Source organism: Elephas maximus, chromosome 1, assembly GCF_024166365.1.
Source record: "Elephas maximus indicus isolate mEleMax1 chromosome 1, mEleMax1 primary haplotype, whole genome shotgun sequence".
In the NCBI taxonomy this organism is placed as follows: domain Eukaryota; kingdom Metazoa; phylum Chordata; class Mammalia; order Proboscidea; family Elephantidae; genus Elephas; species Elephas maximus.
Window position 1 is genome coordinate 231,383,316 of NC_064819.1, and position 72,089 is coordinate 231,455,404.

The window sequence follows — 72,089 nt, forward strand, 5'->3', positions numbered from 1 at the left end:
TAATGTGCTCTCTGCTAACTGAAAGGTTGGAGGTTGGAGTCCACCCAGAGGCATCTCGGAAGAAAGGCCTAGCGATCTACTTCTGAAAAACCAGCCACTGAAAACCCCATGGAGGGGCAGTTCTACTCTGTATACGTGGGGTTGCTATGAGTCAGAGCGACTGGATGGCAACCGATGGTTGTGATAATGAACTTCACAGTTAATTACCTGGGAAGATTCAAAGATCCTCTGGACGGGAACTTAGTTTCAGAGACTCATGATGAGTTTGACTGCGTATGTATCCAGAACACATGTAAATTTCATATACACGTATACACATGTGTCGTACACACGCGTGTGCATTTTCAGGGGGGTAGAAAAGACATCAAGCATATAAAACTAGTTGTTCCACAGTCAAGAAATTTAATATTGCATTTCTGTTTACCTTTACCCCCTCCACCTCAATCTAATGCGAGCAGAAGACGCGTATAGTTGCATAACTTCTCAAAGAGAGAAAAGATGAACATGGTAACAAAGTATTTAGTAGATAATGTTAACTCCATTACCGAGTTTCTAAATTTTTGATTTCAAATTTATTGCTGTGAGTACATTATACACTTTTTATCAAACCACAAGGAAAAAATCACTTTGGATTTCTGTTGACATGCTGAGTTTTCTATATTCTTCCTCCTTTGCCTGACCACTACTGCGTGATGCTGATAGCCTTGCTTTCCAGATGAAGGAGGAGGACCCAGGAATCTGGGCTCCCATCAGCTCTACAATGCAGTGAAAGTGGGGCTCTCAGGCACCTGGGGTCACTTGCATTGCTAAAGCAGGTGGGTCTGGGGAAGAAATTGATTTTTTATAATTTATTTGATTTTTGTTGTTGGGAAAATACACGGCAGAACATACACTAATTTAACAAGCTCTACATGTAAAATTCAGTGACATTGATTACATTTTTCCAGTTGTACAACCATTCTCACCCTCCTTTTCCAAGTTGTTGTTCCCCCATTAACATAAACTCACTGCCCCCTAAGTTTCCTAGCTAATGTTTCCAGTTGCTGTCGGTAATTTGATCCCATATAGATAGCTCTTAAAAGAGCACAGTGCTCAAGGCAGGCATTCTTTACTAGTTAAGCTAAACTACTTAGTTTTAAGAAGACTTCAGAAGATATTTTTGGTTTAAGGTTTAAAGGTTATCTCAGGGCAATAGTAGCTACAGGGGCTCATCCAATCTTTATAGCTCCAGAAAGTCTGGATTCCAGAAGAATTTGAAATTCTGTCCTGCATTTCCCTCTTTGGATCAGGATTCTTCTATAGACTCTTTGATCAAACTTGATTTTTAAGCAGTGACTGTCCTACAGCCGACTTTTGTTTGGTGACGGTCTGCCAGTCCTGGCAGAGGAGGTACCTTTCCCCATCACGGGGTCCCAGCTCAGCCCTGTGGGATGCTTTGGATGCCCCGGGATTTTCTGGGGGAGAGGAGGGGAGGAAGCGGCCACTGAGGGAAGAGCGATCAGGAAGAAGGACGTAGAGAATCCATGTCTCAGAGCAGCAAGTTACCACTAGTTTGGCTTAACCGGAGTGGAAATTAGCAGGAAGACAGAGAAAGGCTGAGTTACAGATTTTTTTTTTTAAATGTGAACTTTAAAAATGGATTTATGCTGAAGCAACGTTGTCCAAATGAAGTGTTGTTGGACCTGCTTCAGGGACTATGGACGGCCGCTGGTCATGTGAACGTTGAAGATTTCTGTAGGTGTTGTAACTGAAGGCATTGCCGTCCAGACTCTTCCACACCACAGCACGTGCAGAAATGACAAGGTTTGTATCGCCCCCTGAGGTAAACCGAGGACGCCAAGGGCTGAGTGGCCGAGCTGAGGGGATTGCCCCCAGGGCTGCTGTAACCCTCTGTAGCACTCCAGTGAGCTGTGGAAGCTCTGACACGCACATACAGGTGGCAAAAGTTTCCTCTCAAGGCTGAAAATGTCAGATTTAGCCGGGTGCCAAATCTAAGTGAAAGACTCAGATTAATGGTTTTCTTCCTTGCGGTGATTTAGCTGCAGGGCAGCTTAATTTAAACCTTATCGCGAGCACTCGTACTTCAGAACCTGACTCCATTACTTTTTCTTTGTGATTCTTGCACCTTTAGAATTCCTCAGTTCCTGTTGCCTTCATACCTTGTTGCGTTCCTGGTTATTTACCCTGCTTCTGGCAGAGAGAGATCACATCAGAAGGCCGCGTGTGTGCATGTATGTACGTGTGAGTGTGTGTGTGTAATATGCGTGTATCTGTGTGATGTAAATGCGTGTGCATGCATGCGTGTGTGCATACATGTGTGAGCGTACGTGTATGTGTGTGCATGTATGTGTGAGTGTGCGCATGTGTGTGCATGTATGTGTGAGTGTGTATATGTGTGTGATTAGTATGTGCGTAATGTATGCATAGGAGCTCTGGTGGTGCAGTGGTTAAGTGCTACAGCTGCTAACCAAAAGGTCGGCAGTTCGAATCTTCAGCTGCTCTTTGGAAACCCTGTGGGGCAGTTCTACTCTTGTTTTAGGGTTGCTATGAGTCGGAAACGACTTGACAGCAATGGGTTTGGTTTTTTTGTTTTTAATGTATAAATGTGTGCATGTGTGCTGGGGCTTACGGACACAGTTCTGCTCTCTAAAAAGCGAACATTAAAATTTCCGATACTCAGTACTTTACAAAAATCAAATGTGTCTTGGGTTGAGAAGTCCCCACTTTTAATACCACTCTGCTGTCTGACCTTTTCTCCCACCAGACACCTCCCACGACCTTCACCTTCTCGTTTCTCTCCACGCATGGTCCATAATGATACAGCTCCAAAACGAAAGCCTGGTGGCTCTGAAGCAGGGGTCTGGACTCTTGTTGATGGTGAATTAACTCTTTCGGCAGGTGCAAAGGAGCTGGAGAGGACAAAAGGAATCAATGGAGCTGGAGATAAGAAATGGGGACTCAAACCATAGGAACTGGGAACTAGACCCCCAGCTCGGTTTTTCTCTGAGTTAAAACTTGAAAAAAATCCATGCTTATTTCCACGTATTTGTGGTCAAAGTAACTTACTAGTATGGAACAAACCTTTGTCTATCTGCTTATACCCACCGGAACCTACCTCACCACCTAATCCAGAGGTCACATCCCCTAATGCCTGTAGGGCCAGTGAGCCATAGGGAGTGGTGAGGACTCTGGCGAACTGGAGAATTCACACTGTGTCTAAAGGGGCAGCCCATTAGTGCCACATACGAATGCAGGTCCTTTGTTATTTCCCATTATTTAAAAAGCCACTAAGGCAATATTTTATGTGAAATCTTCTGACTTTTACATTTCAGCTAATTCCAAACATTGATTTGATCACAATGCACGACGATGCTCTCAGCTCTGGCCTCACTTATCCCAATCACTTGCAGATCTAGAGCACATGAAAATATCCTCCCGAGCCTCTGGTGATTTGGGTAAAATACTTAAATTTTTTCGTATGATGTTATAAACCATATTGAGAGTAATAGATCTAAATCTGTCAGATAATTTTTCATTTGAGCTTTGACAATTATAAACATACAAACAATCTATGTCTGGTAAAATAAAGATGGGGCCCTGGTGGCATAGCGGTTAAGAGCTCGGCTGCTAACTAAAAGATTGGCAGTTCAAATCCACCAGCTGTTCCTTGGAAACCCCATGGGGCAGTTCTACTCTGTCGTATAGGGCCGCTATGAGTCGTAATCGACTCGACAGCACCTAACAACAACAATAAGTAAAATAAAGTAGATGAAGTTTCTTTCTTTAGTATTCTCTTCTGCCAAGTGCTTCTCAACATCCTAATCTTGGTTACAGACTATTTTCTTTCACCTTTCCCTTCCTTCTGTCCCTCCCCACATTCTTTCCTTCCCTTCTTTTCCTTCCCTTCCCACCCACCTCCCTCCTCCTTCCCTCTCTCAGTATCTTTCTTTCTTCACAGAAGAACTGTACGCTAGCCAGGGCTTTATTTTTCAGCCACACACAGAGACCCAATCTGAATGATGTCATGAAAAAAAAAGCCCCGCGTTAACCATACTTCACAACAACGGTGTCTCAGCTCTCACCCTCAGGCGGGGATTTTTTGAAAGCTCACTGAAATAGGAAATGAGTGATGTAGCAAATACTTGGTGAACGGAAACATCTTCGCTCTTTGCCTTTCCATGTGGGGATGAGTTTCCACCTGCCAGTGGGGAGTACTCGTGGTTTCTCACAGTGAAAGTGCCTGAGGTGGCTCTGGTAGGGCCTGATCTTCCCCCCACAGCTCTGGGCAGCACCTGACTGAACACATTTTGGGAGTGTGCTTGAAAGGGGAGGAAGGAAGAACTGCAGGTGTGTCATGGAAGTGGGTAGCGAAGGCCCTGTAAATACACAGCTTTTCAGAATGTTTAGAACTCCAAGGACTGTCATATCCATTACCTCATTTCCTTCTCCTCTCTCTTTTGAAGCAGGGCAAGAATCCTTGGCCCCTGTCTGAGGATGGGGAAGCTGGGGCTCAGAGGAGGCACGTGGCATGATGTGTGGACGTACAGCCAGGTCTTCAGGCTCTCAGTCTCATGAGTCCATCTTGGCCTTTTTTTTTTCTTACAATTAAAAAAAAATTTTATTGTGCTTTAAGTGAAAGTTTACAAATTAAGTCACTCTCTCATACAAAAATTTATATACACCTTGCTATATACTACCAATTGCTCTCCCGCTAATGAGACAGCACACTCCTTCCCTCTACTCTCTATTTTCGTGTCCATTCAGCCAGCTTCTGACCCCCTCTGCCCTCTCCTCTCCCCTCCAGACAGGAGATGCCAACATAGTCTCATGTGTCTCCTTGATCCAAGAAGCTCATTCTTCACCAGTATCATTTTCTATCCCATAAAAAAAAAAAAAAAAAAAAAATCCAGTCCAATCCCTGTCTGAAGAGTTGGCTTTGGGAATGGTTCCTGTCTTGGGCTAACAGAAGGCCTGGGGACCATGACCTCCGGGGTCCTTCCAGTTTCAGTCAGACCATTAAGTCTGGTCTTTTCATGAGAATTTGGGGTCTGCATCCCACTGCTCTCCTGGTCCCTCAGGGGTTCTCTCTTGTGTTCCCTGTCAGGGCAGTCATCGGTTGTAGCCGGGCACCATCTAGTTCCTTTGGTCTCAGGCTGATGTAGTCTCTGGTTTATGTGGCCCTTTCTGTCTCTTGGGCTCATACTTACCTTGTGTCTTTGGTGTTCTTCATTTGTCTTTCCTCCAGGTGTGTTGAGACCCATTGATGCTTCTTAGATGGCCGCTTGCTAGGGTTTAAGACTCCAGATGCCACTCTTCAAAGTGGGATGCAGAATATGTTCTTAATAGATTTTATTATGCCAATTGACTTAGATGTCCACTGAAACCACGGTCCCCAAACCTCTGCCCCTGCTACGCTGGCCTTTGAAGCATTCAGTTTATTCAGGAAACTACTTTTTGGTTTAGTCCAGTTGTGCTGACCTCTCCTGTATTGTGTGTTGTCTTTCCCTTCACCTAAAGTAGTTCTTATCTACTATCTAATTAGTGAATGCCCCTCTCCTTCCTTCCCTACCCTCCCCCTCTTGTAACCATCCAAGAATATTTTCTTCTCTGTTTAAACTATTTCTCCTCAGTCTTATAATAGTGGTCCTTTTGCAACTGACTAATTTCACTCAGCATAATGCCTTCCAGATTCGTCCACGTTATTAAATGTTTCATGGGTTCATCATTGTTCTTTATCAATGCATAGTATTCCATTGTGTGAATATACCAGAATTTATTTATCCATTCATCCGCTGATGGGCACCTTGGTTGCTTCCATCTTTTTGCTATCGTAAACAGTGCTGCAATTAAACTGGGTGTGCATATATCTGTTCGTGTAAAGGCTCTTATTTCTCTAGGATATATTCCAAGGTGTGGGATTGGTGGATCCAATGGTAGTTCTGGAAACCTTGGTGGCATAGTGGTTAAGTGCTACGGCTGCTAACCAAGAGGTCAGCAGTTTGAATCCGCCAGGTGCTCCTTGGAAACTCTATCGGGCAGTTCTACTCTGTCCTATAGGGTCGCTATGAGTTGGAATCGACTCTACAGCAGTGGGTTCTGGGATGGTAGTTCTATTTCTAGTTTTGTAAGGAAGTGCCAAATTAATTTCCAAAGTGGTTGTACCATTTGACATTCCCACCAGCGGTGTATAAGTGTTCCAGTCTCTCCACAGCCTCTCCAACATTTATTATTTTGTGTTTTTTGGATTAATGCTAGCCTTGTTGGAGTGAGATGTAATCTCATTGTAGTTTTGATTTGCATTTCTCTAATGGCTAATGATCGTGAGCATTTCCTCATGTATCTGTTAGCTACCCGAATGTCTTCTTTAGTGAAGTGTCTGTTCATATCTTTTGCCCATTTTTTAATTGGGTTATTTGTCTTTTTGTAGTATCATGTAGATTTTAGAGATCAGGCGCTGATCAGAAATGTCATAGCTAAAAACTTTCTCCCAGTCTGTAGGTAATCTTTTTACTCTTTTGGTGAAGTCTTTGGATGAGCATAGGTGTTTGATTTTTAGGAGATCCCAGTTATCTGGTTTCTCTTCTGTATCCTTAGTAATGTTTTATATACTGTTTATGCCATGTATTAGGGGTCCTAGCATTGTCCCTATTTTTTCTTCCATGATCTTTATCATTTTAGATTTTATGTGTAGTTCTTTAATCCATTTTGAGTTCGTTTTTGTGCATGGTGTGAGGTATGGATCTTGTTTCATTTTTTTTGCAGATGGATATCCAATTATGCCAGCATCATTTGTTAAAAAGACTGTCTTTTCCCCAATTAACTGACACTGGGCCTTTGTCAAATATCAGCTGCTCATATGTGGATGGATTTATGTCTGGATTCTCAATTGTGTTCCATTGGTCTATGTATCTGTTGTACCAGTACCAGGCTGTTTTGACTACTGTGGCTGTATAATAGGTTCTAAAATCAGGCAGAGTGAGGCTTCCCACTTTCTTCTTCTTTTTCAGTAATGCTTTCCTTATCTGGGGCCTCTTTCCCTTCCATATGATGTTGGTGATTTGTTTCTCCATCTCATTAAAGAATGTCGTTAGAATTTGGATCAGAATTGCATTGTATGTATAGATTGCTTTTGGTAGAATAGACATTTTTACAATGTGAAGTCTTCCTATCCATGAGCAAGGTATGTTTTTCCACTTATGTAGGTCGCTTTTGGTTTCTTGCAGTAGTGTCTTGTAGTTTTCTTTGTATAAGTCATTTACATCTCTGGTAAGATTTATTCCTAAGTATTTTATCTTCTTGGGGGCTACTGTGAATGGTACTGATTTGGTGATTTCCTCTTCGATGTTCTTTTTGTTGATGTAGAGGAATCCAATTGATTTTTGTGTGTTTATTTTGTAGCTTGATGCTCTGCTGAACTCTTCTATTAGTTTCAGTAGTTTTCTGGAGGATTCCTTAGGGTTTCCTGTGTATAAGATCATGTCGTCTGCAAATAGAGATACTTTTACTTCTTCCTTACCAATCTGGATGTGCTATATTTCTGTATCTAGCCTAATTGCTCTGGCTAGGACCTCTAGCACAATGTTGAATAAGAGTGATGATAAAGGGCATCTTTGTTTGGTTCCCAATCTCAAGAGGAATGCTTTCAAACTCTCTCCATTTAGGATGATGTTGGCTGTTGGCTTTGTATAAATGCCCTTTATTATGTTGAGGAATTTTCCTTCTATTCCTATTTTGCTGAGAGTTTTTATCATGAATTGGTGTTGAACTTTGTTAAATGCCTTTTCTGCATCAATTGAAAAAATCATGTGGTTCTTGTCTTTCACTTATATGATGGATTACTTTAACTGTTTTTCTAATGTTGAACCATCCCTGCATACCTGGTATGAATCCCACTTGGTCATGGTCAATTATTTTTTTGATATGTTGTTGAATTCTATTGGCTAGAATTTTGTTGAGGATTTTTGCATCTAAGTTCATGAGGGATATAGGTCTGTAATTTTCCTTTTTTGTGGTGTCTTTACCTGGTTTCGGTATCAGGGATATGCTGGCTTCATAGAATGAGTTTGGGAGTTTTCCATCCTTTTCTGTGCTCTGAAATACCTTTAGTAGTAATGGTGTTAACTCTTTCCTGAAAGTTTGGTAGAACTCTGCAGTGAAGCCCTCCGAACCAGGGCTTTTTTTGTTGTTGTTGTTGGGAGTTTTTTGATTACCTTTTCAATCTCTTCTTTTGTTATGGGTCTATTTAGTTGTCCTACCTCTGCTTGTGTTAGTTTAGGTAAGTGGTGTGTTTCTAGGAATTCATTCATTTTTTCTAGGTTAGAAAAATGTTAAGAGCACAATTTTTCATAATAATCTGATATGATTCTTTAAATTTCAGTTGGGTCTGCTGTAGTATCGCCCATCTCATTTCTCATTTGGGTTATTTGCTTTCTCTCCTGTTTTTCTTTTGTCAGTTTGGCCAGTGGTTTATCAATTTTGTTAATTTTTTTGAAAAACCAGCTTTTGGTCTTGTTAACTCTTTCAATTGTTTTTGTTTTCTATTTCATTTAATTCTGCTCTAATTTTTATTATTTGCTTTCTTCTGGTGCCTGAGGGTTTCTTTTGTTGCTCTCTTTCTGTTTGTTCAAGTTGTAGGGATAATTCTTTGATTTCGGCCCTTCCCTCTTTTCGTATGTGTGCGTTTATTGATATGCATTGACCTCTGAGCACGGCTTTCACTGTGTCCCAAAGGTTCTGATAGGAAGTGTTTTCATTTTCACTGGAGTCAGTGAATTCCCTTATTCCCTCCGTAATGTCTTCTGTAACCCAGTCTTTTTTGAGCAGGGTATTGTTCAGTTTCCAAGTGTTTGATTTCACTTCCCTGCTTTTTCTGTTATTGATTTGTACTTTTATGGCCTTATGGTCAGAGAAGATGCTTTGTAATATTCCAGTGTTTTGGATTCTGCTAAGGTTTGCTTTATGACCTAATATGTGGTCTATTCTAGAGAATGCTTTATGTGCCCTAGAAAAGGAAATATACTTGGCTGCTGTTGGGTGGAGTGTTCTGTATAGGTCTATGAGGTCAAGTTGGTTGATGGTGGCATTTAGATCTTCAGTGCCTTTATTGAGCTTCTTTCTGGATGTCCTGTCCTTCACCAAAAGTAGTGTGTTGAATTGTGGAGCTATCTTACTTTTCAATGCTGTTAGAGTTTGTGTTATGTATCTTGCAGCCCTGTCATTGGGTGCATAAATATTTAATATCGTTGTATCCTCCTGGTATATTGTCCCCTTAATCATTACATAGTGTCTTTCCTTATCCTTTGTGGTGGGTTTAACTTTAAAGTCTATTTTGTCAGAAATTTATATTGCCACTCCTGCTCTTTTTTGATTGCTGTTTGCTTGATATATTTTTGTCCATCCTTTGAGTTTTAGTTTGTGTTTCTAAGTCTAAGGTGTCTCTCTTGTACGCAGCATATAGACGGATCGTGTTTTTTTAATCCATTCTGCCACTCTGTGTCTCTTTATTGGTGCATCAGTCCATTTACATTCAGCGTAATTATGGGTAGGTATGAGTTTTTTTTTTTTTTTTGTAGCGGTATTGTTTTGATGTCTTTTTTTGTGTGTTGTTCAGTTTCTTTTCCCCACTTAATTTTTTGTGCTGAGTAGTTTGTCTTTTTATATTGTCTTTTTCTCTTATTCGTTGCTGTTGATTTTGTTTCTGCTGAGCCTCTATTTTTTCCTTGTATTTTATTTTGATGAGTAGGATTGTTAGTCTCCTTTGTGGTTACCTTAATATTTACCCCTATTTTTCTAAGTTTGAACATAATTTTTATTTCTTTATATCGCCTTGTCTTCTCCACATGAAAGATCTATGACTATATTTCTTAGTCCCTCTTTATCGTTTTAATGTTGTCTTCTATTACACAATACCATCGCTGTTTCCCTGTTTTAAGCATTTTTTTTTATCTTGATTTATTTCTGTGATTTCCCTGTCTGGGTTGACATCCGATTGCTTTGCCCATTGTTCTAGTCTTGGGTGAAAAAAAAAAAAATCTAGTCTTGGGTAGATACCTGATATTATTGATTTTCTAACCAAAGCACTTCCTTTAGTATTTCTTGTTGTTTTCGTTTGGATTTTATGAATTCTCTAAACTTCTTATCTGCAAATGTCTTAATTTCACCTTCATATTTGAGAGACAGTTTTGATAGATATGTGATTCTTGGCTGGCAATTTTTTTCTTCAATGCTTTATATAAGTCATCCCATGGCCTTCTTGCCTGCATGGTTTCTGCTGAGTAGTCCCAGCGTATTCTCATTGACTCTCCTTTGTAGGTGACTTTTCATTTATCCCTCGCTGCTTTTAAAATTCTCTATTTTTGGTTTTGGTCAGTTTGATTATAACATGTCTGGGTGACTTTGTTTTAAAATCTACCTTATGTGGAGTTCGATGAGCATCTTGGATAGATATCTTCTTATCCTTCATGATATCAGGCAAGTTTTCTGCCAACAGATCTTCAACAATTCCCTCTATGTTTTCTGTTATCCCTCCCTGTTCTGGTATTCCAATCAGTCGTAGGTTATTTCTCTTGATAGAGTCCCACATGATTCTTAAGTTTTCTTCATTTTTTAAAATTCTTTTATCTGATTTTTCTTCAAATATATTAGTGCCAAGTGATTTATCTTCGAGTTCAGAAATTCTAGCTTCTACCTGCTCAATTCTGCTCCTCTGACTTTCTATTGAGTTATCTAATTCTGTAATTTTATTGTTAATCTTCCAAATTTCTGATTACTGTCTGTCTCTGGATTTTTCCAGCTTATTAAACTTTTCATTATGTTCCTGAATACTCTTTCTAGTTTCTTTAGTTCCTTTATTTGTGCGTTCCTTGGCTTGTTCTGCATAATGCCTGATCTCCTTCTTGATGTCTTGAAGAGTTCTGTATATTAATCTTTTATATTCAGCATCGGGTAATTCCAGGAAGGCACCTTCATCCAGAAGATTCCTGGATTCTTTGTTTTGAGAGCTTGTTGAAGTGATCATTGTCTGCTTCTTTATGTGATTTGATACTGACTGATGTCTCCATGCCATCTATAAGCTATTGTATTATGTTTGCATTATGTTTGCTTACTATATCCCAGCTTCTTGCTTTGTTTTGTTTTGATATGTCCAACTAGGTTGCTTGAGTGAGCTAGCTTTATCATTTTCACCTTTGAAGCTCTGACGCCCTGTCACCAGATGGCTACAGCTGTTACCAGGTATATGAGCCTAGGAGTCCATTCACTTTTCTCGTATGGCTTCAGTTTGGGTGTCCATGTAGTTGTTCATCAAGTGTATGGTACAGGCTCTGTCCTACGGTGTTAGAGGGGCAGGGGTGATTGGTGTAGGTCTCGGTATCTGGTTGCAGCAGGGGGTCATGCTCTGAACAAGGTAGGTATCTGACAACCATCCCCCAAGTGTCTGTGAGGAAAGTGTGTCCCTGTTCCCTAGAGCTCACAGGTGGGTGAGTTCAGCAGATGGACCTTGGGCACCCAGTGCTTTTGTTTGTAAGGACTGGGAGGTACCAGTTATCATTGTACCCCATCATGGGTGGGTGGGTGACCTGAGCGGAGCCACCCATCCTTAGACCAGTGATGTGAGAAGGTGAGGACCCTGTTTAATAGGCAAAGTAGTGTCAAACATCAAACGCCCATCTCTGCACTGCACAGCTGAAACAGTCTGGCAACAAGGGCTATTCTCCTGAAATAGGCCCACACAGGTCCATGCAGAGGGGAAAGGTATTCAAAGTCCATGGACCATTTGTGCCTAGACGGGAGCCGCTTCTGTCCTGAGCTCCCCAGGTTAGTGGAGCTGGCAGATTATCTTTTCCCCAGTTGTGAATTTATTCCTTTTTCAAGGCTGGGACAACGGCTCAGGGCACACAAACAGACCTATCTCAGGCCCAGGGAAATCGACAGCCAGCTTCAGGGCTGGGAGCACAGTAAAATATATGCAATTACTTAGCTTTTCCTGACAGCGCTGTTCTTCTCTGGTTCCGGAGGTATGAGTAGGCTGTATGGCTGATGCATCACCCTGAGGAAACTGCGGCCGAACACTACTACCAGCCCACCATCACCGCTCCTGGGAATGGTGCCTGAGGGATCCTGGTGATTCAGGTCTGGTAACTCCTTTCTGCTTCTGAACAGTCTCTCCCTCCCCTGCCGCTCAGTCTGTTTTCTAACTTTGCCTTGGATGTTCAGGGCTTATAGCTTGTCATAAATGTAATTGTTTCACTTGTTTTTTGGGGTCTTTGTTGTAAGAGGGTTCACTGGAAGTGTCTTACTACTCTACCTTCTTGGCCCTGTCTCCCATTTTGGCCTTTTTTGAAGTAATATTTGGCTTGTTGATTTGAGCCTTGTTGATATCTTCAGAGATCACCATCGAGAGAGCCTCACACTTGCATTCAGGTTGAGTGTGGAATGTTGTATGAATGAACATTGTTAGCTGAGGGTGGGACTTGGACTCGGGAAACACTGTGTGGGGAGCAGCCTGGTGGCCACCCACAGTTGGTGAGCCAGCAGGAAGCAGGACATGTCTCGTGTGCTAACGAGTCCTGGGTACCTGGGCAGGCTGCTGAACATGGCCCCCACAGGAACGGTGCTCAAGAATTATTCTCTTTGTGAGAGATACATGGTAGCTCTGAAGAGAAGCTGAGTGAAAAGGCAGTAGGAGGGAAATCAAGCCTGAGTGTTGACACACTTTTTTTCTCCATAAGTTCTTCTTTTTTTAATAATTTTTATTGAGCTTTAAGTGAACATTTACAAGTCAAGTCAGTCTGTCACATATAAGCTTATATACACCTTACTCCATACTCCCACTTATTCTCCCTGTAATGAGTCAGCCCTTCCAGTCTCTCCTTTCATGACAATTTTGCCAGTTTCTAACCCTCTCTACCCTCCTATCTCCCCTCCAAACAGGAGATGCCAACACAGTCTCGTGTCCACCTGATACAAGTAGCTCACTCTTCATCAGCATCTCTCTCTTATCCATTGTCCAGTCCTTTCCACGTTTGATGAGTTGTCTTCGGGAATGGTTCCCGTCCTGGGCCAACAGAAGGTTTGGGGACCATGACTGCCGGGATTCCTCTAGTCTCAGTCAGACCATTAAGTATGGTCTTTTTGTGAGAATTTGGGGTCTGCATCCCACTGATCTCCTGCTCCCTTAGGGGTTCTCAGTTGTGCTCCCTGTCAGGGCAGTCATCGGTTGTGGCCGGGCACCAACTAGTTCTTCTGGTCTCAGGATGATGTAAGTCTCTGGTTCATGTGGCCCTTTCTGTCTCTTGGGCTCATAGTTATCGTGTGACCTTGGTGTTCTTCATTCTCCTTTGCTCCAGGTGGGTTGAGACCAATTGGTGCATCTTAGATGGCCGCTTGTTAGCATTTAAGACCCCAGACACCACATTTCAAAGTGGGATGCAGAATGTTTTCATAATAGAATTATTTTGCCAACTGACTTAGAAGTCCCCTTAGGCCATAGTCCCCAAACCCTCGCCCTTGCTCCGCTGACCTTTGAAGCATTCGGTTTGTCCCGGAAACTTCTTTGCTTATGGTCCAGTCCAGTTGAGCTGACCTTCCGTGTATTGAGTATTGTCCTTCCCTTCACCTAAAGTAGTTCTTATCTACTAACTAATCAGTAAATAACCCTCTCCCACCCTCTCTCCCTTCCCCCTGGTAACCACAAAAGTATGTGTTCTTCTCAGGTTATACTATTTCTCAAGATCTTATAATAGAGGTCTTATACAATATTTGTCCTTTTCGATCTGACTAATTTCACTCAGCATAATGCCTTCCAGGTTCCTCCATGTTATGAAATGTTTCACAGATTCGTCACTGTTCTTTATCGATGTGTAGTATTCCATTGTGTGACTATACCACAATTTATTTATCCATTCATCCGTTGACGGACACCATGGTTGCTTCCAGCTTTTTGCTATTGTCAACAGAGCTGCAATAAAAATGGGTGTGCATATATCTGTTCGTGTGAAGGCTCTTATTTCTCTAGGGTATATTCCGAGGAGTGGAGTTTCTGGGTTGTATGGTAGTTCTATTTCTAACTGTTTAAGAAAATGCCAGATAGATTTCCAAAGTGGTTGTACCATTTTATATTCCCACCAGCAGTGTATAAGAGTTCCAATCTCTCCACAGCCTCTCCAACATTTATTATTTTGTGTTTTTTGGATTAATGCCAGCCTTGTTGGAGATGGAATCTCATCATAGTTTTAATTTGCATTTCTCTAATGGCTAATGATCGAGAGCATTTTCTCATGTATCTGTTAGCTGCCTGAATATCTTCTTTAGTGAAGTGCATGTTCATATCCTTTGCCCACTTCTTGATTGGGTTGTTTGTCTTTTTGTGGTTGAGTTTTAATTGAATCATGTAGATTTTAGAGATCAGGTGCCGGTCGGAGATGTCATAGCTGAAAATTCTTTCCCAATCTGTAGGTGGTCTTTTTACTCTTTTGGTGAAGTCTTTAGATGAGCATAGGTGTTTGATTTTTAGGAGCTCCCAGTTATCTGGTTTCTCTTCGTCATTTTTGGTAATGTTTTGTATTCTGTTTATGCCTTGTATTAGGGCTCCTAAGGTTGTCCCTATTTTTTCTTTCATGATCTTTATCATTGTAGTCTTTATGTTTAGGTCTTTGATCCACTTGGAGTTAGTTTTTGTGCTTGGTGTGAGGTATGGGTCCTGTTTCATTTTTTTGCAAATGGATATCCAATTACACCAGCACCGTTGGTTAAAAAGACTATCTTTTCCCCAATTAACTGACACTGGGCCTTTGTCAAATATCAGCTGCTCATATGTGGATGTATTTATATCTGGGTTCTCAATTCTGTTCCATTGGTCTATGTGCCTGTTGTTGTACCAGTACCAGGCTGTTTTGACTACTGTGGCTGTATAATAGGTTCTAAAATCAGGTAGAGTGAGGCCTCCCACTTTCTTCTTCTTTTTCAGTAATGCTTTGCTTATCCGAGGCTTCTTTCCCTTCCACGTGAAGTTGGTGATTTGTTTCTCCATCACGTTAAAAAATGTCATTGGAATTTGGATCGGAAGTGCATTGTATGTATAGATGGCTTTTGGTAGAATAGACATTATTACTATGTTAAGGCTTCCTATCCATGAGCAAGGTATGTTTTTCCACTTAAGTAGGTCCTTTTTAGTTTCTTGCAGTAGTACTTTGTAGTTTTCTTTATATAGGTTTTACATCTTTGGTAAGATTTATTCCTAAGTATTTTATCTTCTTGGGGGCTACTGTGAATGGTACTGATTTGGTGATTTCCTCTTCGATGTTCTTTTTGTTGATGTAGAGGAATCCAAGTGATTTTTGTATGTTTATCTTATAACCTGAGACTCTGCCAAAGTCTTCTATTAGTTTCAGTAGTTTTCTGGAGGATTCCTTGGGGTTTTCTGTGTATAAGATCATGTCATGTGCAAATAGAGATAATTTTACTTCCTCCTTGCCAATCCGGATGCCCTTTATTTCTTTGTCTAGCCTAATTGCTCTGGCTAGGACCTCTAGCACAATGCTGAATAAGAGCGGTGGTAAAGGGCATTGTTGTCTGGTTCCCGTTCTCAACGGAAATGCTTTCAGGCTCTCTCCATTTAGAGTGATGTTGGCTGTTGGCTTTGTATAGATGCCCTTTATTATGTTGAGGAATTTTCCTTCAATTCCTATTTTGCTGAGAGTTTTTTTCATAAATGGGTGTTGGACTTTGTCAAATGCCTTTTCTGCATCAATTAATAAGATCATGTGGTTTTTGTCTTATTGTTTTATTTATATCGTGGATTACATTAATGGTTTTTCTAATATTAAACCAGCCTTGCATACCTGGTATAAATTCCACTTGGTCGTGGTGGATTTTTTTTTGATATGTTGTTGAATTCCATTGGCTAGAATTTTGTTGAGGATTTTTGCATCTATGTTCATGAGGGATATAGGTCTGTAATTTTCTTTTTTTGTGATGTCTTTACCTGGTTTTGGTATCAGGGAGATGGTGGCTTCATAGAATGAGTTCGGCAGTATTCCGTCATTTTCTATGCTTTGAAATACCTTTAGTAGTATTGGTGTTAACTCTTCTCTGAAAGTTTGGTAAAACTCTGCAGTAAAGCCGTTCGGGCCAGGGCTTTTTTTTTGTTGTTGGGAGTTTTTTGATTACCGTTTCAAGTTCTTTTTTTTGTTATGGGTCTATTTAGTTGTTCTACTTCTGATTGTGTTAGTTTAGGTAGGTAGTGTTTTTCTAGGAATTCATCCATTTCTTCTAGGTTTGCAAATTTGTTAGAGTACAATTTTTCGTCGTAATCTGATATGATTCTTTTAATTTCAGTTGGGTCTGTTGTGATGCGGCCCATCTCGTTTCTTATTCGGGTTATTTGTTTCCTTTCCTGTGTTTCTTTAGTCAGTGTGGCCAATGGTTTATCAATTTTGTTAATTTTTTCAAAGAACCAGCTTTTGGCTTTGTTAATTCTTTCAATTTTTTTTCTGTCCTCTAATTCATTTAGTTCAGCTCTAATTTTTATTATTTGTTTTCTTCTGGTGCCTCATGGATTCTTTTGTTGCTCGCTTTCTATTTGTTCAAGTTGTAGGGACAGTTCTCTGATTTTGGCTCTTTCTTCTTTTTGTATGTGTGCATTTATCAATATAAATTGACCTCTGAGCACTGCTTTTGCTGTGTCCCAGAGGTTTTGATAGGAAGTGTTTTCATTCTCGTTGGAGTCTATGAATGTCTTTATTCCCTCCTTAATGTCTTCTATAACAAAGTCTTTTTTGAGCAGGGTATTGTTCAGTTTCCAAGTATTTGATTTCTTTTCCCTAATTTTTCTGTTATTGATTTCCACTTTTATGGCCTTATGATCTGAGAAGATGCTTTGTAATATTTCGATGTTTTGGATTCTGCAAAGGTTTGTTTTATGACCTAATATGTGATCTGTTCTAGAGAATGTTCCATGTGCGCTAGAAAAAAAAAGTATACTTTGCAGCAGTTGGGTGGAGTGTTCTGTATAAGTCTATGAGGTCACGTTGGTTGATTGTAGTGATTAGGTCTTCCATGTCTCTGTTGAGTTTTTTACTGGATGTCCTGTCCTTCTCTGAAAGTGGCGTGTTGAAGTCTCCTACTATAATTGTGGAGGTGTCTCACTTTTCAGTTCTGTTAAAGTTTGTTTTATGTATCTTGCAGCCCTGTCATTGGGTGCATAAATATTTAATATGGTTATATCTTCCTGATCAATTGTCCCTTTTATCATTATGTAGTGTCCTTCTTTATCCTTTGTGGTGGATTTAAGTCTAAAGTCTCTTTTGTCAGAAATTAATATTGCGACTCCTCTTCTTTTTTGCTTATTGTTTGCTTGATATATTTTTTCCATCCTTTGAGTTTTAGTTTGTTTGTGTCTCTAAGTCTAAGGTGTGTCTCTTGTAGGCAGCATATAGACGCATCGTGTTTCTTTATCCAGTCTGAGACTCTCTGTCTCTTTATTGGTGCGTTTAGTCCATTTACATTCAGCGTAATTATAGATAAGTATGTGTTTAGTACTGTCATTCTGATGCCTTTTTATGTGTGTTGTGGACAATTTCATTTTTCCACTTACTTTTTTGTGCTGAGACGTTTTTCTTTGTAAATTGTGTGTTGCTCATTTTCATAGTATTTGACTTTATGTTTGCTGAGTTGTTATGTTTTTCTTGGTTTGTATTTTGAGTTATGGAGTTGTTATACCTCTTTGTGGTTACCTTAATATTTACCCCTATTTTTCTAAGTAAAAACCTAACTTGTATTGTCCTATATCACCTTGTATCCCTCTCCATATGGCAGTTCTATGCCACCTGTATTTAGTCCCTCTTTATGATTATTGTGATCTTTTACATATTGACTTCAATGATTCCCTGTTTTGAGCGTTTTTTTCTTTTTAGAATTAATCTTAATTTGTTTTTGTGATTTCCCTATTTGAGTTGATATCAGGATGCTCTGTTCTGTGACCTTGTGTTGTGCTGGTATCTGATATTATTGGTTTTCTAACCAAACAATTTCCTTTTGTATTTCTTGTAGCTTTGGTTTGGTTTTTGCAAATTTCCTAAGCTTGTGTTTATCTGTAAATGTCTTAATTTCGCCTTCATATTTCAGAGAAAGTTTTGCTGGATATATGATCCTTGGCTGGCAGTTTTTCTCCTTCAGTGCTCTGTATATGTCATCCCATTGCCTTCTTGCCTGCATGGTTTCTGCTGAGTAGTCTGAACTTATTCTTATTGATTCTCCTTTGTAGGAGACCTTTCTTTTATCCCTGGCTGCTTTTAAAATTTTCTCTTTATCTTTGGTTTTGGCTAGTTTGATTATAGTATGTCTTGGTGTTTTTCTTTTTGGATCAATCTTAAATGGGGTTCGATGAGCATCTTGGATAGATATCCTTTCGTCCTTCATGATGTCAGGGAAGTTTTCTGCCGACAGATCTTCAACTCTTCTCTCTGTGTTTTCTGTTATCCCTTCCTGTTCTGGGACTCCAATCACACACAAGTTATTCTTCTTGATAGAGTCCCACATGATTCTTAGGGTTTCTTCATTTTTTTAAATTCTTTTATCTGATTTTTTTTCAGCTATATCAGTGTCAATTCCCTGGTCCTCCAGATGTCCCAGTCTGCATTCTAATTGCTCGAGTCTGCTCCTCTGACTTCCTATTGCGTTGTCTAATTCTGTAATTTTATTGTTAATCTTTTGGATTTCTGAATGCTGTCTCTCTATGGATTCTTGCAGCTTATTAATTTTTCCACTATGTTCTTGAATAATCTTTTTGAGTTCTTCAACTGCTTTATCAGTGTGTTCCTTGGCTTTTTCTGTAGATTGCCTTATTTCATTTCTGAGGTCATCCCTGATGTCTTGAAGCATTCTGTAAATTAGTTTTTTATATTCTGTATCTGATAATTCCAGGATTGTATCTTCATTTGGGAAAGATTTTGATTTTTTAGTTTGGGGAGTTGTAGAAGCAATCATGGTCTGCTTCTTTATGTGGTTTGATATCGACTGCTATCTCCGAGCCATCACTAAGATATTGTAGTGGTGTAGTCTATATTTGCTCACTGAGTCTTATCTTGTTTTGTATTCTCCAATATACATAGATGGGCTACTAGATTGCACCGTCTTGATTGCTGTAGCCCTTGACTCACTTATGTCCTATTACCAGCTGGTTTGGGCTGTTACCAGATATATAAGCCTGAGATCATTCACTATTCTTGAGTAGAATCTGATTTTGGGTCATCAAGTGTGTGGTGCAGACTGTCACTTATCTACCTAGAGAAGTAGTGGTGATAGTTGTGTGCACCAGATTCTAGTAGCAGCAGAGGTTCACACTCCGGGGGGGGGGCAGAATGCTGACAGGGTTCCCCCAAGTGCCAGTGAGGTAGGTGTGTCTCTATTCCTAAAGCTCCTTGGTGGGTGGGCTCTGCAGCTGTACCTTAGGCCTCCAATGCAAGTACCTCTACAGATTGGTAGGTGTCACCCTCCTTAGACCCCTAAGGCAGGAGGCTAGGTGGTCTGGGGGGAGCTTCAGCCCTCAGTTCCCTGTTATGGGTCAGTGAGGGCTCTGTTGAATACGCAGAGATATCAAACCTGGGAAACTTGTCTTTCCAGTAATCTGCTAAAACAATTACAGTCAGATCCCTATCAGAAATGCCTTTGCATTATAATAGCCACCTTGTTGCCTGTAGGGATGAAAGCCCAAGGCTGTGGATCACATATGCTTGGCTGGAGCTGGTTCTGTGTTTTTAGTCCAATTAGGGAAGGATTTTTGGTCCCTGGGTTTCCCGTAGCTGCTTCTCTCAGGCCAGGAGAATGGGTTAGGAAAAGACCAAAAAAAAAAAAAAGAAAGAAAGAAAGAAAAACTGCAGGGCAGTTCACTTTCTGGCTCAGGAAATTCCAATGTTAATGAAGTCGCCTGGGAAAGGGAGGGGAGGGTTCAGATAAATAGGAGAGAGTAGCACCCCGGAATATAGACAAAGTTACTTATCTTGCTTGGGATGACTGTTTTATCTGAGATTCCCGAGCGACGTGTCCACTGTGTGCGCTGGCTGGGTAGAGATTGCCCCCGAGGGTCAGGCCCGTGTCCCGTGCTTACGCTGTCTCAGAAGCCGCGGTTAGCTCCTCCGCTCCCAGTCCAAAGCCCAGTGCCAAGGTTCCCTGGCTGGGATGCCGCAATCCTGGCTCCAAAACCAGTCGCTGCCTCCCGGTGACTTCTCCTCCTGTGAGCCGCGTCACTGCACTGCCTGCATGCACTGGCTGGGCTTCCCCTGAGGTCAGTTCAAGGGGCTAGGGCTGCGCCCCGTGTTTGAGCCATCTCAGGATGCCGTGCTCAGCTCCCCTGCACCCAGTCCAAAGCCCGGCGCCAAGGTTTCCTGACTGGGACGCTGGCTCCAGGCTCCGAAAACAGTCGCTGCTTCCCCGTGGTTGTTCGTTCTCAGTCTCTGTCACCCAGGTCAACTCTTTAGATCTGTGTTTGATGGTCAGGGTTCGTAGATTGTCACGTATGTGATCGATTCACTTGTTTTTCCGAGTTTTTGTTGCAAGAGGGATCCGAGGTAGCTTCTACCTAGTCAGCCATCTTGGTCCCGCCCCCCTCTCCATAAGTTCTTAAACAGGAGTCCAAGGCTGGTTTCCGGGGAGAGGTTACATAGCTCCTTTTTCTTTTCTTTTCTTTTTTTTTTTTTTATCAGATTCTCAAAGAGCTCTGCGTTCCCTCAAAAGGTTTAAAATTGTCTATTCTACAGAAATTTTGTGACCATCTAAATAAATTACTGTATTGAAAGTGCAGAAGTGCTATATTACCCCTGATTTGTGTGGAAGGTTCACAATCAACATCCGTGGAAGCAGCAGGCAAGAAAGCAAAAGACACATTGCATTGGGCAAATCTGTTGCAAAGGACCTCTTTAAAGTGTTGAAAAGCAAAGATGTCACCTTGAAGGCTAAGGTGCACCTGACCCAAGCCAAGGTATTTTCAATTGCCTCATATGCATGTGAAAGCTGGACAATGAATAAGGAAGACCGAAGAAGAATTGACACCTTTGAATTGTGGTGTTGCGAAGAATATGGAATATACCATGGACTGCCAAAAGAAGGAACAAATCTATCTTGGATGAAGTACAACCAGAATGCTCCTTAGAAGCAAGGGTGGAGAGACCGTGTCTTACATACCTTGGACATGTTGTCAGAAGGGATCAGTCCCTGGATAAGAATATCATGCTTAGTAAAGTACAGGATCAGCCGAGTAGAGGAAGGCCCTCAATGAGATGGACTGATACAGTGGCTGCAACAATGGGCTCAGGCATAACAAAGATTGTGAGCATTGCGCAGGACCAGGCAGCCTTTCGTTCTGTGGTACACGTAGGGTCGCTATGAGTTGGAATAGACTTGACAGCACCTAACAACAACAGCGTGGCAAACTCCTGCTGATCAACCAGAACCCAACTCTACCTCCTCCACAGCCAATCCTTCTTAGGCTCCCTGGGGCTTACCAAATTTCCCCAATGCACTGTTTGTCTCTGACACCTATCTTGTTTCATGATCACCTGTTACCTGTCACTACGGTGGGAATGCCCCAAGAGCAGGGCCATGGTCAAATCCATTTCTAATCCCAGCACCAAGCTGTGTCCTGGTACACACAAGGTGCTCAATCCCAGCTCCCAGCTCTGTGCCCTAACACACAAAGTGCTCAGTCCTGGCACCAAGCTCTGTGCCAGTATACAGAAGGTGCTCAATCTGGGCACCAAGCTCTGTGCCAGCACATAGAAGGTGCTTGATCCTGGCACCAAGCTCTGTGCCAGTACACAGAAGGTACTCAGTCCTGGCACTCAGTTGTGTCCCCATATACAGAAGGTGCTCGGTCTCAGCACCGAGTTCTGTGCCAGTGCACAGGAGGTGCTCAATCCTGACACTAAGTTCTGTGCCAGTACACAGAAGGTACTCAATCCTGGCACTCAGTTGTGTTCCCATACACAGAAGGTGCTCAGTCCCAGCACCGAGCTCTGTACCTATACAAAGAAGGTGCTCGATCCTGGCACCAAGCTCTGTTCCCTTATACAGAAGCTTCTGAGTCCTGGCACCGAGCTCTGTACTGGTACACAGAAGGAGCTCAGTCCTGGCACCAAGATCTGTGCCCGTACAAAGAGGGTGCTCGATCCCAGCACCGAGCTCTGTCCCGTTACACAGAAGGTTGAGTCCCAGCGCCGAGCTCTATGCCAGTACACAGGAGGTCCTCAATCCTGGCACCCAGCTCTGTGCCTGCACACAGAAGGTGCTGGGTCAATGGTTGCTCAGTGGATAGCTCAGAAGCCAGGCTACAAAGAGCAGACGTGAAGACAGATGCTAAATCGGGTCAGGATTTAAGGTTGTGGTGAGTCTGAGTCACGCAGGCCCTTTAAATGTCACACGAAGAGTGTTGCTGGCATTTGGATGGCGTGGTCACCATGCCAAGCAGGGCAGAAAATTTAGCCATTACTGAACACCTACTGTGCTCTTGCAGCCTCTACCCTGCCTCAACCCTCCTCGCCCTCCTCCCACTGGATTCTGGGCACACATGCCTGTCTCCGAACCTCCAGCAGCCTTCTGTCAGCAGCTCCAGGGTGATGGTGACTCAGAGCAGCTGTGTCTGCAAATGGATCAGGGCTGGTCTCCTTCCTTCCCCAGCTCGCCTCTCCTCTCGATTAGATTCTGATCACACATGTCTGTCTCCGAACCTGGATCCGTCTCCTTCCTTTCCCCAACTCGCCGTCCTCCCCCAGGCTTCTCCCAATGTCACAGCATCACAGCCGGTGACCCAAAGGTCCTAATGAGGGTATCAGTCTCATGTCTCTTGAATGAGCTGTAGAACCTTGATTCTCAAATGACAGTAGACGGGAGGGGGAACCCTTACCTGTCCTCGGCTTCAGATGAAATGCTTCCAGCGTATATTTAAAAGCGGAAACAACTCCAAGCTCCAGCTGCTGAGCCGTTCACACAGAGGAAGCAAAGGCACAGATGGGAGGGGCAGCCGGCTAAGCACTGACGGTCCACAGAGGTTCGGAGGGGCATGGGCGCCCTCTGCAGACTCTGCAGGGCAGCCTGCCCTCCCAGCTCTAGCTGGCGAACATGAGTTCTGTGTGCCCTAGACAGTCTGCAAGGGGGCCTCTGTGCCTGAGAGTGGGACCTGGGGGTACGAGACAGACACAGTGTTAATGACAGGTGGTTCCTCCTTTTCTGGAGGACTTGGGCTTTACCACATGCTGCCCATTGGGGGAGCAGCCTTTGGTCATTTTCCAACATCCTGGGGTTATGCTGTTTTCAGTGCACGTACCCCCACTTCCTGGGGATGGGGCTACCATGCCCAAGGGGCAGAAGAATGGTGCTGGCTGGGACCAAGGGGGTGGGGTTACTACTCAGATGTACTAGGAGAACGGGTCCACTCAAAGCTGAGGGAGCAGAGTTGCCATCCCCGTGGGCCTGAAGGATGGAGCTGAAGCCCATCCTGGGCCTCTACCCAGAATCCAGAGATCGTAGCTAACACCCAGAGTCTGGAGGGTGGGGCCCTTGCCCAGCTGGTCTCAGAGAACAGAGGATTATTTTCAAGCCTTGGGAGCTAATATAAATCGTTCTGCTGAGTTTTGGACTTGCTTGGTGCCTATTATTCCTTCGTTCCCTCCAATTTCTCCCATTTTTTAATGGAAATGTCTATCTCGTGCCTGTTCTATTATTGCACTTTGGAAGCAGATAGCTTGTGTTCTAGTTTTCACAGGTTCACAGAGGAAGAGGAATTTTGCCCCAGGATGGAATTTGGACTTGGATTTGATTTAAGACTTTTAGGATGATGTGACCTGGTAAATGTGTTTTTCATGCGGCAAGGACATAAATTTTGGGGGAGTCAAAGGATGGAAAGTTATGGATTGAACTGTGTCTTCCCAAAATATGTGTTGTAAATCCTAACCTCTATGCCTGTGATTCTAATCTCATTTGGGAATGAGTTGTCTTTGTTATGTTAATGAGACAGTATTAGTGTAAGATGTGTCCTGAGTCAATCTCTTTTAAGATATAAAAGAGATTAAACAAGCAAGTGAGTAGAGCAGAGATGGTGGCAGACACATGCCAAGCCACATGAAGATCGCCCAGGAGCAGAAGTACAGAAGAGACGAGGACCTTCCCCCAGAGCCAACAGAGAGAGAAGGCCTTCCCCTAGAGCTGGCACAATGAATTTGGACTTCTAGCCTCTTTAACAGTGAGAAAATAAATTTCAATTTGTTAAAGCCATCCACCTGTAGTATTTCTGTCACAGCAGCACTAAATAACTAAGACAGATGTCATCCATCTGCAACTAAGCTGATTCTCACACACTCTTGGCAAAGGGCCCAAAGACCAATATTAACTGGCAGGGGAAATTTGAAGAGCAAGGTTGCCGCCTCTATTCAAAGGAAAGCTGGCTGGTTCAGTGGGTTCCTTGGCAGCAGGGTCACTGCAGGTGGACTTCACCTACCTGGTTGATGGCCACACCTTGCCCAAAAGCTTACCCAGTCTGATGGCTGGCACCCAAAGCACCAGTGAGCCAGGGTCTTGAGTTGAGGAGACAAAGCACAGCAGGCTAGTCACTGACTCGGTCTTTGCAAGTGTCACGGGTTGGATTGTGACCTCCAAAAAGATATGTTAAAGTCTCAAGCCCTGTACCTATGAACGTGACCCTGTTTGGAAATAGCGTCCTTGCAGAAGTAGTCAGTTAACACGAGGTCACACTGGAGCAGAATGAGCCCTAATGCAAGGCGATGATAACCTCGTACGAGGAGGAGAAGACACACAGAGAGTCTCAGAGGGAAGATGGCCCTGTGAACATGGAGGCAGGGATAGGAGTGATGCAGCCACAAGCTGAGAAATGCCTGGGGCCACCAGAGTCTGAGAGACAAGGAAAGATTTTCCTCTAGGGGCTTCGGAGAGAGCATGGCCCTGCCGGCACTCAGAGTTCAGACTGTACCCCCAGAACTCTGAGACAATGTATTTCTGTTCTTATAAGCCACCCTGCATGGTATGTTGTGACGGCAGCCCCAGGAAAGAAACACAGTAGGAAACACCATTATTCTTAGGAAATAAAGAATGCCATTGGAGTAGGGTGGGCATCGAGGATGCACACATCGCCCAGCTAGGCCGATGCTGAGGGCTGACAGCAGGGGTCCTCCAGCTCAGGCCTCTGCTTTTGCAGAGCTGGGAAGGGCACTCTGTGTGGGACAGTGCCATCCATGTTAGCACAACTGGCTCAAGGCAGAGTTAGGCACAAACCCAGGTCCCTGAGTCCCCATCTTGTTCTGCACAATTCCAGAATACCTTTCACATTCCCTGGAATATGAAGCTTTGAATCCGTTGTTATTCGGAAACTATTATCGCCCTCCCCAAAGGCCCATAAGTAGATCTGGTCCACCTTTCACAGAGAGGGCAACTTAGGGCCAAGGAAAGGGAATAAGGTGACAGGTCTCATTGAGGTGCTGTGAGGCCATGGGTATGTTGTAGCTCACGGACCTCTGCAGACTGATGGTTGTACAGGGTGACTGCCAGGTCCCTTCTCAGCATGAAGGTGACATGTTCTGGGGTCTGCCTGGGGCATTCCCTTTCTGTAGTATGCTGTGAATTTGACTGGAAATCCATCAATGTTTCATAACATGGTGTCGTAATCATCCAGTTGTGCTGTAACAAAAATACCACAAGCGGATGGCTTTAACAAACAGAATTTATTCTCTCAGTCTGGGAGGCTAGAAATCGAAATTCATGGCACCAGCTCTATCAGGAGGCTTTCTCTGTCGGCCCTGGGGGAGGGTCCTTGTCATCAATCTTCCCCTGGGTGTAGGAGCCTCTCAGTGCAGGGGCCCTGAATCCAAAGGATGCACTCTGGTCCCAGTGCTTCTTTCTTGGTGGCATGAGGTCTCTCTTCTCTCTGCTCACTTCTCTCTTTTATGTCTCAAAAGAGACTGACTCAAGACACAACCTAATCTGTAGATTGAGTTCTGCCTCATTAACATAACTGCCTCTAATCCTGCCTTATTAACATCATAGAGGTTAGGCTTTACAACACATAGGATAATCACGTCAGATTATAAAAAGGTGGGCAGCCTCACAAAGCTGGGAATCATGGCCTAGCCAAGTTGACGCACATTTTCGGGGACACAGTTCAATTCATAACACATAGCTTATCATTTTATTTAATTCAATCATTCTACAGATATTTATACACCTCTGTGCTCTGGCCCTGAATGAGGTGTGATGAATACAAAGATGAGCCCACTAGACACCATCTTACCCTTCGTGGGATTTACGTTCTCTTTAGGAATACAGATAAAAACAATGGATCATGCAATTGCCATATTACAGCTGGGATCGGTGCTGCAACAGAGAAGTGGAAGAAGCTGGGGAAGCATGAGATAAAGGATCTGCCCTGGCTCGGGCAGTCAGGGAGGGCTTCTGGGAGGAAGTGACATTTGAGCTGAGCTCTGAAGTAGGACGAGAAGTACAAAAGCAGTTTCCGTGGAGTTGATTCTGACTCATGGTGACCCCAGGCCATGTCTGGGTAGAACTGTGCTCCATGACATTTTCAATGGCAGGTTTTTTGGAAGTAGATCGCCAGGCTTTTCTTCTGAGGTGCCTCTAGGTGGACTCGAATCTCCAACCTTTGAGTTAGCAGCTGAGTGTGTTAACCATGTGCACCACCCAGGGACAGGGACAGAGAAACAGCATGTGCAAAGGCTCTGAGGTGGGGCTAGCATGCAAGGTCGAGGAACAGAAAGAAGGCCAGGGCAGGTGGCGTGCCGGGGATGAGGAGAGACACGGTGCAAAACGAGACTGGTGACCGCCAGCCTCAAGGGCTGCATTCACCATCCTAATGGTCATCCAAGCACAGGGGACAGAAGAGAAAAAAGAGGGGACACACGGGACCTATGAGCTGTCACATGGGAGGAAGGCAGTGCGCACTTGAGCAGCAGAGAAAACAAGAACCTGAAAGAGAAACTGTTTGGCATGACCTGGGAGTAAGAGCGGAAAGCCACAAGGAGAAGAATATTTTTTTTCTTTAAACTGTTTCTACTGTCTTAATACTCTTTGATTCTTTTTTTTTTTTTAATTGAACTTTAGATGAAGTTTTACAGAACAAACTAGTTTCTCATCAAACAGTTAGTACACACATTGTACTATGACATTGGTTAACAACCCCAGGACATGTTAACGCTCTCGCTTCTCAACCCTGGGTTCCCTATGACCAGCTCTCCTGTCCCCTCCTGCCTTCCAGTCGCTGCTCCAGGACCGGTGCACCCCTTTAGTCTTGTTTTGTTCCGTGCGCCTGTTCAGTCTTTGGCTGAAGGGAGAACCTCAGGAGTGACCTGATTACTGAGCTGAAAATGTGTCCAGGGGCCATACTCTCAGGATTTCTCCAGTCTCTGTCAGGCCAGCAAGTCTGGTCTTTCTTTTTGAGTTAGAATTTTGTTCTACATTTTTCTCCAAGTCTGTCTGGGACTCTCAGTGGTGGTAGCCAGGCACCATCTAGTGGTACTGGACTCAGTCTGGTGGAGCCCTTTGGACTAATCTTCATTCTCCCTTGTTCCCCAAGGGATGAGACCAGCGTAGTATCCTAGATGGTCGCTCACACAGGCTTTTAAGACCCCAGACGCTACTCACCAAAGAAGAATGTGCAAAATATTCTTTTTCAAGTATGTTATGCCAATGGAGCTAGATGTTCCCTGAGACCAAGGTCCCCAGAGCCCTCGGCCCAGCGATTCAGTCCCTCAGGGAGTTTGGATGTGTCTACGGAGCTACCATGACCTTGCCTCATACAGGTTGTGCTGGCTTCCCAGGTATTGTGCACTGCCTTACCCTTCACCGAATTTTCCACTTATCTATTGTGTATTAAGTGTTTTTCCATCCCCATCCCTCCCCTCCCTTGCAACCATCGAAGATTGTCTCAGGAAAAGAATTCTTGAGATTAAAAAAGACACCTGGGTGTGATTGAAAGGGAGTGATAATACAGGCAAAAATACGCTTTCAGTGCTCGTAACAGCATCTGCGGAGCTCTGGTGGCACAAACATTTAGGAGCTCGGCTGCTAACCAAAGGGTTGGCAGTTTGAACTCACCAGTGGCTGAGAGGAAGACCTGGGATTTTGCTCCCAGGAAGATTACAGCCTAGAAAACCCTGTGGGGCTGTTCTGCTCTGTCACAAAGGGTCACTAGGAGTCAGAATTGACTCGACGGCACCAAACAACAACATAACAGCACCTATATTCATTACAATTTTCTAGGTTGCAACCAGGAGGACACCATGTATTCAACCATAGATAACACACTTGCACTGCCCTGGCTGTGACCCTGTGCCTCGCCTCATCCGAGGCCCACAGGTTGGGTTACCGCTCTATGCAAGTGGATTGCCTGTTGGCTGGCATCTTGCTCTCCCCAGGATGGTGCCTGTTTCCTGGGAAAAGGGCCCTGTCCCGGGAGCATCCCATCCAATCTGCTCCCTACATCTTTCTGGATGAGAACTAGGGCTGCCAGATGGTCTGGTTTGCGCGCTGTGCTTTGTCTACCCCCAAATCTGATCGGTGTCTTCTGTCTTCTGTGGTATTTACAGCAGCTACTCCTTAGCATCCTTCTGTGTTGATAAATGAGACTTTTATTCTTCCCCTAATTGCTAAATAAAGATGAAGCAGGTTTAGCAAGCGCTCTCCTCGCCCTTCTGCCTCCCAAAGCCTGGTGGAGGCCCCCTCCAGCACCACAGCTGTCGTGTGTGACTTACTGTGATGTGGTCCTTGGGCTCTTGTTTGCCTTTGAATGTCTTCTCAGCTGAGTCTGCAGGGCTGTATCTCCCTTGGCTGGTGGTCCCCTAACCAAACCAAACCCATAGCTCTTGAGTTGATATTGACTCATGGCGACCTCATGTGTTACGGGGAACAACTGTGCTCCGTAGCTGTTCTCAGCTGTAATCTTTACAGAAGTAGATCTCCACGCCTTTCTTCTGTGGCACCACTGAGCGGGTGTGAACTGCCAGCTGTTAGGTTAGCAGCTGGGCACAAAACACTGGTGCCACCAGGGATGCCCCAGTGGTCCTCAGCTGTTTTTAGTCTTGTGGTAGGGAATGAAAACATCCTATACTGGAAAACTGACTGAGTGCTGGGCCTCTGATTGTGGTGTTTCACATGCACGGACACACACAGGCACACACACACAGACATGCACACACACACACACACACAGGTAAGAACTTCCAGTTGTGACATATCACACACACACACACGAGGACTTCCAGCTGTGGTTTATCACACACACACACGTGAGGTCTTCAGCTGTGGTTTATCACACGCACATGCACGCGCACACACACACACACACGTGAGAACTTCCAGTGGTCTATTACATGCACACCCATGAGGACTTCCAGTTGAGTCACGATTATCTGTGGCTGTCCCCGCCTCCACAACTCGCTAACACTCTGAGCTCTTCTAGGACAGGACTGTGCTTTACACTCTCTGTATCTCCAGGTCCAGCAGGAGGCCTCCCATTGTGTTGCACACAATCTTTATTTATTTATTTTTTGAAAGACTGGATGTCGTGTGCTCATGACAGAATGGAAATTCCAAATTTGTAGAAGCAAAACCATAATTTCTGATCATTTAAACTACCCAGCTTTGCTGTTGGAAGGGCAGGCTCATGTCTGGACAGGAAACCTTATAAGTAAACTAACCCACCTAGAGCCTGTGAAGTCCTCAGAGCAGGTTCACTTCATACACTTGACTTTGACACTTGACAAAGGCAGCGCTGACCTTGACTCTTGATCTGCTCTCTTTCCTTTTTGCTTGGGCTCATTCACAGCCAGGTCAGATGAAGTCACTGTGTCCATGAACAACCATTCCTCATAGGGTCACAAAGAGGGACAAGACAGTGTGACTCCTGAAGGAGGAGAGAAGAGGGCGAGCTGGTGGGGCTGGGGGAGCGGGGGACACGGCAGTGGAAACAGGATGGCTCAGGAACCTTTAGAGGAAGGGGCGCAGGCTGAAGCTGATGGAGTGCTATTGGGTGGGGTCTTTGTGAGACCTGGGGCCCAAGCAACCATGGAATTGAGGGGAGGGCCATTCCCTTCCCTTCCTACCGGAGTGGTCGCGGAGCAGCAGATGAGTCTGCAGCCTGAGGAGTCAGAACTCACGTTTGAGGGCAGCAGCAGGTAGCAGTGTGGCTGTGATGAGGCCACCATCAGGTCCTTGTGGGCAGGAGAAACAGGAGGGGCTTACCCAGCAGTCTGTGAGGGTTGTCCTGGGGTCCAGTCACACTTGGAGAGTGTGGGAAGCAGAGCTGAGGGATGGTTGGTGACACGTTCCTCACCTCAGCCCAGTGAAGCCTCGGGGACACTCCCTGCCGCCAAGGACATGCTTTTTCTTTCAAGAAAGTCAAATAATTGTGAAGACATATCTTATAAAGCTACATCACACGATTGTGAGGTGAATGTGTTTCAGATACTCTTACTCCAATTACTCTTTCTTTCTATTCCTCTTCAAAGTGGTCCTTCACACATAATTAACAGTGGTCCTTCACATGTAATTAACAGTGGTCCTTCACACATAATTAACAGTGGTCCTTCCTTCACACATAATTAACAGCCCTCTCTTCCTCTCAACTCCTATTGCATTTATTCTCTCAGCTACTTGGTTTATACTTCTCTTGCATTTTCACATGTGCTACTTTGTTTACCCAACTAGATTGTAAGGAGTTTTTTTGATGGAGACTTACTTACACTTCTTAGTTTTCAATACCCACATCTGTCACATTCTAAGCACAGGGCTGGCGTTCAATATGTGCTTATCAGTGAAATGAATGGCTTAGAAAACAGGGTCATTTTTCCACAGAGATGAAAAAACCCTAGAGGCAGACAAAGCAGTAACACTCCTTCTGTTCCTGCAGAGCTACGCAGTGTGCTATTTGCTAGTATGTCCCATTGCCCATCCTCTCTACCTAGTGAATTTTGGAAAATTTATTGAAAACCAGCAACTCATCTTAAATTACAAGTATATTTGGAAATTTATGAACAATGTAAATACTTCTTTCCCTACACATAGTAGGCACTCGAAGTTAGTGGAATAAATAAAAATAAGTAAGAAGTGAAAAGCCCTCTTGTTTAAGTAAACCCATTGCCGTCAAATTGATTCCAACTCATAGTGACCCTATAGGACAGAGTAGAACTGCCCCATAGGATTTCCAAGGAGCACCTGGTGGATTCCAACTGCTGACCTTTTGGTTAACAGCTAAACTTTTAACCACTACACCACCAAGGTCTCCTATAGCTGGAACTGATGCAACCGCACTTAAAAACACAACGACAACATTTAAGTAAAAGAAGGAATTTGTATTAGTTTCACACCCACCATGTGCATAGCTCAGTTGGACTATTATCTTTCAGTCCTACAGTGAGAAAACAGTGGCACACAGTTGCCTCTAAGCCCTTTGCTCTGCCAGTATGGAGGCCTTAGCTATCCCTCCATTGCTGGCTCATTTTATCATGATGGATCTCTAGTTCCCTCTAGTGGCCAATCAGTGCACTGTAATTGATATTCATGAAGCCAAAAACCAAAACCAGTGCGGTCCAGTCCATTCTGACTCATCCCCACCCCACCCCAGTGCTCTCGAGTCGATTCCACCTACCACTGCCGTCCGGTAGATTCCGACTCATAGCGACCCTATATTCACGAGACTCCAACAAACCAAGCCAACTCCACTGCCAACCAGTTGATCCCAACTCATTGCAGCCCTACAGGACAGAGTAGAACTGCCCCATAGAGATTCCAAGACTGTAAATCTTTACGGAAGCAGACTGCCATATCTTTCTCCCATAGAGCAGTTGGTGGGTTTGAACCCCTGACCTTTTGGTTAGCAGCAGGGCACTTAAGCCCGTACACCACCAGGGTTCCTCAGGCTCCAGCAAGGTTAGATTTGAATAGAATGGTGTAAAGCTTGAAGGGTCTTTAGAGGTCTTTGATTCCAGTGTTTCTTCATTTGGGTATTGTGACAAATCCTGGAGAGACTTTGAATTCCCTGTATTTAAAAATTGAATTTTAGTGATAATCTAAATAAAAATCAGCATTTCCTGGGCTATGTGGATGACCACTTTCTAACCATGTAAACAAACAAACAAACAAAAAGCCCAAAACCAAAAAACACCAAACCCATTGCTGTCGAGTTGATTCTGACTCTAGTGATCCTATAGAGAGTGTAGAACAGCCCCATGCAGTTTCCAAGGCTGTAATCTTTATGGAAGCAGACTGCCACCTCTTTCTTCCGAAGGGGAGCTGGTAGGTTAGAACCGCCAATGCTTTGGTTAGCAGTCGAGCACTTAACCACGGCAACACCAGGGTTCCTCTTCTAACCATACAATTCTGTTTTCATGCTTGTGTTTGTGTTTGTGGTCTCGCTGGTGCCACGTATAACAGCTTCATTGTCAAGGGGAGGCCCAGTGAAGTCTGGGCCCCCTCTACCAGTTGTTTGAAAATGGCTCAATGTGTAAGCCCACCCAGGGCAAAAGGCCTGCATTATCAGCAACATGTGTGGGGAGTAAGCACCAACTCAGTGTCAGAAAATTGATGTTCTCTCTCCAGTTCCTTTTTTCAATTACATTCTTATATTTGTATCTTATTATAAAAGTCACTCGTGGTTCAGTGGTAGAATTTTACCTTCCATGCGGGAGACCCAGGTTTAACTCCTGGCCGATGCACCTGAAGTGCAGCCATCTCTCAGTGGAGGCTTGCCTATTGCTATGATGCTAGACATGTTTCAGCAGAGTTTCTAGACTAAAATGGACTGGGAACAAAGGCCTGGTGATCTATTTCCAAAAGTTAGCCAACAAGAACCCAATGAATTACAACAAAATCTCCAAACATAGATCTTTACCAATTCAAGGCTTGTTGTTGCTAGGTGCCATCAAGTCCATCCAAACTCATAGCGATCCTACGTACAGCAGAGCGAAACACTGCCGGGTCCTGTGCCATTCTCACAATCCTTGCTATGCTTATAAGCCCACTATTGCAGCCACTGTGTCAATCCATCTTATTGAGGGTCTTCCTCTTCTTCACTGACCCTCCACTATACCAAGCATGATGTCCCTCTCCAGGGATCCCTTCTGACAAAATGTCCAAAGTATGTGAGACATAGTCTTGCCATCCTTGCTTCTAAGGAGAATTCTGGTTGTACTTCCTCCAAGACAGATTTGTTCGTTCTTTTGGCAGTTCGTGGTGTATTCAATATTCTTCTCCAGCACCACAATTCGAAGGTGTAAATTCATCTTTGGTCTTCTATATTCAACCTCTATCTTTCTCATGCATAGGTGGCGATTGAAAACACCAGGGCTTGGGTCAGGTGCACATTAGTATTCAAGGTGACGTCTTTGCTTTTTAACACTTTGAAGAGGTCTTTTGCAGCAGATTTGCCCAATGCAATATGTCTTTCAATTTCTTGACTGCTGCTTCCATGGGTGTTGAGTGTGGATCCAAGTAAAACGAAATCCTTGACAACTTCAATCTTTTCTTCGTTTATCTTGATGTTTCTTATTGGTCCGGTTGTGAGGATTTTCATTTTCTTTATGTTGAGGTATAATCTATACTGAAGGCTGTGGTCTTTAATCTTCATCAGTAAGTGTTCAAGTACTGTTCACTTTCAGCAAGCAAGGTTGTGTCATCTGCATAACACAGGTTATTAATGAGTCTTCCTCCAATTCTGATGCCCTGTTCTTCTTCATATAGTCCAGGTTCTCGGATTATTTGCTCAGCATACAGATTGAAGAGGTATAGAGAAAGGATACAACCCTGATACACATCTTTCCTGACTTTAAACCACACAGTATCCCCTTGTTCTGTTTGAACAACTGCCTCTTGATCTATGTACAGGTTCTACATGAGCACAATTAAGTGTTCTGGAATTCCCATTCTTCACAATGTTATCCATAATTTGTTATGAGCCACACAGTCAAATGCCTTTTCATAGTCAATAAAATACAAGTAAACATCTTTCTGATATTCTGTGCTCTCAGCCAGGTTGCATCTGACATCAGCAATGATATCCCTGGTTCTGCTGCCTCTTCTGAATTCAGCTTAAATTTCTGGCAGTTCCCTGTCAATATACTGCTGCAGCCGCTTTTGAATGATCTTCGGCAAAATTTTACTTGCTTGTGATATTAATGTTTGATATATTGTTGGATAATTTCTGCTAATCTTTCTTGGGAATAGGCATAAATATGTATCTCTTCCAGTTGGTTGGCCAGGTAGCTGTCTTCCAAATTTCTCGGCATAGACAATGAGCACCTCTAGTGCTGCATCCAATTGTTGAAACATCTCAATTGGTATTCCATCAATTCCCGGAGCCTTGTTTTTCTCCAATGCCTTCAGAGCAGCTTGGACTTCTTCCTTCAGTACCATTGGTTCCTGCTCATACGGTACCTCCTGAAGTGGTTGAACACTTGGTATCGTGACTCTGTATTCCTTCCACCTTCTTTTGATGCTTCCTGAGTAGTTTAATATTTTCCACATAGAATCCTTCAATATTGCTACTGGAGGCTTGAATTTTTTCTTCAGTTTTTTCAGCTTGAGAAATGCAGGACCATGTTCTTCCCTTTTGGTTTTCCATCTCCAGCTCTTTGCACATGTCATTATAATACTTTGTCGTCTTGAGCTGCCCTTTGAAATCTTCTGTTCAACTCTTTTACTTCATCATTTCTTCTTTTTGCTTTAGCTACTTATCATTCAAGAGCAAGTTTCAGAGTCTCTTCTGACTTTCATTTTGGTTCTTTCTTTCTTTCCTGTCTTTTTAATAACCTTTTGCTTTCTTCATGTATGATGCCCTTGATGTTATTCCACAACTCGTCTGGTATTTGGTCATTACTGTTCAACACATCAAATCTGTTCTTGAAACGGTCTCTAAATTCGAGTGGGATATACTCAGGGTTGTACTTTGGATCCCGTCAATTTGTTCTAATTTTCTTCAGTTTCGACTTGAAGTTGCATGTGAGCAATTGATGGTTTCTTCCACAGTCAGTCCCTGGCCTTGTTCTGACTGATAATATTGCACTTTTCTATTGTCTCTTCCCACGGATGTAGTTGATTTGATTCCTGTTTATTCCATCTGGCAACATCCACATGTATAATCACTGTTTATGTTTGTGAAAAAAGGTATTTGCAATGAAGAAGTCGTTGGTCTTGCAAAATTCTATCATGTGCTTTCTGTCATCATTTCCAATCCCTAAGGCCATATTTTCCAACTACCAATCCTTCTTTGTTTCCAGCTTTCACATTCCAATCTCTGGTAACAATGCATCCTGATTGCATGTTCAATCAATTTTGGACCACAAAAATTAGTAAAAATCTTCAATTTCTTCATCTTTGGCCTTAGTGGTTGGTGTGTAAATTTGAATAATAGTCTTATTGACTGGTCTTCCTTGCAGGCATGTGGATATTATCCTATCACTGACAATGTTGTACTTTAGGATAGATCTTGAAATGTTCTTTTTGATGAAGAATTCAACGCCATTTCTCTTCAAGTTGTCATTCTTGGCTTAGTAGCCCATATGATTGTCTGATTCAAAATGGCCAATACCAGTCCATTTCAGCTCATAAAGCCTAGGATATCAATGTTTATGTGTTCCACTATATTTTTGATGACTTTCAATTTTCCTAGATTCATACATCCAGGTTCAGATTATTAATGGATGTTTGCAGCTGTTTCTTTTCATTTTGAGTCATGCCACATCAGCAAATGAAGATCCCAAAAGCTTGACTCCATCCACATCATTAAGGTCGACTCTACTTTGAGGAGGCAGCTCTTCTCCAGTTGTCTTTTCAGTGCCTTCCAAACTGAGGGGCTCATCTTCTGGCACTGTATTAGACAACGTGCCACTGCTATTCATAAGGTTTGTACTGGCTAATTCTTTTTCACAAGTAGGATGCTGGGTCCTTCATCCTTGCCTGTCTTACTCTGGAAGCTCAGCTGAAACCTATCTGCCATGGGTGGCCCTGCTGGTGTTTGAATCCTGGTGGTATAGCTTCCAGCATCACAGCAACACTCGAGCCCCCACAGTATGATAAGCTGACACACAAGTGGGGGAAATGAGCTATAAGTTCGGTGAGTGTCATTTGAAATTGTGGTCTTATAGCTCTAGGACCTAGATCTATATAACATAATAAAGTGTGTAATCAAACGTTACAGAGTTCATAAAATAGAACGATTCCTATTCTAATTTCATTTGTGAATTATTCATTCTTCCCTGAATTTAATGACTTAAAACAATAAGCATCCCCAAAGTTGGTAACTTAAAACAATAAGCATTTTTCTTATTTCTCATGGTTCTCTAGGTGAGCTGGGTAAATCTTCTGGTCTGGACCACTGGACTGGGCTTGGGTTCTCTAGAATGACCAACTTGTGTGTCAGCAGTTGGCTTGATGTCAGCTGGAGCCACTGGACGGCCCAGCTGAATGTCTCATCACCCTTAGGCTGGCCTGGGCTCCTTCCTTGCTGTCAGTTGCAGCAAGTGCAGCAAGCCCCATGCATGAATCCTCTTCAGGCCTCTGCAGCATCCATTTGCTCAAACACACTGCATGGCCAAGCACAGGTTCCAGGGGTTGATCCTTTGGTAAGAGAAGTTGCAAAGTTTCATTGCAAAGGGGTACAGATAGACGCAGGGGGATACTTGAGACCAGTTTTGGAATCTACCCCACAACTAAATAGCAAAGATTAAGATGCTGACTCTGCCCTCACAGTTTTCAGAGTCTAGACTGGACATCCAGTGAGGCATCACTACAGTCACCATGGTACACGTGAGAGTCCATGTCAGAGTTTAGTAAAACCCCATGTTGACCTGCAGTGGGCCCCTGTGGGTAAGGTGCAGATGGTCTGAAGCAGGCTTCAAAGGGGAGGTGACTGAAAGCCTGAGTGTTTTAGTTCCCCAGTGCTGCCATAGCAGAAATACTACAAGTGGGTGGCTTAAAAAAACAGAAATTTACCCCCTCACAGGTTTGATCTTGAATCATGGTGACCCCACGTATGTCAGAGTAGAACTGTGCTTCATAGGGTTTTCAATGGCTAATTTTCAGAAGTAGATTGCCAGGCTTTTCTTCCAAGGTGCCTCTGGGTGGACTTGAACTTCCAACCTTTTGATTAGCATCCAAGTGCATTAACTATTTGCAACTCCCAGGGACTCTCACAGTTTAGGAGGCTAGAGGCTCAAATTCAGGATGTGGCTCTAGGGGGAAGTCCCTCCTCGTCTGTAGTCCTTGGTGCTCCATGACATCTGTCTTCCCCTTGTGTGTCTCTGTGACTATTCTGCTCTTTTTATAACTCAGAAGTGATTAGGTATAGGATCCACCCTATTCTGGTATGACAATATTAACATAACAAACGGAAACCCCACTTTCCAGACTGGATCACGTTCACAGGTACAGAGGTTAGGATTTAAACAATATTTTAGAGAAGACACAATTCAATCTATACCACTGAGTAAATAAATGGAGAAGCAGGTAAGATTCTGAGGAACAAAGTCCATACAGAGCTCACAGAGTTCTGGGAATGGTGGGGAACAGGCTGAGTTGTAGCCTGGCGGGTGGGAAGGAGGAGAGGCAGAAGATGAGGCCATCTTGCCCTAGCTAATTGAAATTATTACTGTAAGGGTCTTACAGCAATATTATTAATCAGTCTTAGGTTCTTGCTTCAGCGATTTGAGATTTTACTTATAAGAGCCCTAGCAAGTTTACTGGAAAGTTGTACAATTCTTTTTTTTTTTTGGCATTTATTGATGCAGCTGACACAGTAGAATGGAAAATATGTGGACAAATTTATGTGACTCGTCTAAGGATGATTTACTTAATCTTTTTACAATGTCAGATGCATGCTAGTATTTCTGTGGGAGTTACCTTTATTGTCTTAATTACATGGTCGAAAGGAAAATACATTGAAAATTTTTTAGCTGAGGGGGTTGCAACTTCAGATTTTCTGACTACATTTGGCATAAGGATTCCGGCAACTTTAAGAGTTGAAATGGATGGAAATGTATTTATGATGGCCTGCAGCCACTGGAGCAAAGATGGAATTTTGTTTGAGATGGTAAAGAAGAAAAGGTCTGAAGATTTAAGGAAGCACAGATTGCACAGTATCTCCATGAAAGGGGATTAAAAGTAATCTGTGCTGGAGGTGAGGAAGGCAATGGTTGACAGTCTTATTTTGCTTTCCGTTCCTGAAAGGCTACTAGCTTTGATGAATCTCTCCCATCTTCCTTCCTACTCCCTTTCATTCTCTTCTCCTTCTACTCTCTTCAATTTCCTTCTCTATCCCTTTTTCTCTTCTTTTCCTTCAGTTAAGTACTTGGCTGCTAATTGAAAGTTTAGGGGTTCAAACACACTCAGAGGTTCCGCGAGAGAAATTCCTGTTGGTCTGCTTCAGTAAAGATCACAGCCAAGAATAGCCTATGGGGCAGTTCTACTCTATCACATGCGGTCGCTATGAGTTGAAAACCTAGACGGCACATGACAACAACAACAACTCTTCTTTCTTGCTTTCCCTAAAATAGGGACTGGCCATTTCTGCATCCATTTAAGCTCTGTCTATAATACTGAAAAAAAAAAAAAAAAACCCCCAAACCCAAACCCATTGCCGTCGAGTTGATTCCGACTCATAGTGACCTTATAGAACATAGTGACCTTATAGAACAGTGCCCCATAGAGTTTCCAAGGTAAATACTGATAAAATAGTAACAAAACCTGCCTTGGGGCTCACTTAGGGTAGGGAAAAATACTGGCTACTTTTTCAGAGGGACAGGCAGTATTTGTCCTCAAGAAATGAAGAGAAAATACAAGAAGAAACTAGAGTTTCTTGATATGATCTTTTTCATCTTCAATTCTTCCTCCCTCCCCCCGGTTGCTGAGTCCCCAGCATCTATGCCAGGGCTTGGCAGAGGGTGGTTGAAAGAGGAGAGAGAAGAAAGGAAAAAGGACAGAAGAAGAAAAAGAGAGAGACCAACAGAGAGACACACACAAGGGTGGAGCAGATGCAGGGAGGAGTCAGAATACATGTAGAATTTAAAAACAAAAACAAAAAACAAAACCCACTACCATCAAGTAGATTCCAACTCATAGGGACTCTATAGGATAGGGTAGAACTGCCCTATAGGGTTTCTAAAGCTGCAAATCTTTATGGCAGCAGACTGCCACATCTCTCTCCTGTGGAGTGGTTAGTGAGTTCCAACTGACTACCTTTTAATTAGGAGTCAAGCACTTTAACCACGGCACCACCAGGGCTCCTTCATGTAGAACTACGACTATGTAATTTGGGGAGGAGATTTGCAAATTACCTACTCAACTAAGCATACAAAGATGATAGTACAAGATGTTCATTGTGTAATTGTTTGTAATAGTGAAACATTGAAACAATATATTCAATGAGGCAGTAGTTAAAAGTTGTGATGTTTTTTCCAATGGAATACTAGAAGTCATTAAAAATAATGTAGTAGATCTCTACTTATTGGCATCAAAAGATATCCATGATGAGTTTCTAAATTAAAAAAAAAAAAACACTTTACAAAACAACATGTCTAGTATGATTCTCTTTTTGTAAAATATATATATAGGCAGTCTCTGGGTTACAAACATCCAGCTTACAGACAACTCTTCCTTGCCTTTTAATGTCGTGTAATTTTGCCCTCACTCTGAAACGATCGAACCAATCTTTACTCACAACAAATTCTTCATCACAACCACCTTCATTTGCTGTATGTGCAGCTTTTAAATCACTGAAAAGGCTTTGAGCCTTTTCTTGCACTAAAGTGGGGCTAAATAAGAACCCTATGCACCTGTTCCAACTTACCTACAGTAGGGAACTAAGACACTCAGGCTTTTAGTCACCTCCCCTGTGAAGCCTGCTTCACACGTTTGCACCATGCCCACAGGTCCCACTACAGGTCAACACAAGGCTTTACTAAACTCTGACATGGACTCTCACATGTGCCATGGCGACTGTAGTGATGCCTCGCTGGATGCCTGGGCTAGACTTTGAAAGGGCAGAGACAGCATCTTAGTCTTTGCTATTTAAATGTGGGGTAGATCCCAAAATTGGCCTCAAGTATTCCCCTTCCTCTACCTGCACCCATTTGCAATGAAACTTTGCCACTCCTCCTACCAAGGGATAAACCCCTTGAAACTGTGTTTGGGCACTTGATGTGTTTGGGCCAATGGGGCATTAGCAAATGGAGGCAGAAGAGGCCCGAAAAGGCCCTGCATGGGGCTTGAGTACTTGCTGCTGCTAGCAGCCCTGTCTTCAGGCCACGGGAAGGAGCCCAGGCCAGCCTCAGGGTGATGAGATGCATGGTCAGGCCACCCAGTGGCTCCAGCTGATGTCAAACCAACTGCTTGACATATGAGTGGGTCATTCTAGACCACCCAAGCCCAGTCCAGTGGTTTAGACCAAAAGATTCACCCAGACCACTCAGAGAATCTTGAGAAATAATAAAATGCTTAATGTTATAAGTTACCAAGTTTGGGGATGTTTATTGTTTTAAGTCACTAAATTTGGGGAAGAATAAATAATGTAAAAATGAATTAAACTAGGGATTATTCTAGTTTTATAAACTATCTAATATTTGATTACACACTTAAGCATGTTACAGATCTAGGTCTTCTAGCTACAGGGCTACAATTTCAAAGGGCACTCACTGGATTTATAGCTATTTAGCCTGGAATTAGGAAAGATCAAAGACCTATGTTTGGAGATTTTGGTTGGAGCCAAATAATCTCTGAGAATCTAAACAGAGTCATATTCTCAGGAGGACTCTCAGGTGCCCCCTGATGAAGCATTACTCACTTCCTTGAAAACCCAGTGTTGGTTGGGTGGTAGAATTCTTGCCTACCATGCAGAAGACTTGAATTCAATTCCCAGCCAATGCTCCTCTTGTGCAGCCACCACTCATCTGTTAGTGGGGGTTTGCGTGTTGGTATGATGCTAAACAGGTTTCAGCAGAGCTTCCAGACTAAGGTGGGCTAGGGAGAAAGGCCTGGGGAGCTGCCTTGGAAAATCAGCCAATGAGAACCCTATGGATCACAATGGTTTGGTCTCATTGTGCATGGGGTCTCCATGAGTTGGGGGCTGACTCAATGACAGCTAACAACAACAACCCAAAGCTGTTGTATTCTTTACACACTTGTGGAAGCCAGACACCTCTCCTGTGCATGTGGACACATACAAACACACGCCGTACATATACACTTCCTTGGCAGCAGTCTTTTGAGCATGTGTAGCCCTGTTGGTCACAAAGGTCACTGGGCACCCACAATGAGAGCTTGCTGCTTTCTCAGCTGGGTCAAAGCAGGCAGCGCTGATGACAAAGACACTGCTCTTCAGCACTGATAGGAGGAGACCTCAGATTAGAGCCAAGAAAACCCTATGAATCAGTTTTACTCTGATACACATGGGATTGCCATGAGTCGGGAACAACTTAACAGCAACAGGTTGGATTTTTGTTTGTTTTTAAATCTCATGAACAAAATATTGTCAAAGTATTCCTGAATTTTTATGAAGCCATTTTTTTCCCTTAAAATACATGACACATCTTATGAATAAATATTATATACATTGTGGACTTCTAAATACCTGTAAATGGTCCCTGTGCCCTTAAGTGTGGTACAGAAGTCATGAGCAGAGCCACCAGGTATGAGGGATTGTGTAGGCAGGAACGTAAGATGTGTCAGTGGGGACTTGTGTGAACGGAGGAAATGAGGGTCAGAACAGCACCTTCCCCCAAGGCTCTAAGGCATGTAAACCCCTATAATGTGGGCCCAGTTCCAGGAGGGGAGAAGGTAGACCCTGAGTACACTGAGGTTGTGTTTCTCCTCACTCTGGCAGGATGGGAAGTCCAACTGGAAATCCAACTGAAGCATAGAAAATAAAGATCAAGACACAGTCATTCAAACAGAACAAGAGGGATATTGCGTGATTAAAAATCAGAAAAGGTGTGTTTCAGGGTTGTATTCCTTCAGCAAATAACACAAAAAGCTGGAATATATGAAGAAGAATGTGGCATCAGGATTGGAGGAAGACTCACTAACAACCTGTGACATGCAGGTGGCACAACCTTGCATGCTAAAAGTAAAGAGAACTTGAAACACTTACTGACGAAGATCAAAGACTACAGCCTTCTGTATGGATTACAACTCAACATAAAGAAAACAAACTGGACCATTTAACAACATCATGATAAACAGATAGAAGATTGAAGTTATCAAGGATTTCATTTTACTTGGATCCACAATCAATGCCCATGGAAGCAGCAGTCAAGAAATTAAATGACATACTGCATTAAGCAAATCTGCTGTAAAGAGACCTCTTAACCTTATTTTATTTTTGTGATTTTCCTATCTGAGTTGATATCAGGATGCTCTGTTCTGTATCTCTGTGTTATGTTGATATCTGATATTGGTTTTCTAACCAGAGAATTCCCTTTAGTATTTCTTGTAGTTTATGGTTGGTTTTTGTAAATTCTCTAAGCTTGTGTTTATCTGCAAATGACTTAATTTTGCCTTCATATTTGAGAGACAGTTTTGCTGGATATATGATTCTTGGCTGGCAATTTTTCTCCTTCAATGCTCTATACATGTCATCCCATTGCCTTCTTGCCTTCATGGTTTCTGCCAAGTAGTCTGAACTTATTCTTACTGATTCTCCTTTGTACACGACTTTTTGTTTATCCCTGGATGCTCTTAAAATTTTCTCTTTATCTTTAGTTTGGCAAGTTTGATGATAATATGTCTTGATGATTTTCTTTTGGGATCTACCTTGTATGGGGTTCAATGAGCATCTTGGATAGATATCCTTTCATTTTCATGATGTCAAGGAAGTTTTCTGCCAAAAAATCTTCAACAATTCTCTCTGTATTTTCTGTTATCCCTCCCCATTATGGAATTCCAATCACACACAAGTTATTCTTCTTGATAGAGTCCCCCATGATTCTTAGGGTTTCCTCATTTCTGTAAATTCTTTTAGCTGATTTTTCTTCAAATATATTGGTGCCAAGTGCCTTATTCTCCATCTCCCCAATTCTGCATTCCAATTCCTCAATTCTGCTCCTCTGACTTTCTATTGAGTTGTCTAATTCTGTAATTTTATTGTTAATCTTTTGAATTTCTGAATGCTGTCTATCTATTGGTTCTTGCAAATAATTAAATTTTTCATTTTGTTCTTGAATAATCTTTTTAATTTCTTCAACTGCTTTATTTGTGTGTTCCTTGGCTTTTTCTGTACATTGCCTGATTTCGCTCCTGATGTCTTGAAGAGTTCTGTATATTAGCCTTTTGTATTCTACATCTGGCAATTCCCGGAATACATTTTCATCTTGGAGAGACTTCAGTTCTCTGTTTTGGGAGATTGTAGAAATAATCATGGTCTGCTTCTGTATGTGATTTTATATCGACTGCTGTCTCTGAGCCATCTATAAATTATTGCAATAATTTATGTTATGTTTGCTCACTGTGTCCTATCTTCTTGTTTTGCTTTGTTTTAGTATAGCCAGATAGGCTACTAGAGTGTGCTAACTTGATTATTGAGCCTTTGAAACACTAATGTCCTGTTACCAGGTGGTTAGAGCTGTTACCAGGTATATGAGCCTATGAGTCCATTCACTATTCTTGAATAGAATCAGCTCAGGTGTTCTGATAGTCGGTCACCTAGTGTGTGGTGTAGGCTGTCACCTACTATCTTAGAGGATTAGTGGTGATGGTTGTATGCACTGGTTTCTGGTAGAGGCAGGGTCCTGACAGCCTTCCTCCAAGTGTCAGTGAAGAAGGAGCATCTCTGTTCTCTAAAGCACTCTGATGAGTGGGCTCTGCAGCTGTACCTTAGGCACCCTATGCTTATACCTGTAAAGAGTGGTAGACACCACTATCCTCAGGCCCCTTTTGCAGGTAGCTAGGTGGCGTGGATGGAACCTCAGCCCTCAGGTCTCTGCTGTGGGTAGGTGAGGGCTCTGTTTAATAGGTAGAGCGGTATCAGACCTCCAAAACCTGCCTCTCCACCACAGAGCTGAAACAATTACAGTCAGGCCTCTAACAGATTTGCCTTTGCATTATAATAGCCACCTGGTTCCATGTAGGGGTGAAAGCCAAAGCCTGTGGATCACTTATGCCTGTACTGGAGCCACTTTTGCTCTGATCTTCCAGTTTAGGGGAGTCAGGAAAGTATTTTTCCCCTGTTTGTTAATTTTCTCCTTCTCTTAGGCCAGGAGAATGGGCCAGAAAAAGCAGGGCATGTTCTATCTCAGGCCCAGGAAATTCAAATATTAATGAAGCTGGCTGGGAAAGGGAGGGGAGGGATCAGATAGATAGGAGAGAGTACTTTCAGAAGGAGCTATTAGATCCAGTCTCTTGTGTCAAGAGCACTGTTTTATCTCATATTCCAGAGGCATGTGTAGCCTGTGTGCTCTGGCTGCGTCCCCGCCGAGATTGTCCCAGGGGTTAGGGCTGTGTCCCGTGTTTGCCGTGTCTCAGGAAACTACCACTAGCCCCACCACATTCATGCCAAAGAATGGCGCCAAGGAATCGGAGCTGAGGATTGCATGGGCTGAGCAACTCGTCACTGCTTCTGCGTGGTCTCTCGCTCCCCTGTCACTCAGGTCGATTTCTTAGTTCTGTGTTTGATGATCAGGGTTTGTAGATTGTTATAAAAATAATCAATTCACTTGTTTTTATGAGTCTTTGTTACTGAACTCTCTTGCAACAAAGATCCGAAGCTTCTGTCTAGTTAGCCATCTTGGTCCTGCCTCCAAGAGACCTCTTTAAAATATTAAAAAGCAAAGATGTCACTTTGAGGACCAAGGTAGTCCTGACCCAAGCCGTGGTGTTTTCAGTCACCTCATATACATTCAAAAGCTGGACAATTAGAAAGGAAGACTGAAGAATTGACGACTTTGAATTATGGTTTTTGAGAATATTGAGTATGCCATGGACTGCCAGAAGAATGAACTAATCTGTCTTGGAAGGAGTACAGCCAGAATGCTCCTTAGAAGGAAGGATGGATAGAACTTTGGAGAGGTTATCAGGAGGTACCAATCCCTGGAGAAGGACATCATGCTTGGAAAAAGAGAAAGACCCTCAACAAGACAGATTGACACAGTGACTGCAACAACGGGCTCAAACATACCTAGTTTTGTGAGCATGGTGCAGGATAGGGCAACATTTTGTTCTGTTATACATAGGATCTCTATGAGTCAGAGCCAACTCAAGGGTGCCTAACAATACATTATTACCGTCATAGTTAGTTGTCACCTAGTTGGCTCCAATTCATGACAACCCCATGTACAACAGAACAAAATGGTGCCCAGTCCTTCACCGTCTTCATGATCATTGGTATGCTCAAGTTCATTGTTGTGGCCACTGTGTATTTCAAGTAACTTCCAACCTAGGGGCAGACAATATTCTATTGTGATCCATAAGGTTTTCACTGACTGACTTTTGGAAGTGGATCACCAGACCTTTGTTCCTAGTCTGTCTTAGTCTGGAAGCTCCACTGAAGCCTGTCCACCAGAAATGACCCTGCTGGTATTTGAAATATTGCTGGCATAGCTTCCAACATCACAGCAACACCAAGCCATGGCATGACAGACTGACAGACGGCTGGTGGGCTGATGTACATCCCCACTATGAATGCAGGGGCAAGTGCCAAATTGATAGTGCAGAAGCAGCTCTACAGCATTTAATGTATTAAATTTTTATAGATTAGAGGAGGCTCTGCAATGCATGTGTGTTCTTATACAAGGTCCCTAGTATCCTAGACCTCCAGGGAAGTGAAATCGTTGGTTAAACCAATGAATAATAACAACACTATGCAAAAATCACATCATCATCTTGTGCTTTGCGTTGACTTGCTTCATTAGCAAGCTTGCCTGAGGCCAAGTAATCCCTAATTCAAGGATGGTTAAAACAAATCAGAAGAGTCTTGTCAACAAAGCAGAAGGAGATCAGGCCCTTCAAAAGCAAAACATTCAACACGTTTCATTTACATTAACACACACTGATATGCCAGACACTTGCTCCTCAGGGGACTTCTGTCCCTCAGCTTCTTTTCTGATTTGTAAAATGAGGATAATATTTGCCTTACGATTATTGAGGGGGAGCCCCTAGGTGGTGCAAATGGTTAAAGTGCTCGGCTGATAACCTAAAGTTTGGAGGTTCAAGTCCATCCAGAGGTGCCTCAGAAGAAAGGCCTGGAGACCTACTTAAAAAAAAAATCAGCCATTGACAACCCTGTGGAGCACAGATCTACTCTGACACACATGAGGTAGCCATGAGTGGAGTCGACTCAAAGACAGCTGTTTATTATTATTACTATTTTTTATTTTTTATTGTGCTTGAAGTGAAAGTTTACAAATCAAGTCAGACTCTCATTCAGTAATTTATAAACACCTTGCTGTATACTCCTAATTACTCTCCCCCTGATGAGGCAGCATGCTCCTTCCCTCCACTCTCTCTTTTCATGTCCATTTGGCCAGCTTCTGACCCCCTCTACTCTCTCATCTCCCATTCAGACAGGAGATGCCCACATAATCTCATGTGTCTACTTGATCCAAGAAGCTCACTCCTCACCAGTATCACTTTCTATCCTATAGTCCAGTCCAATCCCTGTCTGAGAGTTGGCTTTGGGAATGGTTCCTGTCTTGGGCTAACAGAAGATCTGGGGACCATGACCTCTGGGGTCATTCTAGTCTCAGTCAGACCATTAAGTCTGGTCTTTTTGTGAGAATTTGGGGTCTGCATCCCACTGTTCTCCTGCTCCCTCAGGGGTTCTCTGTTGTGTTCCCTGTCAGGGCAGTCATCAGTTGTAGTCGGGCACCATCTAGTTCCTCTGGTCTCAGGCTGATGTAGTCTCTGGTTTATGTGGCCCTTTCTGCCTCTTGGGCTCATACTTACCTTGTGTCTTTGGTGTTCTTCATTCTCTTTGCTCCAGGGGGGTTGAGACCAACTGATGCATCTTAGATGGCCGCTTGCTGGTATTTAAGACCCCAGAAGCCACTCTCCAAAATAGGATGCAGAATGTTTTCTTAATAGATTTTATTATGCCAATTGACTTAGATGTCCCCTGAAACCATGATCCCCAAACTCCCGCCCCTGCTATGCTGGCCTTCGAAGTGTTCAGTTTATTCAGGAAACTTCTTTGATTTTGGTCTAGTCCAGTTGCTCTGACCTCTCCTGTATTGTGTTTTGTCTTTCCCTTCACCTAAAATAGTTCCTATCTACTATCTAATTAGTGAAAATCTTCTCCTTCCCTCCCTCCCTCCTCTCCTAACCATCAAAGAATATTCTCTGTTTAAACTATTTCTTGAGTTCTTATATTAGTGGTCTTATACGATATTTGTCCTTTTGCAGCTAATTTCACTAAGCGTAATGCCTTCCAGATTCCTCCATGTTATGAGATGTTTCGTGGATTCATAATTGTTCTTTATCGATGTGTAATATTCCATTGTGTCAATATAGCATAATTTATTTATCCTTTCATCTGTTGTTGGGCACCTTGGTTGCTTCCATCTTTTTGCTATTATAAACAGTGCTGCAATGAACATGGGTGTGCATATATCTGTTCGTGTAAAGGCTCTTATTTCTCTAGGATATATTCCAAGGAGTGGGGTTGCAGGATCGTATGGTAGTTCTATTTCTAGCTTTCTAAGGAAGTGCCAAATCGATTTCCAAAGTGGTTGTACGATTTTACATTCCCACTAGCAGTGTATATATTATTATTATTGAGGAAATTAATAAAATAAATAAATGAGTCATACTGAAGGCTTTGGCTTATACAGAGCATGACCTTAGAAAGGCAAAGTTTTTGTTATGGTTGACAATGTTGACAAGCCCTTGTATCGGGGTTCAGTCAGAGAAGTAGAACCATATGTGTACACACACACACACACACACATATACACACACACCACACATCTAGAGATATAGATGAAGTCTTAAGGGTTTTGTTATAGCAACTCACAGCGATTGACCTCATGCTGTCGTGGGAGCTGGCTAAGTAGTCTCTCTATAAAGTGTTGTTTTCGTGTCTGATGCTGGAGTTTTAAGTCCGCAGGACAGCTGTTGGGGATGGGAGGATGGGTGTAAAGAGGGGAAGAACAAGGACAAGTAGAGCCACCAGCATGACACTAGAACCCAGGTCAGTTTTCATGGCCTCTGATCTGGGTGTTGTAGGGTCCTGCAGAAGCCAGGGCCCTTCCTCAGGGAGCAAAACACACAGAGTGGGCCAGGGGCTGGAGAAGCTGGAGGAGGATCTAAAAGAAGGGGGAGCAGCTGCTGGCCTGGCCGAAGCCTCACACCAATGTGGGCTAAGCAATGGTGACCACTTCACCCCCTCCCTCCAAATCTCACAGGATTGTTTCTCTGTGTCCACCCCTACCAGAAACTTCCAGCGAAGGGAATTCTGGGAATTCCAGAATTCTGGGAACACAGCCTAGCTGTGTTGACACTCTGTGGAATCACCACACCCCTGAATGACATTTTTACCCTGGCACTCCTGAAGTTCTTGTAGGTCACTTTTAAGGTCCTACAAAATTAATGTTCATTTTATCTTAATTGCATGTATCTTAGTTTGCTAGTGCTGCTGTGATAAAAATACCACAAGTGAGTGGCTTTAAAGAGCAGGAATTTATTGTTTCCCAGTTTTGGAGGCTTGAAGTTCAGGGCATCAGCAGGGCTAGGTGCTCTCTCTGTCACCTCTAGGCAAAGATCCCTGTCTCTTTAGGCTTTTGTAGCACTGGACATTCCTTGGTGTTCCTTGGCTTGTGGAGGGATCTTCATGGTCTCTTCCCTCTGTGTGTGTCTCTGTGTCTATTCTGCCCCTTTTACAAAACACCACTCAGCAAAGATTAAGTTTGGGCCCCACCCTACTCTGTATGTCTTCGTCCATTAACCTAACAAAAGAAAAACCTGATTTCCAAGCAGGGTCACGTTCACAGGTATGGGAGTTAGGACTTCAACGTATCGTTTCAACGTATCACAGTTCAATCTATAATGGCATGTCTGTTGATGTTTTTTGGCAAATATATTTTGTAGTTACAGAACATAACTAGTGATAATATTTTAGTACGTTTTTGCGTGTCTGCGTATTTTTAAATAGATGCCATCATTCTGCATATATAGTTTTATGCATTATTTTAGAAAACATGTATATATTATCATTAAAAACTCTTCTTGAGGGGTCCCTGTTGGACTCTAATAGTTAAAAGTAGATATAGAATTGGCTGGGTTGTGGCTGCCTAAAATGGTGTATTGTGAAGGATCCTTTGGTTGAACCTGTGCTCATTAAAGAGCGTGCTGAGATCATTTAGTTATGTCTGCTAAGGAACAGGGAGGGGAAGTCGTGAAGTAAGTGCTTGCTGTATATTGTCAGAGGCTGTTGTTACATGATGTTGTTGTTGTTGTTAGCTGACATCAAGTCTGCCCCCAATTCACGGTGACCCCATGCACAACAGAACAAAATGTTGCCTGGTCCAACATCATTCCCATGACTAGTTGGGAATTGGACCTTTTTGATCATAAAGTTTTCACTGGCTGATTTTCAGAAGCAGGTAATCAAGCCTTTCTTCCTAGTCCATCTTAACCTGGAAGCTCTGCTGAAACCTGCTCACCTCATAGCAACACAAGCCTCCACTGACAGACAGGGGGTGGCTGCACATGAGGTGCGTTGGCTGGGATACGACCCAAGTCTCCCTCATGGAGGGTGAGAATTCTACCACTGAATCACCACCGCCCACTTTTTTGTCACTAGTTGTTGCTGAGTTGGCACCACCTCATGGTGACCTTACACACAACAGACTGAAGCATTGCCTGCTTCTGGCCATTTCCACAATCACTGAGATGTTTGATTCCATTGTTGTGGCTACCGTGTCTACCCATCTCATCGAGGGTTTCCTTCGTTTTCACTTCCCTTCTACTTCATCATCTCATATGAGAGCGAATGTTGACTTAGCACTGACAGGGTTAGCACACTGCTCTAAACGCTTCATATGCATTTAGAGTGAACCGTCTGTAATTGCTGTTCGTGTAGGTACAAATATGGTTAAGTATCAGGAGTTTCACATGGTTCATCCTAATCCCCAAACCCCAAACCTATTGCCACTGAGTCAATTCTGACTCATAGCAACATTATAGGACAGAGCAGAACTGCCCCATAGGATTTCCAAGGCAGTAAATCTTTACAGAGCAGACTGCCATATCTTCCTCCTGCAGAGCAGCTGGTGGGTTTGAACTGTTGACCTTTCAGCTGGCAGCTGAGTGCTTTAGCCACTGTGTCACCAAGGCTCTTTTCAACGTAATAGCAATTCGTTTAATCCTTACAATAAATTTCATAAGGAAGGAACTATACCCCCTCCTCACTTATCGACATGTTTAGGTTTCAAAGACCATGTCGTTAGGCAAAAATCAGCATTACGTGAAAATGGAGGATGACAACATCAGATCATAAAATGAAGGATGACTATATCATTATATAACTGCTGGATTACATCATTACGTAACTGCCAAACCACTGAAAATTATGGCTAAGCTAAGTTGACACATAATCTTAACTACCACAGGCAGCATTACTCTCGCCTCAGACGTCGGTGTTTGTTACTCCCACGTATATGTCATTAATGTGCAAAATAGTTGGGTAGTAGATTTTTTTACTATGTGAAATCTCAAATAACTAGATAGTTGATAAGTGAGGAATAGGTGTATGCTTATCTCATTTGACAGATGAGGCTGCCGAAGTACAGAGAGGTCAAATAACTTAGGCAAAGTGTAACAGCTCATAAGTAGTGAGCCTGTGATTCTCACCCAACGAGTCTTGCAGTCTATGCTCTTAACTTCTTGCTCTGGCAATTACTCTCGAAATATGTGTAAAAGACATTGATTTTGTTTTAAAGCTGGATGCTTTTAGACTGTTGTAGATTGTTATAAATTGAATTGTGTCCTCCTCAAAGGATACGTTGAAATCCTAAACCAACCCCAGAATCTGTGAACATGCCTTGTCTATAAGTAGGGTCTTTGAAGATGTTATCAGTGAAGTTAACGTGAGTTAATATTGGAGTAGGGTGGGTTCTAATCCAATTATAGTGGTGTCCTTATAAAAGAGGAGAAGAAACAGAGAGACGACAGAAGAAGGATGGCCACCTGAAGATGCATCTGAAAGCCAAGGAATGTCAAACTCCTGGGACTACCTGAAGCCAGCAAGGACATGAAAGAATCTTTCCCTAGAGTCTTCAGAGAGAACATGGTCCCACCAACATCCTAATTTGGACTTTTAGTCTCCAGAACTAAAAGACAGTACATTTCTGTTCTTATAAGTCATCCGATTTGTGATATTTTGTTATGGAAGTCCAAAGAAGCTAATACATTGTTGTTGTTAGTTGCTGTTGAGTCATGATCATCTTATGGGTAACAGAACGAAATGTTGCCTGGTCTTGCACCATTTTCATAATTATTGATATGCTTGAGCCCATCGTTGAGGCTAATGTGTTAATTCCTTGAAGGTTTCCCTTGTTTTTGCTGACCCTCTACTTTACCAACTATGACATCATTTTCTAGCAACTCATCTTTCCTGATGTTGTCCTGAAAGCGAGTTGAAGTCTTGCCATCCTTACTTTCATTAAATTGAAAATGAAAGCTTATTTTCATTATTGTTATAATTCTGTAAAAAAAATTTGCATCTACAATACAGCACTGGGAAATCTCTGCAAAATCTCTCATCATTACATATTCTTGAAATACTTTGTCTTTTAGACCCTTGCACCTGAATTTTGAAGCATTAAAATGGATGGTCTCTAAGCCTCAGCTTCCTCACCCTTACAATGGAAATAATGATAGAATCTAACAGAGTTCTCCTAGGAGTAAATGATACAATGTAAATAAAGGACTTAACTCAGTGGTTGGCACAGAGTGATTCTAAATAAATGGTGCTTTTATAGTAAATCTTTAAATAGTACATATAAACATTATTTATTTATTTATTTTAATTAACTTTTATTGAGCTTCAAGTCAGTCTGTCACATATAAGTTTATATACATCTTACTCCTTACTCCCACTTGCTCTCCCCCTAATGAGTCAGCCTTTCCAGTCTCGCCTTTCGTGACAATTTTGCCAGCTTCCAACTCTCTCTACCCTCTCATCCCCGCTCCAGACAGGAGATGCCAACACAGTCTCAAGTGTCCACCTGATATAATTAGCTCACTCTTCTTCAGCATCTCTCTCCTACCCACTGTCCAGTCCCTTTCATGTCTGATGAGTTGTCTTCGGGAATGGTTCCTGTCCTGTGCCAACAGAAGGTTTGGGGACCATGGCCGCCGGGATTCCTCTAGTCACAGTCAGTCATTGTATGGTCTTTTTATGAGAATTTTGGGTTCTGCATCCCACTGATCTCCTGCTCCCTCAGGGGTCCTCTATTGTGCTCCCTGTCAGGGCAGTCATTGATTGCGGCCGGGCACCAACTAGTTCTTCTGGTCTCAGAATAATGTAGGTCTCTGGTTCATGTGGCCCTTTCTGTCTCTTGGGCTCTTAGTTGTCGTGTGACCTTGGTGTTCTTCATTCTCCTTTGATCCAGGTGGGTTGAGACCAACTGATGCATCTTAGATGGCCGCTTATTAGCATTTAAGACCCCAGACGCCACATTTCAAAGTGGGATGCAGAATGTTTTCATAACAGCATTATTTTGCCAATTGACTTAGAAGTTCCCTTAGAGCATGGTTCCCAAACCCCCGCCCTTACTCCGCTGACCTTTGAAGCATTCATTTTATCCCAGAAACTTCTTTGGTTTGGTCCAGTCCAATTGGGCTGACCTTCCATGTATTGAGTGTTGTCCTTCCCTTCACCTGAAGCAGTTCTTAAATCTACTAATTAATCAGTAAAAAACCCTCTCCCTCCCTCCCCCCCTCGTAACCACAAAAATATGTGTTCTTCTCAGTTTATACTATTTCTCAAGATCTTATAATAGTGGTCTTATACAATATTTGTCCTTTTGCCTCTGACTGATTTCACTCAGCATAATGCCTTCCAGGTTCCTCCATGTTATGAAATATTTCACAGATTCGTCACTGTTCTTTATCGATGCGTAGTATTCCATTGTGTGAATATACCACAATTTATTTACCCATTCATCCGTTGATGGACACCTTGGTTGCTTCCAGCTTTTTGCTATTGTAAACAGTGCTGCAATAAACATGGGTGTGCATATATCTGTTTGTGTGAAGGCTCTTGTTTCTCTAGGGTATATTCCGAGGAGTGGGATTTCTGGGTTGTATGGTAGTTCTGTTTCTAACTGTTTAAGATAACGCCAGATAGATTTCCAAAGTGGTTGTACCATTTTACATTCCCACCAGCAGTGTATAAGAGTTCCAATCTCTCCACAGCCTCTCCAACATTTATTCTTTTGTGTTTTTTGGTTTAATGCCAGCCTTGTTGGAGTGAGATGGAATCTCATCGTAGTTTTAATTTGCATTTCTCTAATGGCTAATGATCGAGAACATTTTCTCTTGTGTCTGTTAGCTGCCTGAATATCTTCTTTAGTGAAGTGTGTGTTCATATCCTTTGCCCACTTCTTGATTGGGTTGTTTGTCTTTTTGTGGTTGAGTTTTGACAGAATCCTGTAGATTTTAGAGATCAGGCGCTGGTCGGAGATGTCATAGCTGAACATTCTTTCCCAATCTGTAGGTGGTGTTTTTACTCTTTTGGTGAAGTCTTTAGATGAGCATAGGTGTTTGATTTTTAGGAGCTCCCAGTTCTCTGGTTTCTCTTTGTCATTTTTGGTAATGTTTTGTATTCTGTTTATGCCTTGTATTAGGGCTCCTAAGGTTGTCCCTATTTTTTCTTCCATGATCTTTATCGTTTTAGTCTTTATGTTTAGGTCTTTGATCCACTTGGAGTTAGTTTTTATGCTTGGTGTGAGGTATGGGTCCTGTTTCATTTTTTTGCAAATGGATATCCAATTATGCCAGCACCATTGGTTAAAAAGACTATCTTTTCCCCAATTAACTGACACTGGGCCTTTGTCAAATATCAGGTGCTCATATGTGGTTGGATTTATACCTGGGTTCTCAGTTCTGTTCCATTGGTCTATGTGCCTGTTGTTGTACCAGTACCAGGCTGTTTTGACTACTGTGGCTGTATAGTAGCTTCTGAAATCAGATAGAGTGAGGCCTCCCACTTTCTTCTTCCTTTTCAGTAATGCTTTGCTTATCGGAGGCTTCTTTCCCTTCCATATGAAGTTGGTGATTTGTTTCCCTATCACCTTAAAAAATGACATTGGAATTTGGATCGGAAGTGCATTGTATGTATAGATGGCTTTTGGTAGAATAGACATTTTTACTATGTTAAGTCTTCCTATCCATGAGCAAGGTATGTTTTTCCACTTAAGTATGTCCTTTTGAATTTCTTGTAGTAGAGCTTTGTAGTTTTCTTTGTATAGGTCTTTTACATCTTTGGTAAGATTTATTCCTAAGTATTTTATCTTCTTGGGGCTACTGTGAATGGTATTGATTTGGTTATTTCCTCTTCGGTGTTCTTTTTGTTGATGTAGAGGAATCCAAGTGATTTTTGTATGTTTATCTTATAACCTGAGACTCCGCCAAACTCTTCTATTAGTTTCAGTAGTTTTCTGGAGGATTCCTTAGGGTTTTCTGTGTATAAGATCATGTCATGTGCAAATAGAGATAATTTTACTTCCTCCTTGCCAATCTGTATGCCCTTTATTTCTCTGTCTAGCCTAATTGCCCTGGCTAGGACTTCTAGCACGACGTTGAATAAGAGCGGTGATAAAGGGCATCCTTGTCTGGTTCCTGTTCTCAAGGGAAATGCTTTCAGGTTCTCTCCATTTAGAGTGATATTGGCTGTTGGCTTTGCATAGATGCCCTTTATTATGTTGAGGAATTTTCCTTCAATTCCTATTTTGCTGAGAGTTTTTATCATAAAAGGGTGTTGGACTTTGTCAAATGCATTTTCTGCATCAATTGATAAGATCATGTGGTTTTTGTCTTTTGTTTTATTTATGTGATGGATTACATTAATGGTTTTTCTGATATTAAACCAGCCTTGCATACCTGGTATAAATCCCACTTGATCGTGGTGAATTATTTTTTTTATATGTTGTTGAATTCTATTGGCTAGAATTTTGTTGAGGATTTTTGCATCTATGTTCATGAGGGATATAGGTCTGTAATTTTCTTTTTTTGTGATGTCTTTACCTGGTTTTGGTACCAGGGAGATGGTGGCTTCATAGAATGAGTTGGGTAGTATTCTGTCATTTTCTATGCTTTGAAATACCTTCAGTAGTAGTGGTGTTAACTCTTCTCTGAAAGTTTGGTAGAACTCTGCAGTGAAGCCGTCCGGGCCAGGGCTTTTTTTTGTTGGGAGTTTTTTGATTACCGTTTCAATCTCTTTTTTTGTTATGGGTCTATTTAGTTGTTCTACTTCTGAATGTGTTAGTTTAGGTAGGTAGTGTTTTTCCAGGAATTCATCCATTTCTTCTAGGTTTGCAAATTTGTTAGAGTACTATTTTTCGTAATAATCTGATATGATTCTTTTAATTTCAGTTGGGTCTGTTGTGATGTGGCCCTTCTCTTTTCTTATTCGGGTTATTTGTTTCCTTTCCTGTATTTCTTTAGTCAGTCTGGCCAATGGTTTATCAATTTTGTTAATTTTTTCAAAGAACCAGCTTTTGGCTTTGTTAATTCTTCCAATTGTTTTTCTGTTCTCTAATTCATTTAGTTCAGCTCTAATTTTTATTATTTGTTTTCTTCTGGTGTCTGATGGATTCTTTTGTTGCTCGCTTTCTATTTGTTCAAGTTGTCGGGACAGTTCTCTGATTTTGGCTCTTTCTTCTTTTTGTATGTGTGCATTTATCGATATAAATTGGCCTCTGAGCACTGCTTTTGCTGTGTCCCAGAGGTTTTGATAGGAAGTATTTTCATTCTTGTTGCATTCTATGAATTTCCTTATCCCCTCCTTAATGTCTTCTATAACCCAGTCTTTTTTCAGGAGGGTATTGTTCAGTTTCCAAATATTTGATTTCTTTTCCCTAATTTTTCTGTTATTGATTTCCACTTTTATGGCCTTGTGGTCTGAGAAGATGCTTTGTAATATTTAGATGTTTTGGATTCTGGAAAGGTTTGTTTTATGACCTAATATGTGGTCTATTCTAGAGAATGTTCCATGTGCGCTAGAAAAAAAAGTATACTTTGCAGCAGTTGGGCGGAGAGTTCTGTATAAGTCAATGAGGTCAAGTTAATTGATTGCTGTAATTAGGTGTTCCGTGTCTCTATTGAGCTTCTTACTGGATGTCCTGTCCTTCTCCGAAAGTGATGTGTTGAAGTCTCCTACTATAATTGTGGAGGTGTCTATCTCACTTCTCAGTTCTGTTAAAGTTTGATTTATGTATCTTGCAGCCCTGTCATTGGGTGCATAAATATTTAATATGGTTATGTCTTCCTGATCAATTGTCCCTTTTATCATTATGTAGTGTCCTTCTTTATCCTTTGTGGTGGATTTAAGTCTAAAGTCTGTTTTGTCAGAAATTAATATTGCGACTCCTCTTCTTTTTTGCTTGTTGTTTGCTTGATATATTTTTTTCCATCCTTTGAGTTTTAGTTTGTTTGTGTCTCTAAGTCTAAGGTGTGTCTCTTTTAGGCAGCAATAGACGGATCGTGTTTCTTTATCCAGTCCGAGACTCTCTGTCTCTTTATTGGTGCATTTAGTCCATTTACATTCAGCGTAATTATAGATAAATAAGTGCTTAGTGTTGTCATTTTGATGCCTTTTTATGTGTGTTGTTGACAATTTCATTTTTCCACTTACTTTTTTGTGCTGAGACATTTTTCTTACTAAATTGTGAGATCCTCATTTTCGTAGTGTTTGACTTTATGTTTGTTGAGTTGTTACGTTTTTCTTGGCTTTTAACTTGAGTTATGGAGTTGTTATACCTCTTTGTGGTTACCTTAATATTTACCCCTATTTTTCTAAGTAAAAACCTAACTTGTAATGTTCTATATTGCCTTGTATCCCTCTCCATATGGCAGTTCTATGCCACCTGTATTTAATCCCTCTTTTTGATTATTGTGATCTTTTACATTTTGACTTCAGTGATTCCCTGTTATGAGCATTTTTTTAAATTAATTTTAATTTGTTTTTGTGATTTCCCTATTTGAGTTGTTATCAGGATGTTCTGTTTTGTGACCTCGTGTTGTGCTGGTATCTGATATTATTGGTTTTCTGACCAAACAATATCCTTTAGTAGTTCTTGTAGCTTTGGTTTGGTTTTTGCAAATTCTCTAAACTTGTGTTTATCTGTAAATATCTTAATTTCACCTTCATATTTCAGAGAGAGTTTTGCTGGATATATGATCCTTGGCTGGCAGTTTTTCTCCTTCAGTGTTCTGTATATGTCGTCCCATTCCCTTCTTGCCTGCATGGTTTCTGCTGAGTAGTCTGAACTTATTCTTATTGATTCTCCCTTGAAGGTGACCTTTTTTTTCTCCCTGGCTGCTTTTAAAATTTTCTCTTTATCTTTGGTTTTGGCTAGCTTGATGATAATATGTCTTGGTGATTTTCTTTTTGGATCAATCTTAAATGGGGTTCAATGAGCATCTTGGATAGATATCCTTTCGTCTTTCATGATGTCAGGGAAGTTTTCTGTCAGGAGATCTTCAACTATTTTCTCTGTGTTTTCTGTCCTCCCTCCCTGTTCTGGGACTCCAATCACACGCAAGTTATCCTTCTTGATAGAGTCCCACATGATTCTTAGGGATTCTTCATTTTTTTAAATTCTTTTATCTGATTTTTTTTAAGCTATGTTGGTGTTGATTCCCTGGTCCTCCAGATGTCCCAGTCTGCATTCTAATTGCTCTAGTCTGCTCCTCTGACTTCCTATTGCGTTGTCTAATTCTGTAATTTTATTGTTAATCTTTTGGATTTCTGAATGCTGTCTCTCTATGGATTCTTGCAACTTATTAATTTTTCCACTATGTTCTTGAATAATCTTTTTGAGTTCTTCAACTGTTTTATCAGTGTGTTCCTTGGCTTTTTCTGCAGTTTGCCTTATTTCGTTTCTGATGTCTTGAAGCATTCTGTAAATTAGTTTTTTATATTCTGTATCTGATAATTCCAGGATTGTATCTTCATTTGGGAAAGATTTTGATTCTTTTGTTTGGGGGGTTGTAGAAGCTGTCATGGTCTGCTTCTTTATGTGGTTTGATATGGACTGCTGTCTCTGAGCCATCACTGGGAAACTTGTTTTTCCAGAAATTCTGCTAAAAAAAAAATGCAGTCAGATCCCTATCAGAACTGCCTTTGAATTATAACTGCCACCTTGTTCTCTGTAAGGAGGAAAGTCTGAGATTTGGATCATATATGCTTGGCTGTAGCTGGTTCTGTGTTTTTAGTCCAATTAGGGGTGGATTTTTTGGTCCCTGGGTTTTTGTGGTTCCTTCTCTCAGGCCGGAAGAGCTGGTTAGGAAAAGATGAAAAGAAAAAAAAAAGGGGGGGGGGAGGAAGCAAAGCCGCTGCGGAGCCGGAGCTGTTCTCCCTCTGGCTCAGGAAATTCCAATGTTAATGAAGCCAACTGGGGAGGGTGGGGGAGGGATCAGAGAGATAGGAGAGTAGCACCTCGGAATATAGCCAGAGTTGCTTGTCTTGCTTGGAATGACTATTATATCTGAGATTCCCGAGGGGCGTGTCGCCTATGTGTGTTGGCTGTGTGGAGATTGCCCCCCGGGGTCTGGCCTGCTAAAGCCACGGTCAGATCCTCCGCTGCCAGTCCAAAGCCTAACGTCAAGGTTCCGCTCCTGGGACGCTGTACTCCCTGCTCTAAAATCAGTCGCTGCCTCCCAGGGATTTCTCGTCCCACCAGCCGCGTCGCTGCGCTGCCTCCGCGGACCAGCTGGGCCCCCTCCTGGGGTTATTTCAGGGGAGTAAGGCTGCACCCCATGCTTGCGCCGTGACAGCACCCAGTCAAATACCCGGCGCCAGGGTTCCCCGGCTGGGATGCAGCACTCCCGGCTCCAAAACCAGTCACTGCCTCCTGGGAAGTTCTCCCACCAGCCGCATCGCCACACCGCCCATGCTGACCCGCTGGGCCCCCTCCTGGGTTCAGTTCAGGGGGGTAGGGCTGCGCCCCTTGTTTGCGCCAGCACAAGATTTATGAGTTCAGCTCCCCTGGGCCCAGATGCCCGGCGCCAAGGTTACCTGACTGGGACGCTGGCTCCAGGCTCCAAAAACAGTTGCTGCTTCCCCGTATTTGTTCGTTTTCCATCTCTAAATCTGTGTTTGTTGTTCAGGGTTCGTAGATTGTTATGTATGTGATTGATTCACTTGCTTTTCTGAGTCTTTGTTGCAAGAGGGATCCGGGGTAGCGTCTACCTAGTCCACCATCTTGGCCCCGCCTCACATATAAACATTTTATAGAACATTTAGAATTTTTTCTGGTATATTTAGCAGTGGCAGTTGTAGTGGGTTTGGTGGTCAGCCAACAGTCTCAGCCTCAGTTAGATGGCAAGAACAGTGAGAGCAGATAATGGATTTTATTTGAACATGTTGTGTTTGAGGGACCCTTGAAGCACCCAGGCAGGAATGTCCAATACGCTGTTTGATATGAAGGTCTGGAGCTAGAATAGATAGTAAGGAGAACTATGGGAGTGGAAGAACTTTTAATATAAGACATATGGCATGTTGGAAATGGTATTTTAGGAAGATCAATCTTATAGTAAGGTATGAAGTGGTCTGAAAAGCTAGGAAGAGATATCAGTTAGAAAGTGATGACACTTATTTAGGTGCAAATTGAGAAGCACCTGACTAGGGTGGTAGCAATAAGAATGGAAAGAAAGAGGAGCCTTGAGATTCTGCAAGTTGACATTGAAAAAGCCTGCTGATGGATTGGCTGGGTAGAGTGACAGAGTGGGCAAGGTAACAGAAGAGTGAGATTTTGTAACCTAAGAGATTGGGGAATGGAGGACCAGCAGAGCTCTTAACCACTGTACCACCAGGGCTCCATTTATGGAAATAAGAGGTAAAAATGGTTGTGATGGTTAAGATTGTGTGTCAGCTTGGCTGGGCCATGATTCTCAGTGTTTTGGCAATCATACAATGTTGTGATCCCTTCCCTGTTGAGATCTGATATGTGATCACCCCCATGATGGAATCTGCTGTGAGTAGCCAATCAGTTGAAAGGGAGTTTCCCTGAGTGTGTGGCCTGCATTGAATACAAGTGGACATTTTGGCACAGCTTGGGAGCTTTTTGTTCATACTGGATCCTGCAGCTGGCTCCTATTCATCTCACCTCTGGTTCTTGGGCTTGAGCTAGGGGCTTACCTGTGTGGTCGTGCCTGCTCATCTTGGGATTCATAGATCTTTGCAGCCTGTGAGCAAGAGCCCTGCTCTTGGGTTTGCCAGTCCCTGCATCTTCATGAGTCAGGAGAAACCTCTATCTTGACCCACAGACTTGGGACATACTAGTCTCTACAACCACGTGAGCCATTTCCTTGATATAAATCTCTCTCTCTATATATGTTTATAAGCTTTACTGGTTTTATTTCTGTAGAGAACCCAGCCCAAGACAATGGTTATGCAGCATGAGTTGGGAGAGGACAATGAAAAGTATATGGGATTTTGTCATTTGGTATTTGGCAATAGGACAGGATATTCAAGCAGGAATGTCCAGTGGAAAGCTATAGAAGGGAGAGCTGAACTCAAAGGAAAGATTCGGGCTGGAGATAAATGCCATAGACATTCTTAGAAAAGTCAAAGCTGAAGTTTTGACAGTGGAGAGGTTTCCTAGGAAGAGTTGTTGTTCCTGTTGTTAGGTGCTGTTGAGTTGGTTCCAACTCATAGTGACCCTGTGTACAACAGAATGAGACACTGCCCGGTCCTGCGCCATCCTCACAATTGTTATGCTTAAGCCCACTGCTACAGCTACTATGTCAATCCATCTCGTTGAAGGTCTTCCTCTTTTTCGCTGACCATCTACTTTACCTAGCATGATATCCTTCTCTGGGAACTGATCTCTCCTGATAACATGTCCAAAGTATGTGAGACATAGTCTCACCGTCCTTGCTTCTAAGAAGCATTCTGGTTGTACTTCTTCCAAGACAGATTTGTTTGTTCTTTTGGTAGTCCATGGTATATGCAACATGGTATATCCAACACCACAATTCAAAGGCTTCAATTCTTCTTGGGTCTTCCTTACACATTTTCCGACTTTCTCATGCATATGAAGCGATGAGTGTAGAGCTTTTATTACCTGTTTAAAAATCAGAATAGGTCATCTTTTTCTCTGAATTATAAATGGTCAATAACTAAAGTACTTGTATAAGAAGAATATATGGTGAATAACAACTGGCATTGTTCACTACTCACTTCTAGCTCAAAACCTTAGGTGTTGGAGACCAATTGCAGATTTACATACTAAATAAGATTTATTACCTACTAGTTCACAGAAATCGAGGAAACACTGCCATTTTCCAAATTTTTGCTGTCTACATGTCCCCGCCTCCGGTGCAAGGCTGCGTATGTGGCTGGGCTCCGAAGGCAAGGCCGAAATCCCAGCAGCCTGATCCCAGCAGTCCAATGGTTTATGGACGTGGGGACACGGATGACCTGTTTGCCACATACGGGAGGGATCCAGAAGTCATGGCACTGATGGAGTTTCTCCCTGAGGCAGAGCAAGACCTTTCCCCTTACATGTATTTTAAAGCAACAGTGGAAGATAAAAATAAAGAAGTTTCCCTATTAGCTCTCATGAGTCTTTCCCGTTCAATATATACCTTTTTAATTTTTACATAAACATTATTATGCTTTACATACTGCTCTGAGACTTCCTTTATTCACTTATCAATATATATTAGATTTTTCTGTGTCTATATAACTTCCTTTCAGTGACTTTAACGGTTACTTTTGGGTGGTACAGATGGTTTGCACTTGACTACTAACCTAAAGGTTGGTGGTTTGAACCCACCTATCAGCACCGTGGAAGAAAGACCTGTCAATCTGTTTGCATAAAGATTAAAGCCAAGAAACCCTATGGAGGGGTTCTACTCTGTAACACACAGGGTTGCCATGAGTTGGAAGCAACTAGACAGCAATGAATTTGGTTAGTATTCTACGGTATAATACTTTTTTTTAACTATTTCTTGATTGATGGACTTTCATATTATTTTTATTTTTTTACCTTTGAATATAATGTAAAAACTTTGCTTATCCATCCAGGTGACATAGATGTGAGGATGCCCTGGAATAGGTTCACCGAAGTGGAGTTGCTGTTACAAAGAGAAGATTGAAGATGTGTTGTTTTTATCTGCCTATCATTTGGTCTCCCTCTTTATGATAATAGCATCTCTGTTTAGGAGAAGTGGAGATGTAATAAGAAAACATCTTTAATTTTTGCCATCTGCTGAAACCCTGGTGACGTAGTGGTTAAGCGGTACGGCTGCTAACCAAAGGGTCAGCAGTTCGAATCCACCAGACGCTCCTTGGAAACTCTATGAGGCAGTTCTACTGTGTCCTATATGGTTGCTATGAGTCAGAATTGGCTCGATGGCACTGGGCTGGGGCTGTTCTTTTAGAGCAAACACAGTGGGGGAAGTGCTTTTCCTGCCTCAGGAAGAAAACTCAGCATGCCGCCTTCTTATGGAGACGAAGGGGCATAACATCCAACCTAAACTGATCAGATGCTTTCTCCTGGGAGCTGGAATCTTGAACCGAGTGATAAAAGCATGGAAAATGGTTGGAGATAATTTTTCCTGACAGGGGTGCACTGAGGAAGTTGGCCAACCATTTCTTCCCCAGAAGTCTCTATTTTTGAGTTCTATTTTTCCTGAGACCTTGTTTCAGCTTTTTCTTCAATCCTTGTTCTTCTGACATTGTTTTGGTTTGTTTTTTCTTTGGTCTTAACTTAGTCAGAGTGTGTCCCTATTGTTTGGCAATGATAGAAAGGATATTTGCAGTTAATCCTTTGACAAATACCTTAATTGCCCTCCAAATCTGAGATAGCAGATTATACTTCCACCCACAGCTGGAAGCATCTGGGTTTCATTCCGTTTTGATTCACTTTAAAGAGTTCTGTGGTGTCATTCATGGCAAGTAGGGACAGAGAGTCTCGTTTTATTCAATTTTCCTAATACAATTCCACTTTTTTCTCCTGATAGAGTAATTCTGTTTACTTCTGAGTGATATGTCATTTGCAACAGTGGATTGGCCGACAGATAACTCATTTATTGCCAGAACATAATATATGTGTGTATCTGGTGTGTATTAACTTGCCAGAGATAAAATTGATGAAACGGTCTGGTGTCAAGTTAATTTTATTCATAACTGGAATAATTCACAAGACAATGGACCATGTGCTGGGACTCTAAGTATTCCAAAACTGAGTATTCTTACATGAGCATCTTAGCAACTGTAAATAATGACATAATTGTCAAGTACCAGCAAAGAGAGCAGTCTTACATGGTACAAAAAGCTATTTTAACATCATGTTTTCTGATTACTTTATTCTTAATTTAAATATATTTTAGAAAAAAAAAACTGTAGAAGTAGAACAATCTGTGTTTTAAATTGAAGGCACAAGAAAAAGAATTTAAATTCTCCAAATGAGCAAATAACATCACTAAAAGTCATGCATGCAGAGTTGCCCTGTGTGCAGAACAATCTGCAGGTGATTTATGGAAAACGTAAACCATAAATAAAGAGGAGCTCTAGTGAACACTCAGTTACCAAGAATTGAGTATACTAGGGAAAGCATGGAGAAATGAAATCATGTCTACCACCAACTTCTTGAAACATTTCCTAAAGCATGATAAGGGGAAACATGCACACGTTTGACTTTTATCTCCTCTCCTTACTCCAACTACTTTTGTTGAGATTTAAAAGAGAATGGAGTATGTGCAGAAATTGTTAAATGGGACCCTAATTTGCTGTGGAAACTTCCAAAAAACAGATGAAGCACCGAGGTGTTCACTCGTTTACGCCAAGAAATTTGGAAGACAGTTACCTGGCCAACCGACTGGAAGAGATCCATACTTTTATCCACTCCAAAGAAAGGTGATCCAACAGAATTCAGAAATTATCAAACAATATCATTAATACCACATGCAAGTAAAATTTTACTGAAGATCATTCAAAAATGGTTGCAGCAGTACATTGACAAGGAATTGCCACAAATTCAAGCCAGATTCAGAAGAGTATGTGGAACAAGGGATGTCATTGCTGATGTCAGATGGGTCTTGGCTGAAAGCACAGAACACCAGAAAGACATTTATCTGTGTTTTATTGGCTATGGAAAGGCATTCAACTGTGTGTATCACAACAAATTATGGATAACATTGAGAAGAATGGAAATTCCAAAACACTTAATTGTGCTCATGTGGAAACTGTACATAGACCAAGAGGCAGCTGTCTGAACAGAACAAGGAGATACTGCATGGTTTAAAATCAGGAAAGGTATATATCAGGGTTGTATTCTTTCATCATAGATATGCAACCTGTATGCTGAGCAAATAATCTGAGAAGCTGGACTATATGGAGAAGAATGCTGCATCAGGATTGAAGGAAGACTCATTAACAACCTGTGATATGTAGATGACACAACCTTGCACAACAAGTGAAGAGGGCTTGAAGCACTTACCGATGAAGATCAAAGATAATAGCGAGAAATATGGGAGTCTTCAGTATGGGTTACACCTCAACATAAAGAAAATACAAATTCTCACAAGTGGGCTAATAAACAATATCATGATGAATGTAGAAAAGATTGAAGTTGTCAAGGATTCTATTTTACTTGAATCCACAATCAACACCCATGAAAGAAGCAGTCAGGAAATCAAATGATGTATTGGGCAATATGTTGAAAAGCAAAGCTGTCACTTTGAGGACTAAGGTGTGCCTGACCCAAGCCACGGTGTTTTAAATTGCCTCACATGCACGTGAAAGCTGGACAATGAATAAAGAAAATCAAAGAAGTGATATCTTTGAATTATGGTGTTGGCAAAGAGTATTGAATATACCATGGACTGCCAGAAGAATGAACAAATCTGTCTTAAAAACAGTACAACCAGAGTGCTCCTTGGAAGCAAGGATTGTGACTTTGTCTCCCATACTTTGGACATACTATCAGGAGGAACCAGTCTCTGGAGAAGAAAATCATGCTTGGTAAGGTAGAGGGTTACGGAAAAAGAGGAATACCCTTGATGAGATGGATTGACACAGTGGCTGCAACAATGGGCTGGAACATAATAATGGTTGTGAGGATGGCGCAGGTCTGGGCAGTGTTTTGTTCTGTATTGTACATAGTGTCGCTGAGTCAGAACTGACTGGACAGTGCCTGTTACTGTTAACAGTTCTCAAAGTGACATCTTTGCTTTTCAAAACTTCATTAAATTATCCCTTCAGTATTTCCTTCCTTCTCCTTTAGAGGGTTTATTCTCTTGTTTTCCTCCCAACTTCTTAAATGAACATTGAACTTATTTTCAATCTTTAAAAAACAGCAACAAGTATTTAAGGCTATATGTATTTTTAAATAAATATTTAAAGCTTTATAATTTCTACTTTTAAAATATTCTACAAGTTATTACATGTACAATATTTATTATTATTCAATTCTGAGCATTTTAAAATCTTTATTATAATTTTGTTACATTTAGTTTCTAAAACTATGCTTTAAAATTTTATTTTTGTTTGTGATTTCTGACTTTATTGCACTATGGTAAGAGAATATTATATGTATGATACCTATTTTTAAGATTTGATATGACTTCTTTGTGGCCTAATACATGGTCAGTTGTTATAAATGTTCTACCAGTCCTTGAGAATATTCTGTTTTCTTTCTATGACCATTTAATTAACCTTGATAGTTGTGTGGTTCAAATTTTCTATGGCTTTACTACTTTATCTACCCACCATTAAGGAAAAAAATGTTGAAATCCTCTCCTTCTGTTGACTTAAAAATTATACACTCTATATTCTCCTGTTGTTACTGTTAAAATTTTATTATACTTAATCATAAAAACTTCATGCTAGTTTCCCACTCTTACTCCTGAACAGTACAAATTCATTTTAACACTTTTAGTAACATTTTTAGAAATGATTATCCCCTACTGGCTTTCATTATGTTGTGATTCAGTATTTTAGTTGTATTCTTTTTTAAACTGATTAGACATTATTTTCATTGTATTGTATAATTGGCATTTATCTAGATTTTCCTAAACATTTTCAAATTTCTTTGCTCACCACTCCTCCTTGCATCCCAGACCTTTATTCTGAGGTCACTCTTTTCTTCCTCAACTACTTTTAGAGGTTCTTTAGTAAAGGTGTGTCAGTAGTAAGTACTATCAAATTTTATTTTTACAACAAACTGACAGATGGGTAGTGGCATCCCCTTCTTACTGAGACATAAATGATGGATAAGGCTTCATCTGTGGCCCTGAGTGTCCCATGCCAGAGACATCATCTGTCTCTGGTAGAAACAAACACAAAATCTTTCTAGAGGAAAGCATCTCCAACTTAGGCTCTTAGGATTTGCACAGTTTAAGATCAATCAAATGTAAGATCATAAACTCTCAAAGAAATTGAACACCAAGAGAAGGGTCAGCAGAAACAAGATTAGAACTCCCCAATTTTTCATATATTAGGATTATCGTATTCAAAATAGAAGGTAATAATGCATGATAATGTTTAAAGAAATAGATGTAACAAAAATAATGATTTAACAATAATCAAATGCAAATTATAAATGAAAAATATTATCATTGATAATAAAAGCTTAATGAATGGCTAAATTGTACGTTAGACATAACTGAAGAGAAAATTAGGGAACTGGAATACTAGTGGAAAGAAATTACCACAATTTCAGCACAGAGATCCCAGGAGATAAAAAATATAAAGATGTAAAAATAGGAAAAACAGAATTAAAAGATCTACCGTATGTAGGGTCGTTAGGGGCTGGAATGGACTCGACGGCAACGGGTTTTAGCCTAAGTACAATCATAGTCCCAGAAGGAAAAATAAAGAAAATAAAGACCAATATTCAAAGAAATAGTGACTGAGGACTGATGAAAGCAGTGAAGCCATCGATACAGGAAGCACAACAAATACCAAACAAGGTAAATAAAAAGAAATCCACATCTAAGCGTGTTATAATGATGTTGAGAACATAGAGTGTAAAGAGATGATCAAAAGCAGCCAGAAATGAATAAGAAATTACCTACAAAAGAACTAAAATTAAACAATAGACTTTTCAACTTGAGCTGAAGACGGTGGAATAATAACTTCATAATTTGAGAGAAAATAACTATAAAAATCATAATTCGAGAGATAAAATAAAGACATGGCTTGCATGTTGTTGTGGTATTGGAAGCTACACCACTGATATTTCAAATACCAGCAGGGTCACTTATGGATGGTAGACAGGATTTCATGGAGCTTCCAGACCAAGACAAACTATAAAGAAAGGTCTGGTGATCCACTTTCAAAAATTAGCAAATGAAGATCTGCGGATCACAATAAAACATTGCCCACCTTGCTTGCTTTGGACATCAACAGGGATGAATTGCTGGTGGAGGACATCAGGTTTGGTGAAGTAAAGGGCCAGCAAGGGTGAGGGAGACCCTCAGTGAGCTGGATTGGCACAACAGCCACAATGGTGGACTTGAACATATTGGTGAACGTGAAGATGAGGCAGGCGTGGGCAACGTTTTGTTCTGTTGAATATAAGGTCACCATGAGTTGGAGCTGACTCAACAGCAGCTAACGTCATCATCATCAAGGAGGTGATCGGGTCCTTCCTTGAAGGAAGGTTGGATGGTGGGGGGTAGGGGTAGAGTACAAAAGGGCCTTGTGTGCCTGGGTAAGTGGTATGAGGGGGTATGGCACCCAGGAGTAAAGGGATTGGGTCCCCACAGCCAAAATGTCTACTTCCTCATCTTCCCCAGGTTGGAAGTGCTGAGCACCATTGCTATCAGCCAAAGGTGGGTGTTCTTTGGGAGAGAAGGGTCCTGCTGGGCACTAGGGTTTCATTGGGGCCTTCTGTGGCTTGCCAGGGGACAGCCCCCTGGGCTACCGCTGGTTAAGTCCCCGTGAGCTGTCAGCTGGTCCAGATACCACTTTGTAGGTGACCAGCAGGCCCACATCCGTATGCATGTGCCGGGTGTACCGTAACAGTACCAGTTGCCATTGAGTCTATTCCAACTGAAGGCGGCCCTGTGTGTGTCTGAGTAGAACTGTGCTCCACAGGGTTTTCAGTGGCTGTTTTCAGAAGCAGATCACCAGGGCTTTCTTCCGAGGTGCCTCTGCGTAGACTGGAACCACAGGGGCTCTTAAAGGCTTACTGAACAAATAACCGGTTTCCCATTTTGAGCACATCTGTGAACCTACATGGGGCCTGAGTTGTGTGTGGCTGGCTTGACCTGCTCTGTCAGCAGAGCTGTGGCCTGGTTGCAGCCTTGGTCTCCTGATGGACGGGCGGCTGCATTCTGCTCTTGACAAGAGTTTGGAGTCAGGAAGGGCAGCCTAGGAAGGCAGCCAGACATATGTTTTCTTAGCACAATGCCTGGGCCAACTTTGAAAACTGCCAACTGCAACTTGAAGACTGCACCTTTTGAGCTCTTATTCGACCCGAATTTACTAAAGCTTCCTCCCCAAACTGTGCTTTCCATTTTGTGTTTTTATTCCCCAGGGTTAGAATGAATGCGCCCACATGTCTGTCTATAGGACACGCAGGGTTAAAAATCTCCTTGGAAAAAAGGTCCGTAAAGTAAGGAAAGAGACTGGCAGCATTTATAACACTTCCTTTGAGCTTCATGTCCTGAATATTACAGCAGTGGGATTGTAATTATTATTGCTGGTTTGTTTCTCTCTCATTATATTATGAGCCCTTGCAGGCAAGGGCTGTCTGTGTCTCAGTCACATTTGTATCCCCAGATACAAATAGCTTCACACAAAAATAGGTGTTCATAAGCACATAACCTGGCCCAAAAGAGGCATTCAACAAAGGTTGTCTAAAGGAATAGATTAATGAATGATTTCTCTCTATATAGCCCAAGTCGTATACCTACCCTTTGACAATGTTAGTTAATAGAATTGGAATATCTAACCGCTTCCATTTGCAATAGGTATGTCTTATTGGGAGTCCTTGGCTGGTACAAACAGTTAACAGTCTTGGCTGCTAAGTGAAAGGTTGGAGGTTCGAGTCCATCCAGGGGAACATCAGAAGAAAACCCTGGGGATCTGCTTCTGAAAAATCAACCACTGAAAACCCTGTGGAGCACAGTCCTACTCTGACACATACGGGGGCGCCATGAGTTGGAGTAGGCTCCACGGCGACTGATTTATGCCTTACTGACCACTGAACAGAAACTCAGGACACAGGCTTGCGGGCTAGTCTATGTCACGCCAAGAGAAACATTCCCACTTAGACCCTAAAACTGAATGGGCTGGGGTGAGTGTCTGACACCTTAATCCTTTCTGTTTCACTAATTCCAAGTATATTTGTACAAAAGTAGGGGGCTTGCCTTGGCATTGCATTGAGGTGGAAACAAGTTAGAACTTCTGTGCAGAGAAAGGCCATTTCAGGCAATGAAGGATTTATAGCCGGTTTTCTAAAGAACACCTTTGCTTTCCCTCGCCTTCCAAATGCTGAGATGATGACTGATGTAACACTGAGGCCTTGGGCAATGGTTTGCTGAGAAGCATGGATCACCATTTGGATAACAAAGGAGCATCTCTGATTGCGGCATGTGAAACAGGCTTTATTTGTACTCTCTGTCTTCATGCTGGTGCTTTAATGGAAAATCTGCCAGAGAGGGGTCTTTTGGGGGAGTCAGTCCACCAGGCGCTCCTTGGAAACCCTGTGGGGCAGTTCTACTCTGTCCTATAGGGTCGCTATGAGTCAGAATTGACTCACCAGCAATGAGTTTAGTTATTTTGTTTGTTTATGGAGCAGTGGAGGGGGACTTTCCCTTGGTGTCAGAGGTTGGGTTTGAGGGCCCTGGACAAGCCACACAACCTCTTGGAGCCTTGGTTTTCTATCAGAAAATTAGAATAGTGCCTCTAAGATTGTTGTAACAATCAGAACAAAATGAATAAAGTTTTGTGCAGTGCAAAGTACTATAAAAATAAAAGATTCGTTTCATTTCATCTCATTTATTTACTGATTTTGCCAATTAGAAGGATCTCCATCTTCTTTCCCGCACATCGAGGTGAAATTGAGATGGTAGAGTTTATTTGCCTCTCTCTGTTTTCTTTTATCTCTAGAGGGTCAGCAAAAAAGAGAAAGACCCTCAATAAGGTGGGCTGACACAGTGGTTACAACAGTGGGCTCAAGTACTACAAGGGTTGTGAGGATGGCACAGGACCTGGCAGTGTTTCCGTTCTGTTGTATACAGGGTCACTATGGGTCGGAACCGACATTACAGCCCCTAATAACAACAACATTTTCTTATCCCTTTTCCCTCAGTTTATGGAATTCTAGAGACTGTAGTTTTCCTTCAAATGTGTTGTGCAGTTGAGGGGTGAGAGCTAAGGAGGTTCTGGCTACATTTGGAAGGTTCAGCTGGGAGATGTCCTGACTAACTGGATGTGGAGGGAAGAGGAAGGGAACTGGCAATATACAAGGTCACACTCTTCTTACTTGGTAATTAACTCTCCATCAGAACTTTTGTAATTGCAGGATTTCATTCTTCATTTTAGTTTTAATAAAACGATCACATGGTATAACATGTAGACATGCATGGTGGAAGCTCATCAAAGGGCAGCGTCCCTCCTTCCCCACGAAATGCATGTTTATTCACCTACTTTCCAGCCATGTGCCGAGGACAGCAGACTTCCTACGTGACCATTTCAGGGTGTGGCCCAGGCAAGACTACCTTCAACTTGAGTTTTGATGGAGAGATCAGAACAACCAGTCATGGACTGCTAGATATTAAACAAAATTACTAAAGTTTATAGATTCTGATTCAATTACAAAAACATTAAAAACATTAGTCCTTATCCCAATCACTCCAAGCACGATACATGTGTCCTCTTTTTTGTTCTACTTTTATGGAGAGTCATTAAAAAGTTGTGATCACATCACAATTGTGTAATGGGCTTTGCATAATGTCCTGCTGTTGGTATATTTATGTTTTATTATATTTATATTATATTAATAGTACATTTATATTTACGTATTCAAATTTGTTGCTTAAAAAGGAATTAAAGAGCCATGAGAGCCAAATTAAAGTTTGAACAAGGTTTGATCTCAGGTGACATGTACTTTAAAACCCTGCTTCAGATTGTACAGGATGGTCTTCTAAACTTGGTTTCCATTTATCCATAAGAAAAATGAGAATAGCATTTTATCCTACCCTACCACACAGGAATGTCAGGAAAATGTATTTAAAGAGTGCTGTATTGTTGTTGTGTTGTGTTGTTAGGTGCCATCGAGTTTGTTTCGACTCATAGTGACCCCACGCACAACACAAGGAAACACCGCCCGGTCCTGCGCAATCCTCACAATTGTTGTTATACTTGAGCCCATAGTTGCAGCCACTGTGTCAATCCATCTTGTTGAGGGTCTTGCTCTTTTTCACTGACCCTCTACTCTACCAAGCATGATGACCTTCTTCAGGGACTGGTCCCTTCTGGTAACATGTACAAAGTACAGGAGACAAAGTCTCGCCATCCTTGCTTCCAAGGTGCATTCTGGTTGTACTTCTTCCAAGATAGATTTGTTTGTTTTTCTGGCAGCCCACGGTATATTCAATATTCTTCACCAACACCACAATTCAAAGGTGTCAATTCTTCTTTGATCTTCCGTATTCTTTGTCCAGCTTTTGGATGTATGTTTGTTTAAAAAATATCTAGAACCAGAGATCATTTATGTGGATGCAGACTGATTCATTAAGCTGGAAATAAACTGTAGAACTAAGCTGAAGGTGGGTTAGGAAAGGATCACACTTCAATAGCTGATGGTCTGCTTAATGTTTTGCTTTGATGAACAAAATAGAAGTTACAAATGGTAGTTTAAGAGATTATGTGAAGAAAATAGTAAAACCTCTCAGGCCAATAATAACCATAGCCAAAA

General features: G+C 42.1%; 1 long non-coding RNA gene across 2 annotated transcripts; it reads right to left on the reverse strand.

Annotated features, from left to right (window-relative positions):
* Positions 1-329: 329 nt before the first annotated feature.
* On the reverse strand, positions 330-22,981 carry LOC126087379 (uncharacterized). 2 transcript variants are annotated; one of them, XR_007519752.1, is made up of 4 exons: positions 22,895-22,981; positions 4,435-4,598; positions 2,785-2,909; positions 330-2,187 (listed from the first exon to the last, which is right to left on the reverse strand). It is a non-coding gene; the product is annotated as an uncharacterized LOC126087379 (long non-coding RNA). The 2 variants fall into 2 exon arrangements; XR_007519751.1 differs by lacking the exon at positions 22,895-22,981 and having other exon boundaries at positions 330-2,190; positions 4,435-4,752.
* Positions 22,982-72,089: the final 49,108 nt, after the last annotated feature.